The sequence below is a fragment of the Coptis chinensis genome, chromosome 7 (genome assembly GCF_015680905.1).
Source record: "Coptis chinensis isolate HL-2020 chromosome 7, ASM1568090v1, whole genome shotgun sequence".
NCBI lineage: Eukaryota > Viridiplantae > Streptophyta > Magnoliopsida > Ranunculales > Ranunculaceae > Coptis > Coptis chinensis.
Window position 1 is genome coordinate 84,826,466 of NC_141462.1, and position 72,089 is coordinate 84,898,554.

General features: G+C 35.4%; 3 protein-coding genes across 3 annotated transcripts; 2 read left to right on the top strand and 1 right to left on the bottom strand.

Moving 5' to 3' along the window:
• The first annotated feature begins 24,198 nt into the window (after nt 1–24,198).
• Nucleotides 24,199–28,943, top strand: LOC147489524 (protein FAR1-RELATED SEQUENCE 7-like). Its single transcript, XM_086574669.1, has 3 exons — nt 24,199–24,942; nt 27,453–27,455; nt 28,845–28,943. Exons 1-3 carry the CDS (start codon nt 24,199–24,201, stop codon nt 28,941–28,943), a joined length of 846 nt encoding a protein of 281 aa, XP_086430795.1.
• Nucleotides 28,944–31,623: 2,680 nt separating this feature from the next.
• On the bottom strand, nt 31,624–34,179 carry LOC147489525 (Tetratricopeptide repeat (TPR)-like superfamily protein). Its single transcript, XM_086569911.1, has 2 exons — nt 32,330–34,179; nt 31,624–32,071 (listed from the first exon to the last, which is right to left on the bottom strand). The coding sequence occupies exons 1-2, from the start codon at nt 33,844–33,846 to the stop codon at nt 31,843–31,845; spliced, it is 1,746 nt and encodes a 581-aa protein (XP_086426037.1). The 5' UTR covers nt 33,847–34,179; the 3' UTR covers nt 31,624–31,842.
• A 25,252-nt stretch (nt 34,180–59,431) lies between these two features.
• Nucleotides 59,432–60,878, top strand: LOC147489526 (uncharacterized). Its single transcript, XM_086574670.1, has 2 exons — nt 59,432–59,513; nt 60,463–60,878. Exons 1-2 carry the CDS (start codon nt 59,432–59,434, stop codon nt 60,876–60,878), a joined length of 498 nt encoding a protein of 165 aa, XP_086430796.1.
• The last annotated feature ends 11,211 nt before the right edge of the window (nt 60,879–72,089 follow it).

Genomic DNA, 72,089 nt, shown 5'->3' on the forward strand with positions numbered 1-72,089 from the left:
ATTGACACTACACATAAATGCATCATAATTAATCTATGTAGGTACAAACTGTAGCAAGCACTTATAGTAGTAAGAACTTATAAGTTATAAGTTATAAGTACAAAATATTTAAGTTTTTTTTTCTCCCCCAGTCCCCTTAATATTAAACTTGATAGCTTAATTCGAAATTTTTTGGCCATCTCAACAATTAAAAGTCTCCTTGTGTATTTGCCCTACTCAATTTATCTTCTTCTTTATTTCCTTCTTATAGATTTTGAATAAATTATGGTCTTTTTCCAAGTTACAGTTGGTTGATCTCATCCCTAGCGGTATTCTAGCCACCTGTCAATATTTCAAAATAGGTATTTATTTGGACCAAGTGTGTTATATGCTCCAATGCACCTATCATCAGTCTATCCCATATGTCCTGTTCCCCAAGCCCCTTTGAAGTTCAAGCAAAAGCCCCATTTCCAGTCAAGGGTTTTTGTGATGTTATGTCAAATGGATTCTATATTAAGATGGAACCTAGACACGTATAGAACATAGTTTCTAGACTTTTTTCATAATTTTTTGACAAACACACAATTTCTCTGAGTCAATTAGAGAAATTATATAATAGGAAAACACAAAACGGGACTCAATTATACGCTAGGCAACACAACTTCATTTCCTTAATTTTTGGTTCCGATCAAAAGGTTACTTAACTGGCAATAAGGTTACTTGGCCACAACAGTAATGATATTTTTTTTCTTTAATTCCAACATGAAATATCAAAATCTATTCACAGGGGCGGATGGAGATGTCTTGGTGCCAAGTCTTGCTTAATTTAATACAATGGTTATTCTTTTACAACTTTGAATTTAATGAGTGTGTTTCATTTCAAGTCCCATTATGCACATTTATTTTGGTGGTGTCAATGCCTATAATTTTATGACGACATCCTCTTTGTTAGTTAAATATAATTATATTTAACTATTTTTGGGGAAATAATAGCTAGTTAAAAATAATTAAGTTTTAGAAAATAATTGTACATACTAATTTGAATTGCACTTAAATTGGGAGAGTTGTACTAAAATAGTACCTCTTGTTAAATGGCTTAGGTTGATATTTAACTCCAACATTGAAGAAAAATCTATACGTACATAATTTGAGGGGTAATAAGATCATGTTTCCTACTTTTTAGGAAATAATTTATATATTATTTATACGTGCTGAATTTGTTTGGTAATTTCTTTCATATTTTTGAAGAAATAATTGTTAGTTAAATATAATTATGTTTGCAGAATTTGTGGAGACTAATTTAAATTGCACTTAAGTGGGGCGAGTTGTACTAAAATAGGAAACCATATGGTAGAACTATATTAATCGTAAGTAAGTAGACACTCTTTTGGAAAATGGAAATTGAATCAAACTCTCTAAAGAGTCCACATAGCATGGTAGAAAGCCACGTATGAGAGAGAAAAAGTTATCTCTCATATTAGAGTGCCACCTAGAAGAGAGAAAAATCTTTCTTAAAAGTCTCTACTTTAGTATATAGATAATAGATATGTGCACGGGCTCAGATTTTTCGGTTTTTTTATATTTTAACCCGAACCCAGCCTAAAATCGAGTCGGGTTTTCATTTTACAAAACCAAGTCCGAACTATGGATCTGATATGTTAGCCCAGGACCAACAAAAGTCGGGTTTTAGTCCATCGGGCTTGGGCTAACCCGACCCAAGTTCCACCCCTAATTGTGGGAGCAAAATGGTGGAAATTCAAAGCAAGACGGAAAGGGAGTAAAAAGGTAGACTTCCCTTCTCAAGAAGAGGACGGTAAAGTAACTCGACTTCTTTGCATAGAAGTTGCTTTAGCTAGATAAAAAACAGTTGTGAAGATCTGAACCATATGTTGTGGGGTTGCAGTCTGGCTGAGGACTTATGGAGATGGCTAGCACACAAGTTTAAAACAAGAATGGGCTTTAGCAATTTCAAACAAGCAATCTCAAAGATGAAATGTAGAAGTCCACTAGTGATGCACATTTGGACAGCTGCTGTGGTGGGTGGCATGGTGGCTCTATTGAGACACAGGAACCTTATGGTGTCCTACAATTGCGTACAAGACAACGAACTATTAGCAAAATGGAATGTGTCAGCCAGACTACGAAGAGCCCCTAGAACAACAATTTGTATATGGCTTCCTCCTGCTCCTGATCAAAACAAAATCAGCATTGACGGGGCTGCCAGGGGTAATCGAGGACCTTCTGATTATGGTATTGCTGTGAGAAACTACATGGGTGGGTTCCTCGAGGTCATATGCTAGAACTTGGGTATTAATACAAACTATTGGGCAGAAAGTCTGGCATTAGTGGAGGCATTAGAACTTCTTGTTGAGGAGCACTAGTACAATGTTTGTAGTGAATCGGATGCTGCGGCAGTGGTCACAGCGGCTTAGGATTTAGGAGGGTTCTATTCACTGGAAACTTAGGGGCAGATTTGAGATCAGCAAGAACAGATTTTCTAGGCTATGCATCTCACACACTATGAGAGTAGCTAATATCTTTGCTGATTTGGCAGCAAAGTGCATCTAGATTAAATGAATTTGAGAGCGTATTTTGTAATGAGAAGCCCCCATGGTTTTAAAATGGGAGCCTCCGTAGGGAACCCACTTGAGAGTGAGTGAGTTTTGAATCTTATGAACTAGCAGTCCATAAACATTGTATCCTTCCCCCCTCCCTATCACTTTTAATACATTTTTATCGTATTTAGCAAAAAAAATGTTTACCATTCTAAATAGGTTTCTCTATCTGCAACATACAGGTTGTACGGTTGAACTTCGCCGGAGACTGGAATGCATTTATCTGTCTGGAAACTATAATGTATGCGAATAGATTTTGTGTTTACTCAATGTAATTTTTGGAGGGAAGAAACTTAGATGTTCCATGCTGAAAGGTACCATCCAATGAAGGAAAAAGGCAAGAGAAGACAAGGAAAAATATTTTTTGAGCTGTTATATTTGATGTATTTATCTGTCTGGAAAGTGGAAACATGTGATGGCAAGAAAATCTACGGAAACTTCTCTACAGTCAAGAATCTTGTTGGGTAGATTTTTCGAAAATGAGAGAACTGCATTAACATCTAGTAAACAGAAAAATATTGAGTAAACAATTATGCTTTTCTTTCGGTGACAACTATATATTACAAATGCTTGCGATGAAGTTGATCATCGTAACCAATGTCCAAATTCACCGTGGTTATAGAATTTAACAAGGACTATAAAATATCGCGGATATATCTTGGTTGTTTAGGTACCTAATATGGATATATGGACACATTTTGTATCCAATATATATTGGATTTTCGGATATATACGATATATCCGATATAGATAGTTGATTTTGTTGGGGTGACCAATTTTTGACTGATTTTTATTAATATATCAATATAGTATGCGATATTTTTGATATATGGATATACAAAATAAAATTTTGACCAATCAGCAAAAGAACATATATATCCACCAATATATATATATATATATATTCTTTCTAAAAGTAATTTATTTAAGTTAAACTTAAAATAAATGCGATGCGTAAATTTTTACAAATGAATTCAAACAAAATTCTTTGTGGTTATGAAGCACTCACCATAATGATTATCTTCCCCAAATTTAGCTTCTCATTTGGAAACCTCTAACATAGATAAAAATTGTTGTCATATTTAAAAAGAAATCTAACAAATCTAGAAATGTTGAATTTTTGTAATTGTTTTTTTTGTCAATGTTAGAGGTTTCCAATGAAATTTCGAAATTTTGTAGAGATGATCTTAATATTGAAGTATATCATATCTACAAAAAAAAATAGGTTTAAATTCATTTTGTAGGTGAAGTTTTACTTACTATGCATTTATTTTAAAGTTAACTTAAATAACTACTTTTAAGAGAAGGACTATATATATATATATATATATATATATATATATATATATATATATATATATATATATATATCCGATATATATATCGGTTTTTGGAGTCCGATATATCACCCGACATTGAAATATTTGGCTTTGGAATTTACACAAAACTGTTAATCTCACTTAAGAAGAGTCCTGTTATTAATGAACCCCATTTTGTGTTAGGCAGACCCCGACCCAATTTGGGGTCTGTAATTGTGTTGGGCGTAACCTAGAGTGTTGGGCAGACTCCATCACCAAAGCCCGATAAAAAAAACCCGGAAATAACCAATTACCTTCTTTACGTTTAATACATTCTCCGTCTCTGTCTCTATCTCATTTACTCCACCAACTTTATTCTTTACGTTTAACACATTCCAGCCTTCGTCTCCGTCTCCTCTACTCCACCAAATTGTTTGAAAGTATTGTTTTGAAGGTCCAAAGTATTGTTTTGAATCAAATTAGTGTTCGCCGCCATTGTTGTTGGTCTCATCTAAATTGAGTTTGGGCAACCGGCATTGTTAAGAAATCATTGTATGTAGCAAAATAGTTTTCATCTTCTATTGAGAGGTAAATAGCTTCTCCTCAATTGTTCAATTCTTTTTCAGTAAATGCATCTCGTTTTGTTGTTTGATTGTATTAGTAATTTATTGTTTGAAAATTGTAATTGAAGTAGCTTATAATGATTATTTTATATTGTGATCACTTTCTATTTTGTATTTTGAATGTAACTTGATTTAATTAGATTTTGAATGTAAACAGACCTTAAATGTAATTGATTTTAAATTGTAATCAGATTTTGAATGTAACTTGATTTTGAATGCTTCGATCGCATTGTGTGTGATTATGATTAGCAATTATATGAGAAAACTCTGGAAATTAACCCACAAACAGTAGAATCCCCTTCGGTTCCTCTTTCGTTCTTTGTATTACCCTGTGCTCCTTTTTATATATCTTTTAGTAATAACCTTGTTCGCACTTTTGGTTTAAGTTAGTTGGTTAATTTGCTTCCATGTTCATTCGGGCACACTGATAGAATGTTCTAACTTTCAGTTTTCTTCTACATTTGTTGATGGCGATTCATTTCATTGAATACATTGTATATATGTTAACATTACTTGTATCTTATCTAGCTAGTTCGGTTGACAATATGAGTCTTCTTTTGTCATTCAATCTATGTATATTATTAAGTCCTAGATTATGTGTAATGCCTCCATTTAAGGGAATTTTGAATAGTGCGGCATTGTTGGTTTACTTTGGTATATATGTGTATGTTAAGAAATGACCTTGTACTAATTTTGATAGCTAAGTTGAGTTGTTGTTTTTCTCGAGACATTATACTAAGTTCTTTATCTCGAGACGTTATACTAAATTTAATTTTGCTGCACTTTTTTCGATCTAGTAATAAGTTTTTTTATCAAAAGCTTTATAGTTGGATGTCATTGCTTTTTCTAAGGTCTTCGAGTTTACTATATGTTTTGATTGTTTTAAAAAATGATCCAAAAATGTAACATGCATGTTTTAATATTCATTTAGTTTTGAGATATAAGATAAATCTAGAAAAATGTGTTGTATGCTACTGCCAGATGAAATATGTGTGAAAGAGCATTGTTTTGAGGTTATGTGTAATGCCTCCATTTAAGGGAGTTTGAATTTTGAATAGTGCATCATTTAGTTTTGATTCAACTTTTGTTATATGTACTAATACTTGTTTTTTTTCCCATTTATTCTGTAGCAATGCCTTAAACAAAGAATCTGAAGAATGTAGCAAAAACTTTCTACACGGGTGCTAAAAAGTTGTTAGGTAGAGGGAGTAGTAGTTCAGGTCGCGGTGAGGCGCCTGAGAAAAAAAGAGAAAGGGGAGATAACACCTCGACATCAGTCTGTAGAGGGGATCAAAAAGTGGATGATCCCAGCAATGTAGTTGTAAGTGGTGTAGAGTTAGAAAAGAAAAAGAGAAGAAAGGAAAATATTCCGAGTGATGTAAGCAATAGTGATACGGATAGTGATTTTAATATAGATTTAGATGAAGAAGGTGTAAATATGGATCACGGGAAGAGTGTAGTTGTAGCTGATGATGATGATGATAGTGAAGAAGAGGATGGTGAAGAAGATGACGAAGATGGTGTTGATGATGGAGAAAAATAGGGTGATGAAGAGGAGGGTGAGGAGGAGGAGGAGGAGGGTGAGGACGATGTTAGGTAGCCCCTATACCTCCACCGGCTATTGTGAGAAAGTCTAAGAATGACTTGGAGTTCCAGAGAAGAAATTATGGAGGTGGCTCTTATGGATCAAATCTTTTGTATGGCTATGCGGTGCACGTGGCTCGCGATGTTTGGGAGGGGCAGGTAGTATCATATAATATCTATTAGTATTTAACTTTTTTATTGTGAAACCTTGTGTATACATACTGAGTTTTGGTTGTTTTAGGCAGATCGAGGAGCGTCGGAGAGTGTTCAGACTGCTCAAATTTTCATGAGGAGCTTCAAAGGACCGGCTTATGTGCTCTAGTATTCGGTGTATATAGGCATCAGGATCCTGTGTTGGTCTCTGTGTTTCTAGATAGGTGGCATCCAGAGACCAATACCTTTCATATGCCGTGGGGCGAGATGACAATCACATTGGACGATGTTTTCCAACTCCTGGAAGTTCCGATCAGAGGCAAAGTAGTGACTAGGGACACTGATTTGAGTCTGGAACAGACAAAGAAACTCCTCCACAAAGGTCTTGGCATACCCATGGACAAGATAGATGCGGAGATGAAAGCCAATAAGTTTACTTCCAGAGTTAGGATGGATTTCTTGTTGAAGCAATTTGCTGGGAAGGTGACGGATGAAGATTTACATGATGGAAATGGGGTTGTTGTGAAGAAGGCATCAACCCAGAAAGAGTTGCAGTTTACTATGAGAGCTTATCTCTTATTTTTCTTTGGATGTACCGCCTTCACCGACATGTCTGGAACTGCAGTTCCTGTTTGTTATCTGAGGCTACTTTTGAAATTTAACGAGATCAGAGACTACGCATAGGGTGCAGCATTACCGACATACTTGTACAGGGGTCTTGGGACTATGGCAAGTGCCAAGGTGAAGGGTGTTTCAGGCTATTTAACTCTCCTACAGGTATGAGTATTTTTGTTTTTCTTTTCAATATTAATTTTATCTATCTATTAGAATATTAACTGGGTGTCTATATTAATCTAGGCATAGATCTATGAGTACTTCCCGAGGTTCAGGCCATTCCCAAACTTTAATTATAACTTGAGCATGTTGTGTACTCATAGGTACTCAGTTACTCAGTTGAGTTATGCTAACACAACAGAAGTATTGAACTATACTCGAGCGATACTTGATGATTTGACTTATTCCGATGTAATTAAGTATTTGGATTTGTAAATAATTATATTTATTAATTGATTATTGGAGTACGTGGTTAATGATTGATTTCCTCAATCATATGCTATTTGACAGGTTGAATGGTATCCCTATGATAATGTCCGAGCCACACGCTCGGTGGATGAAATAGCATTTTTTTTAGGGATTTATATGTTTTTTTGATATTATATGGAGCATTACAATGTTTCTAGGGTTATGCATCAGTTGGGACAGGTTCAGTTTGTACCCTTAGATCCCCCAAAACCAAAGACCTCGATGAGAACCCTTTTTGGACGCGGCTACGATGTGAAATATAGTATTGTGTATGCCTACTGGGGTAGATGGCAAAATCAAGTGATACAACCCCAAAATCGAGGGCCTACTGCTACTTATCCATGGGAGTGTGAGAATAGGTATATGTATTGGTATGAAAAACAAATTCATATTTGAATGATTAACCGTGATCTTTCTATTCACTTCTCCCTACAGAGTCGTCCATATCATAATCTGGTGAGTTAATATTCGAACTTTAGTTTTTTTTTTTTCTTTTGGTCTTTTGGAAATGTATATACTAATGTAGTTTTGCATTTTAATTTTGGCAGCACCCCATCATCGATGAAACTACTCGCTTGCTTAAAAAGGGACTTCAATTGGGTGGGACTGCGATTCCAGAGGAAGCATGGGACGAGTTCATGAATGCATACAATTTGACCCAGTGCAAGTTCTTTGGTGGACGATATTGCGCTGATATATCTTAGATAGGAAATTTGTTGTTTTGGATTTAATGTATTTGGTGTCTAATGTATTATGAGATATGATATATGTAATTGTGGATCTTGATGTATTTTTAAGTTAAACGGATGTCTTCGTATTTGTCTTAATCTTTATTGGTTGTTTTAGATTTATCTTCATTTTTATTGGTTGTTTTGGATTTGACAGGGATATGATTTTGTTTGGATATGAAAGTCTCAAAAAACCAAATGAATTTTGCCAAGTTTTTATCCTAAACGACGTGGCCACATTGAGAAATCCACTCTCAAACGATCTGATGGGATCGTTCCAGACCTAAAATTCCAGCAGCATCAGTTTTTTTGTCTCGAACGATCTCACCACATTGAGGACTTCACTTCCAAATTAAACGACCTGGTCATATCGTTCCAGAGCCAAAATTCCAGCAGCATCAAATTTTTGGTCCTGAACGATCTCATCACATCGAGACACTTCAAGCATAAACGATCTCACCACATCGACGAGTGTTAGTTCCAAACGATGTGACCACATCGAGGGACAGTAAGTCCAAATGACTCCATCACATCGTTCTAGAGGTACACTTGAAATTTTGATACTTTTAAACAAATGAATTGATATTTGTGCAAATTTTCAAATAATTTTAGAAAATTCAAAATAATTTGTGTAAACCCTAAGTTGGTCATACATGTATTTTGTGTTGATACCATCTCATAATTGACAAGTCTTGCATGTAACAATTTGTTACATGCAATTACATGCAAGACTTGCTATGATTTTAATTTTTCATAATTCAATTTTTCAAATCAAATTACGATTTTTCTATCTCGATTGGTTGTGTTGATATGTTATAAACTTATAAGACATATGTTAAAACCCTAAACGTACTGAGATATACACTAAGTCGATGTAATTTGGTCGATAATTCATCAGTTTTAATCGATTATTGTTCAATTAAGTATTGTTAATTGAATTTATAAAGTTTTAATCAACTTGTAATGTTCAATTAGCGTAAACTGTGTTGAATACATATGTCAAAACCCTAAACTTACTAAGATATACACTGAGTCGATGTAATTTGGTCGATAATTCATCAGTTTTAATCGATTATATTATTCAATTAAGTATTGTTAATTGAATTTATAAAGTTTTAATCAATTTCACAATTTGTAATGTTCAATTAGCATAAACTGTGTTGAATTTTGAGTCCCTAAACCCAATATTAGGCACAAATGGATGAACACGGGAATGATTCTAGCGGTGTAAGTGGGTCGTTTGGAATATAGGCTAATCGATATGTCCAGGTCGTTTGGAACATTGGCTAATCGATATGTCTAGGTTGTTTAAAACAAAGGTTTATCGATATGGCCATGTCGTTTGAAACAAACCTGCTGGAATTTTGGCTCTGGAACGATATGTCTAGGTTGTTTGGAACTGAATGTCCCGATGTGGTAAGATCGTTCGAGACCAAAAATTTAATGCCACTGGAATTTTGGCTCTGGAACGATCCCATCAGATCATTTGGGAGTGGCTTGGGCAATGTGTCCAAGTCGTTTGGGACAAAAACTTGGCAAAATTCATTTGGTTTTTTGGGACTTTTATATCCAAACAAAATCATATACTACCCTGTCAAATCCAAAACAACCAATTTACTATATAAATATCAAACCAAACAAACATATACATACATCCAAACCATCCAAATCAAGCAAACATACATCCATATATCAAATTTCACCAAAGAATGCTATCAAATTTAAGAAAATTGTATCAAAAACCAAATTACAATTCCAACCACATGAACATTAATTAAATAGACTTATTCGATAACATGTACTATTGGTATTTCAGACCCATCATTAGTGTGCTCGTCTTCCAATACTAAACTGGGAATGTTCAATGCTGTAAATTGCGCTTGTCTTGCTTGTAATGTAGTATCCCAACTATCTGCAATTAAGTGTCGAGCTCTACGCCATCTTCGCATCGGTTTTGGAACTAGATAATCATCAACAAGTTCAACATGGACAAAATGACATCCCTATACGTAAGCGGTACCCCAACACTTTGCTTACTCTCTCAGGATTTGCTTGGATCCTCAGTGGCAAAATAAGATGGCAGTACGTACTTCCTAAATATACGAGGATGACATTAAATCTCACCTTGTGCCTCGCATTATAGACTTGATATATGCTGGATAGGTTTTTAGGATACCTATTTCTGATGGATTTCAAAACTTCTTTAGGCTTAACTGAATTTTGAGTCATCTCTGACAAGTACTCAAATTGTGGAATATTCAGTCGAGTAGCAAATGCATATCCTTCAAGGGTCTTCACCAGTGGATGGTTGTGAACACCATTAACAACAATAATTTTCCAACTATCGACAGTGTCACGTTGGAAAAGACATCTTAACTTAAATGGACATCCACATTTTGCGGTTCCTGTATTTCTCTTATTAGCCTTATCTTCACCTACATTTTTGTGTGAATAATACACACCCAAACTCTTACAAGTTAAATCCAGCCTTGGTACTCGGTTCCCCTTAGCATTCTGTGACTTCTCAATTACTACAACTACACTACGTAGTTTTCCCCGAGCAGTTGCCCAACCAATTATCTCATTACGTATATGAAATACCTAAAGATATGAAAAAAAAACAACAATCAATACACTAATATAATTTCATTTAGAAAATAAAATCAAATAAAATCAATGTCTAATCTGTACCTCATATATATGTAGTAAATATTTCTGTCGTATCCATTGAAAGCGGTTGAACATCATCCACGTCATTCGAGTTTACAGGGTTCTCGGAACCCCACAAAGGATCCTGCATGAAGAACAATTGGTAAGTTATGTTTTATACAGATGATTTTTTATACAATTGTATTAGAATTATAATTACGTACCCAAGTCGATTTGGTAAAATTTCATTTTAATATTTTTTTTCTCATTCGATATGACTAGGTCGTTTGGGACTCACCTAATTCAATGTGGTCATATCGTTTAGAACTGAAGGTAATCGATGTAGCTGGGTCGTTTATGATGCCCAAATTCGATTTGGTGTCGTTTGGGACTCGGGAAACACAAACTCTAGCTAGCTAGGTTTACCTTATGTCGTCGATGATTTCTTAGCATCTCCATTGTCTGACTGATTGTATCATCTTTGTCTTCACTTCCCATTGCAATTTCTTCACTTTCAATACTTTATCTCATTTGGTCATCTTTCATTCATCTCTCTTCTTTATTTTATCTCATTTGTTCATTAAATGGTTCATCTTCATGTTCTAAAAAGCTCGGGTCTTCTATTTTACTATTTTGAAGATTAGGACTTAGGGTATAGTTTAGAGATTATAGATTAGGAATGTAGAGAAAAAGAGAAAGACTGAACAGATTGGCTTCTGGTTATCTCGATGTAGTTGGGGAGGGGGTGCCCAACACAAATTACGATTTTTAGGTCAATAGCAAATTTGTAATAATTTTTTTTTTTTTTTTATCTGCCCAACACAAAATAGGAGGTCACCATAGTGAGTACCCTTAATAATTAATTGATTAACGTCCAATACAAATAACAGTACTGGAACATCACGTCAGATTCAAGGAGATCCTTCAGTGAGTTCCATTATATCGCGGGACCATACAGATCAAATGTGTGTGGGCAGTATAGCCTTATGAATCCATTGAAACGCCCCACTTTGTCTTCTTCGACTGATCTCTTTTGGCGTCCTCAAGAGAGATAACATATTATAGCAAATTATAGGATTAAAAATAATATATTAATCAGATACTGTATTTCCTATAAAAAAAAAAAGACAGATACTGTATTGCCTTAAAATATTGACATAAATGCTTAATGTATTAAGATGGGACAGATTATTGTGATAACGTTAAAAGGACATACAGTATCTGATAAGTTGCTTGCCCGTATTCTTTATCAACTCTTCTTTGTCTTTGTTTATTGATTCCATCAAATTACTAAGCCATATCAAGTTGCACTTAAACAAATGCAAAAAAAACCCGTTGATGCCTACATTTGCGGTCCTCCGAATTCATCCGTAAAAGTAATACAATGGCGACAGGTAAGTACACTACAGACCAAATCGGCTAATGGAAAAGGAGAATGTATACTGACTTATTCAGGTTGGAAACAGTCAAACAGGGAACAATTTGGGGCAAGGTTGCCATATAGTCGTCTGGAGTAGGGGTGGGAATTTGGCCCTAACGACCCTAATCCGGCCCTGACCGACCCAACCCTAAGTCTCATAAAACTCTCACAACTAAAGCCCTCACAGAGTTTAGGGCAGGTCGACCCGACCCTAAGGCCTTCTAGGCCAGGACTAGGACTAAGGTTCAAACATAGGCGGAGCTAATTCAAATCGACCTACCAAGCCCTAGTTATAGTTTCACATTTTCACTATAAATACATTACTGTAATTGTTCAACTCTTTGTTAAATATTTTAAATTAAAATAACATTGTCGCTTTATAATTTATCACTTACACCCCAGGATCTTCCAATAACTTGTCTTATATAACAAAAATTTGTCAACCTATCTACAGTAGAATGAAAAAAACAATGAGCACTAAATTTAATAAAAAATAAAACTTTATTTCTTTGATCATCAAATCAAAGTCTAGAACTTATTATTCTCAATTTATTTTCCCACTTACTTATTATAAATTATATTTTTATTCACATCCAAACCAAGTCTAGAACTAAAGGTTTAGTCCCACACCATTAAAAGTCGAAATACTGAGCGGACATTTGAATACGTAAAACCAAAAAATAACATTTGTCTGAAAAATGGCATTTGTAAAAAAAAAAATATATATATATATATATATAGGCCCGGTCCTAAAACCCGATTCTAAAACCCGGCCCTAAAGCCTTTAAAGAGGGCTTAGAGTAGGATCAGGGCTTGAGATTTAGACTTGTGACCCAGCCCGACTCGACCCTATGCTGAATTTAGGGCCGGGCCAACCCAACCTTAATATCTGAAGGGCTTTTAAATGTTCCAGGCCGGACTAGCCCGACCCGGCCCATTGCCCACCCCTAGTCTGGAGGCTAGTCACTAAGGCACCCAGACCTGTTTGGGCGCCAGCACTCCCCATTAATATGGCAATGACACTCAAACCTGAGATCTCATTCTTGTGTGTCTGGCATTCCGAACCAGCTGATAGCTGTTGGTTACAATTCATATCAAAATGGTATATAATGCATTTTTATTAAGGAATGGTTATATCATGAATTCTACTTAAAAATGACTCCGAAGTTATTCCACTACTAAATACAATTATAATAAATTAGAATATAATTTTTAGTAGAGATGTCTAAGACTCGTCAAAAATTGTTTACAATGTTATAAAATTATTTAATAGGTCAATTTTTTTTTAATTTCATAACAATTTTAACAAAATTAAACATATTTAATTGAACTAATTTTTTGTGGGAGTGTTATATACACAAAAAAATTAACTCTTAATTCATCTTGTAAGTCTATTTTTACAAAAAGAATAATTTTAGAGTTACTATAAAATGGAGTTCATATAACCATCTTTTTTTTTATTATTTTTCCTCGTAAATGAAATGAATCAAATCACAATACACAGTAAACTTAAACTTCTTGTGTAGGTCTCTGGGTGATCATATTCTGGACCTCTGTATGCTACGTGTCAATCAATGAAAATGCCACATGCGTTTGTAAGACAATAACCGCACGTGCAATTTTGGAGTTGGGCAGTGGGCCCTCATGTTATGGAGATCACATTCTAAATTATTAACTGAAATTGTATGGGGTGTAGCGAAAAAAAAACTGAAATTGTATGGGAATTGGGAAGTAAGCACAGCAGCCAGGAAGCCAGGTGACAAAACATTATTAGCTTTGTTGTTCATTAATCATATTTGAGCAGTGTTTAATATATATATATCTTTAACAAAAAAAAAACAGTGTTTAATAAATTAATTGTACAAGGTATTTAAACATTAAACAAATGGCAAGTGGTACAAACGTACGAGTGAGCGAGACGGTGATGTGGTATGGAAGAGTCACGAGGTTGCTCAAATTGACCATCACTTCACGTGAATTAGCGGCATTTTCTGCTTGGCTCAATTCCAATTTCTATAAAAACCATTCATATAATACATTACATCCCATGTGTTTGTTAAAATTGTGTAAAACATCTAGAAGACTAGAATTGTTTTAACAATGAAAGCACGACACTGGACCCATAAGGCAAAGCATGTAGCCGTGTTGTTTATGGGTGATTAAGTTACTATTCTCTGTCAGTTTACATGATTGAACAAACAATTTAGGACTCAGCATTTGTCAATGAAACATATATAAGCACCGAGTACCGTCCCGCGCGTATGGCTAGGAGCCCAGAATTAACTTTGTTACAAGTTCAAACAAAACAGTGAAGATTAAGTACACCTAGTTGAAAGGCCCAATATTTCGATATCTGATGATATATCAGACATCAAAAAATGATATATATCGGATATATCGATATATCAGTTGATATATATTTTTTAGTTGATTTGTCAAATTTTTTTTTATATGTTGATATATTATAAAATATTAAAAATATTGATGATATAAACCTCAATTTTAACATAACTGTAATAATTCCATAATAATAGAAACTGGATAGAAATATAATAAAAAATAACTACTGTTCACCTCACCGTTCTCTTCAAAATAGTTAGATTACCAACGCTCCCACTAGTAATGACTAATAAGTAATTACCAATCTCTTACTAAAATTTATAATAGTTTGGGGTTGTTTTAACTCACTGTTATTCAGATTCACTCTTCGTATATGCAATATTTCGTCCCATAATCTTGCACAGTGGGCATGGACAAGAGTCTTTGTCTGTTTTAGAAGTCTGTAATAACTTTCTACAACAGTTTTTAAATAAATAATGAATTAGGAGTCCGTGATTATCACGGGTCTCCACTATAAAAAAAATGAGAAAAAGAGACTAATAAGTCATTCTCATGGTCAATTATATCTCAGTGCAGCAAATTACACCAATAGAATGTCTATTCTTAAGATATTTGAACTGTTCTCATTCATTAAAACAACTTATTCCGTTTGCGCCTTTCACATTACATTTCAATTGATGTTAACTATTATCAAGCAGTACTGGACCTAGTTTGTGACAACACTACACAGTACTACATACACTTCGTCTCCAACCAATAAGAGTTCGTTATCGATGAAGCCGTGTTATGCTGTCTAAACTCTAAAGTAATACCAGATTTAGAAACAATGGTCCCATCACTCCCAAGTCCCAACATAATTGCAGATCCCGAATTTTCTTTTGAAGTAAAATTAGAATTGCATTTTCGAAAGAAGCAATGCAACAAAATGGCTAATAGAGAGTTAATCAATAAAGCTGGTACACCCACCTTAATTAAGAGTTAAGACCAGATGAACTGTTTAAAGAACATTATTTTGTTGTTAAAATGAGGACAGATCACTGTGTAGCTCATTAGGAGACTTCATGAGAAGGTGAAGTCACATTATTCACGTAGTTCTAACTTCTAAGATGGCAATGAATCACATGCATTTCCACTAATGGAGGACCACACAGGTGAAGTTGCAATCCTCAACCGCAAAACACGATTTGCCAATTTCACGCTTTCGAAACTTAAATGTTGAAGCATTGTCCCAAACACTAGTTCTCGGAAGGGACATACATCCCTTATGGGCATCCTTCTTGAGGGATGATACTTATAAACTAAGAAATGGTCCAAAATTTACTAGCCAACCATTCCAACCAAAAGAACATGAAATGTTTAAGGCCCTTTAGCTGAAAAGTAATAGGATAATGTTAGAATTTTATATTTACCACATTGCTTGATTTTCCGACAAAATGATCATACACTTGTAAGCCTTAGAAAAGAGGATTTTCTGTGGACTAAATCTTCAACGATTATTATTTGTTAAAAAAAATAGATTAATAAAATAAAAACTTCAATGGTTAAAAAGTTTTTTAAATTACTTTTAAATGGATAGAAATCGTCAACAACGTAGCATTTATAACTAAAATTATAACATAACTTGGTTGAAAATTTAGTTATGAGTGTTTTCTTTATTAATGAAACGTGGTAATTTTTGGTGGGAGCAATTTTTGTTTGCACGCTTGCAGCTGTAGGCAGAACCGCAAAAGCAGATATAGCACCTCACTCTCGAACAGGTTTATCATTTAAAAGTTAAAACTGATTTGACTTGAAGTACTAAACAGGAGATTCCACTAATTAATTATTGGGTTTTAGTCACAATTAGTAAGATATTGATGGCCACGAGAAGTCGAGAATTTGTAGCCCTGATAGCAAGTCCAATGGGAAGGTCATATATCACCCCAAAATTCAAATAACTGTTACAATATGACTGCTAGAAAAGTCTTAAATTTGGTTTGTGTGATATACCAAGTTAAATTTGTGACATTGTCTAGCACATGTTAAAATAGAGTTATGAGAGACGGACGGATGTACATGAATTAAATTGCAACAGACAACAGAGTTTTTGTCGTATATACTGTTTACGGTACTGTTTATTTTAATGTTTATTTTTAACTAAATAGTGACAGGCAGGAGAAAATGTCTTACTACCAATTCCACAAAATGTTTTTAAAAAAATTCATTAGACTTCTTTTTCATGTTTTGGAATGCCAAATTTAACTGGCAAGCTAAAAAGTCTAAAAATCCTATGTAGCACCCCTTTAACAGTTCTCCATTAGACTTGTTCTAAAGGGATGATATTTTTATAGAATCAAAGATGCAAATGCATATAGAAGTAGAACCATATATATATATGGGGCTGGCTACTTTGACAGCTAATCTTGATAGCCCACCACATACACTAGATTATAGTCCATCCAACGTCCAAATCTTGATCTCATTTAACAAAGGAATTAGGGAGGGTAACTTAGTCATTTGACTTTCTATTCTAAAAAAAATTCACGAACAAACCACCCGACTCTTCTTCCCATTCCACCCAACAAAACCAATCTCTCCCAACAAATCCCATCTCTTCTCCTTCCACCAACAAATCTCAGCTCTTCTCCTTCCACCCAACAAAATCAATCTCTCCCAACAAATCCCAACTGAGAGCTTGATGAACTCTCTCTCCCTCTATATAAAATCTTCGACCGCTATCCTCACCTAAAGAAAACAATTCAAGTTTGAAGTTTTTTACCTTTTTGGTGAGTTATTTCTATTTTGTTTTAGTGTATCAAATGTTAGGAAGAAACCCACCCACCCACTTTTCACGTTTTTCATTTTTTCTAATGTTTGTGCGTGGTTAGTTTAATAGGCGCACACCTATAAATAGAGCATAACTAATAGGCGCACGCTCACATTTAATTATTGTCTAATTTTTTTAAGAGTTAAAATTGGAAATTTAATATGGGAGTCGCTTGATATTTATTTCGTTATGGTTCTACATTTATTCCGTTTGATATTTTCCTCGCTTTTTGAATTTTCTAGAAATGGAAGAGAATGTTGGAGTTGTTGACGGGTCTTCTTCTCGTTGTACTGCTTCCCAAAGTAAAGATGTCGAGATATTAGTTGTTCCGCACTTAGGTATAAAGTTTAATAATGCTGATGAAGCAAATACTTACTATAGAGAGTTTGGTAAACAAGAAGGATTTGAGATTCGTGTTCGGACTACAGATAAAAAACTGTAGAGAAAAAAAGATGTTTTCTCATTTTGGTGTGAAGGGCGCGACCCGCACTCCATTTACACTTGGGCAAGGCTTGACCCGCACTCATACCTTTGGTGACTTACAGGCTCTTCAGCGCGACCCGCGCTCAAATTTGCCTGGTCGAGGGCACGACCCGCGCTCCACCCGCTATTTTAGCACGAATTTGCCCTTTTTCAGAAGTTTTCTGAAATAGTATAAATATAGGTTTTTTCTGTAGAAACCTAACTTTTCCAAAACAAAGAAAGAGAGAAATTATAAGTGAGCAATTCTTTGTAAGTTGAGTGTTCATTCTTTGTGAATGAATTGAGAGACTTGTAATATGTTACTCCGGACATCTAGTAAAGCTTGGAACTTGCAGTGTGGAAGTAGGCAAATTGCCGAACCACGATATATCTCGTCTTGTGGTTTTTTCTTCTTTTACAATAATTGTTTTACTTTAGATACTTGTTATTTGATATTTAGAAGTGTTGGGATTACTTTGGAGAGTGTTGAAGTCTTGTCTAGTAAGAAGGATCGATCCTTGTGTATGATTGATCTATTATAGTGGGTAACGTTGTTTCCACAGTGTTATATTCACAACAATTGGTATAAAAGCGTAGGTTTACGACCTAAGAATTTGTGTAGACAAGGTGTTCGATTAAATTCCTGAGTTAAAGTTTTTTTTTTTTATTGTGTGTAACTTGAAAAAGTGGCTCCCAAGATGTCAAATGCTAAGTTTGAAGTAGAGAAATTTAATGGGAAGAATAATTTTGGGATTTGGAGAATTCAAGTAAGGGACATCCTCATCCAACAAGGTTTGCATAAGGCTTTAAAGGGGATTAAATCTAAGGCGACAATTATGAGTAATGATGATTGGAAAGAGTTCGATCTACAGGCTTGTTCATCAATCCGGCTGTGTCTTGCTAATGAGGTTATGTATAGTGTGATGGGAGAAGATACCGCTGCCGGTATTTGGCTCAAGCTAGAGTCTATCTATATGACCAAGAGCATGACTAACAAGATGTACCTTAAGAAGCGTCTTTATCGGTACATGATGGTGGATGGTTCAATGATGCAAGAGCACGTTAGTGAGTTCCGTCGACGCCTAGCGGATTATTTGAATGTTGGTATGAAGATGGATGATGAGGATCAAGCCGCATGTTTAATATTTTCTTTGCCAGAAAATTATGAGTATCTAATGACTAACTTTATGAACAAAGAAGATGTAGATCTCGACGAAGTTCAAACTGCGTTTCTTTCTTATGAGTTGATGAAGAAGACACGAGTTGAGAATAGCATTGATGCAGGACATGGGCTAGTGGCAAGATGAAATTTGTATGAACAAAATTCTACAAGTAATGAGAATTCTAGGTCCAAGTCAAATAAACCTTTAAAATATGTACAATGCTACAATTGCGATGAAAAGGGACATTACGCAAGTAATTGTCCTCACCCAAAGAAATAGAACAAGAGAGATGGTCAGAAGAAAGGTAAAGCAAAAATTGAGGCAAGTTATGCTTCAAGCTCTGAAGGGGATGAGTTTAGTCTCTGTGTGTCCACACAAGACTATATGACTGAAAGGTGGATTCTTGATTCCGGATGTTCCTATCATATGTTCCCGAATAGAAAGTGGTTTACTTCTTATGAGAGCATTGATGGTGGTTCCATTTTGATGGGTAATGACGTTGCTTGTAAGATGGTAGGAATTGGAACTATACGGGTCAAGATGTATGATGGTGTAGTGAGGACTTTAACCGATGTGAGATGTTCCTGAGCTAAAGAAAAGTCTTATTTCTCTTGGTACCTTGGATTCCAAAGGCTACAAGTTTGTGGGCGAAGGTGGAGTTCTAAATATTGTTAATGGCTCTTCAGTTGTTATGAAGGGTCAAAAACATGGAACCTTGTATACTCTGATAGGTAGTACGGTGATAGGCGATGTAGCAATGGGTGCATGTAGTAATGATTCTGAGTGCACTAAGATATGGCATATGAGTGAAAAAGGTTTGTCTGAGTTGTGCAAGCGAGGGTTCTTGAAGAATTTGAAGAAGCCAAGTATGGGGTTCTGTGAGCATTACGTCTATAGGAAGCAGTGCAGAGTCAAGTTCAAGTCAAGCAAGCACACGACAACAAGCATCCTTGACTATGTGCATACGGATGTTTGGGGACCCTCCAGGGTGGCTTCAAAGGGAGGTAACCATTATTATGTCTCATTCATTGATGATCATACTCGCTATGTGTGGGTGTATATGATGAAATCAAAAGATGAAGTGTTTGAGACATTTAAGAAGTGAATGGCAAGGGTTGAGAATCGCACAGATAGAAAGGTAAAGACATTACGGTCTGACAATGGTACTGAGTATACCTATGGACCTTTCCAAGAGTTTTGTGCACAACAGAGAATTGCCAGACACTGGACAGTCAGGGGCACGCCACAACAGAATGTAATGGCAGAAAGGATGAATAGAACCTTGCTTGAAAGAGCGAGATGTTTATTGTCTAATGCCAGTCTAGGCAAAGAGTATTGGGCAGATACAATGTCCATGGCGTGTTACTTGTATAATAGGTCACCAGTTCCAGCTATAGATTGCAAGAGACCTTATGAGGTGTGGTCAGTTAACCCAGCTGATTATAGTATTTTGTGAGTGTTTGGATCGACAGCTTACTACCATGTGAGGGAAAGCAAGCTAGATCCTAGAGCTAAGAAGGCCATATTCTTAGGCTTCGCAAATGGGGTAAAGGGATACATATTGTGGTGTCTAGAAAACCACAAGTTCCTGGTCAACAGAGATGTTATCTTTGATAAGACTTCCGTATTATCTTTCAGTAAGCCGGAAGTAGCTGGGGAGAATGGTGAGTCTATAGAAGTTCAAGCTACTGAGCTTGAGTTGTCTGATGCAGCAAATGACTGGTTAGATCATGATGAGGTACCAAATCATGGAACCACACAACAACAGGAAGAAAAGCAAGAGCATCCGCAACTTGTAGTGGCTGACCCTAGGCCAAAGAGACAAGTTAAAGAAATGCACAAGTATGGGCACGAGAAGCCGATGAAATACTATGGTCAGGTGGATTTAGTGGCATATGCACTGAATAGATGATGAGCCAGATAACTTTAAGGAAGCTGTTAGAGATGCTCATTACAGATATTGGTTGGTAGCTATGTAAGCAGAGATGGAATCTCTTGATAAAAATCACACATGGGATCTAGTTTTATTTCCAAAGGGCAAAAGGACTATCGGTAGTAAATGGGTGTTCAGAAAGAAAGAGGTCCTTCTTGAGTCCGACAGTACTAGGTACAAGGCAAGAGTGGTAACAAAGAGTTTTTCACAGAAGAAAGGAGTCAACTACAATGAGATATTTTCCCTGGTGGTCAAACATACGTCCATTCGTGTGTTATTGAGTTTAGTTGCTCACTTCGACTTGGAGTTAGAGCAACTTGATGTGAAAATTGCTTTTTTGCATGGGGACTTGGAGGAAGAGATCTATATGAGACAACCTGAAGGGTTTGTCATTGTTGAGAAAGAAGATCATGTATGCAAATTGAATCGGTCACTGTACAGGTTAAAGAAATCGCCCAGGCAATGGTATAAACGCTTTGACACGTTCATGATGCAACATGAGTACACCCGAAGTAAGTATAATTGTTGTGTTTACTTTCGTAGGCTTCGTGGTAATGACTTCATCTATCTCCTGCTTTATGTGGATGACATGCTTATTGCTTCCAAAAGTATGGTGGAGATAGACAAGTTAAAATCTCAACTTAGATCTGAGTTTGAGATGAAAGACTTAGGTGGAGCCAAGAAGATACTGGGCATGGAGATTGACAGAGATAGGCAGAATCGACGGATAGTTGTATCTCAGAAGAAAAACCATCAGAAAATACTTTCGTGTTTTGGTATGGAGAATGCAAAGTCGGCTTCTATGCCTTTGGCTGGGCATTTTAGGCTTTCAGCTAAGTTCTCTCCTAGTTCAGTGGAGGAACAAAAGCATATGGCACATGTTCCTTATGCTAATGCAGTGGGCAGTTTGATGTATGCTATGGTGTGCACACGCCTAGACATTTCACAGGCAGTTAGTGTTGTAAGCAGGTATATGGTTAATCCTGGGAAGTAGCATTGGGAGGCAGTGAAATGGGTATTAAGGTACTTGAAGGGTACCTTGGATGTAGAATTAGTTTATGGTGGAGGCACTTGTTATGTTAGTGGATATGTGGATTCAGATTATGCAGGTGATCTAGATAGACGACGATCGACTACTGGTTATGTGTTTATGATGCATGGTGCACCGGTTAGTTAGAGGTCTATGCTACAGGCTACAATTGCTCTATCTACTACTGAGGCAGAGTATATGGCATTGGCAGAGGCAGTGAAAGAGGCATTATGGATTCGAGGTCTTCTGGATGATATGGGTATTGAGCAGAACAGTGTTGCTTCGCATTGTGATAGTCAGAGTGCTATTCATTTGGCGAAAAACCAGGTTCATCATGCTCAGACTAAGCATATTGATGTTCGTTATCACTTTATGCGGGATGTCGTTGAGGATGGTGATGTAGCACTTGAGAAAGTGGACACCCATAACAATCCTGTTGATATGCTGACTAAGGTTGTCACCGGAGTTAAGTTCCAACACTGTTTGGACTTGCTCCAAATCCTACATGCTTGATAGAGCCCTTTGTGGGCATGGCCCTTAGGGGCGGATGGACTGCGAGTTTCTGGATGGATGTGTTCTTGCTGGATGTGGTCAGCTTGGTTTTATGTGTTAAAACCTCACCGAGGTGGAGAATTGTAGAGAAAAAAGATATTTTTTCATTCTAGTGTGAATGGCGCGACCCACGCTCCATTTATACTTGGGCAAGGTGCGACCCGCGCTCATACCTTTGGTGACTTATATGCTCTTTAGCGTGACCCGTGCTTAACTTTGCCTGGTCGAGGGCGCAACCCGCGCTCCACCCTATTTCAGCACGAATTTGCCCTTTTTCGAAAGTTTTCTGAAATAGTATAAATATAGGTTTTTTCTGTAGAAACCTAACTTTTTCAAAACAAAGAAAGAGAGAGATTATAAGTGAGCAATTCTTTATGAGTTGAGTGTTCATTCTTTGTGAGTGAATTGAGAGACTTGTAATCTGTTACTCCGGACATCTAGTAAAGCTTGGAACTCGCAGTGTGGAAGTAGGCAAATTGCCGAACCATGATATATCTCGCCTTGTGGTTTGTTCTTCTTTTACATTAATTGTTTTACTTTAGATACTTGTTATTTGATATTGAGAAGTGTTGGGATTACTTTGGAGGGTGTTGAAGTCTTGTCTAGTAAGAAGGATCGATCCTTGTGTAACATTGATCTATTGTAGTGGATAATGTTGTTTCCGCAGTGTTATATTCACAACAAAAACAAACTGGTGTGGAATTGCCTTCTAGTTGTCTATTGGTTTGCTCACGTGAGGGGGTCCATAACAAGAAAGAAGAAAGTGAAGGTGTAGCTTCGAGAAATACTTCGACTGTTAGGTGTGGTTGCCAAGCTAGAATGCCAGTTACAAAAAGAAAACTTGAAAATATATATGATGTGAGCTTCGCTGCAAACAACCATAGCCACAATTTCGTCTCTCCATCAAAGAGGCAATATATGAAAGGTAACAAAAATATGCCTGAAGCTGCGAAGTGTTTGACAGAGGATTTTCATGACAACAGTATACTTATAGGGAAAATGGCAGACGTTTTCCATGGGGATGCAATTAGGTTTAGCAGAAAGCATTGTTGGAACCACCATTATGGTTTGACGAGAAAAATGCCTAAAGACAATGATGCTACTTCCTTACTTCACTATTTTAGGCAAAAGAGTGCTGAAAATCCTCAGTTCTACTATGCCATTCAATTAGATACAAAAGGGGTTGCAGTAAATTTCTTTTGGGTTGATGGAAGGTCCCGTGTCCAATATGAGTACTTTGGGGATGTCGTATCTTTTGATACAACATATAGAGCTAATGTTTACAGTATGCCTTTTGCCCCTTTTACTGGAGTCAACCACCACATGCAGTCTATTCAGTTTGGTTATGTCCTGCTACTTGATGAGACAGAAGAGACATTTGTGTGGTTGTTCGTTTCAGACATGGCTTGCAGCTATGGGTGGTCGTCCACCAACTTCAATGCTTACTGACCAAGATTTAGCGATGACTGCAGCAATTAGAAGAGTTTTTCCTGCTACTTGACATAAATTTTGTCTTTGGCACATTATGCAAAAAAATTCAGAGAAATTGTCCTTTGTCTACCATAAGCTCGATACATTGTGTTCAGAGCTTACATATATTATTTGGAAGTCATATAGGATTGCTGATTTTGAAAGAAGGTGGTATGCACTACTATTGAAATATGACTTGACTGAAAATACTTGGTTGACAGAAATATATAAAAACCGTACATCTTGGGTTCCGGCTTATCACAATGACATTTTTTTTGCTGGTATGCATACGACTGGGCGAAGTGAATTAATGAATTTTCATTATGATCAATTTGTTAGTTCGACGACTACACTTATGGAATTTGCCCATGGTAACGAGAGGTCTTTGGAATTGATAGCTAGGAATGAAAGGGAATCTGATTACCGCACCGAACATACTTCTCACATTAAGGCTAAGGATGCTTTCCTCCTCAAGCATCCAGGTAAAGTTTATACCATTAGTGCTTTCAATAAATTCAAGAAACATTTAAAAAAGGCTAAGATGAAATATAGAATTTTTGGAGAAGAGATAGACATAAATGGAACTAGAATTTATACGGTGAAGACAAGGGACATCAAGAAAACTTCAATTTGGAAAGTGACTTTTAATAGAGGAACCTTGGAGGGTGACTGTGAATGTAAAAATTTTCAGTTCGAAGGATTACTTTGTGCTCACATTTTAAAGCTTTTTCAGCGTTATGACATCGAAGAGATTCCAGATCATTTTATTTTGAAATGGTGGACGCAAAAGGCAAACACATATAGAGCGGTGTTTGATGGTGGACTAGTGGCCAGTCATGAAGACCATGAGCCTTTAAGAGTTGCCCATTGTATCAAGGTTGCTACTCAATTAGCTTATAATGCATCGATTAGTGTTGAGACATATACATATTTTATTCAGAAGATGAGTGAAATGTCTATTGGAGTTTCGGAGCTCAAGGAAACTATCAGCAAAACATATACAATGAATAATGAAGCACCTCCAGTTGAAGATTCTATAGTTGATACCTCACAGGTAATTTATTTAGTTTGTTGTTTATCTTTGCAATGATAAAAATCTTATTTGATTTTAACTCTTAAATCTTCCTTTCAGCTCTTGGTTTTAAATCCCAACATTTCTCAAACGAAGGGGAGGAAGAAGAAAGCGGAGAGAATGAAAGGCCCCAGGGAGGAAGCCTTAGAGAATTCAGGAAGAATGTGTAAAACTTGTAATAAGATTGCTAAGCACGACTCCAGAAATTGTCCAGAAAAATTAAAAAATAAAAGTGTGGAATGACATGCTTGTCGAGTGTGGAAGAACCGTTGTGTTCTTACACTCTTGTGTTTTTTAGGTGTTTATTTTTATTTTTTTGAATTGTCTGAATTTTAAATTGACTATCCAGTTTTTTGGGAGCGTACAGTGTGGAAGGACCATCATTTTAAACATGCATCCACGAACACGAGGAGGATCAAGCACCCAAACCCGAAAAAGAAAATGTAACGAAGTGCCACCAATTCCCATTGTTGACGAACCCGATGAAGAAATCACAAAATCAACAACTCAGTGGACTATGAACACTGAATGTTCATACTCTTGTTAGACTATGAACATTCAGTGTTCATACTCCTAGTGGACTATGAACACTAAATTTTCATACTCTTGTTAGACTATGAACATTCAGTGTTCATAGTTGATGCAGTACAGTTTGCCAATGATGTCAATGAAGTTGCCATATGGTGCGTATGTCAATGAAGTTGGCATACGTCAATGAACTGGAAAAGAGGGTAACAAAGTCGGAAAGACATGGATGCAGCCATATTTGATTGGAAACGTCAAAATAAGCATAACCCATAACTTAGCTATGGGCACCACCCTCTCGGGCCCTAAATCCATCGTTTAGGCCTTCAAAATCACATTTTTGCCATTTTAGGAAAGTTTTGTTTTTGCTATATCTTTTGATAGGAAAGTCTGTTTTTGATTTGGTCAGTTGGGTTAGTTCTATTTTGATTAGTAGTTTTTAATATGTGGTTATCCCAAAACTTTTCATTTTTAGAAAATTTTGAGTTTTGTGGTAATTAGGGTATTTCGCCTATATAAAGGCTGGTAGTCTGTATTAAAGTTTTCAGTTTTGGTTTTGGTTTTGAGTTAATCATATTAAGAGTTACCACAATTGGACTATGAACAGTGATATTAAAAGTTAATCATTTTGAGTTAATCATATTATGAGCTATGAACATTCTTTGTTTATATCACAATTGGACTATGAACAGTGATTGTTCATAGCTATGAACAATGAATGTTCATGGTCCATATTGTACGTACTATGAACAATCATTGTTCATAGTCCAATTGTGATATGAACAAAGAATATTCATAGCTCATGACTATGAACATTGATTGTTCATAGTACGTACAATATGGACTATGAACACTCACTGTTCATAGTCCAATTTTGATATGAACAAAAAATATTCATAGTTCATGACTATGGTATGAACAAAGAAGGGTTAATTTGAGATACCCCTTTGTTTTGCAGTGAGAAGAGTGATTTTTCTCGATAATAATATCATCTTTATTTTTGTTTTGGTCAACGATTGAGATTAGATCATCTAATTTATTTTAGATTGATGGTCGAGATTAGATCTAACCATTTTGGCAGTCTTCCACACATGCACAACTTATACATTGTCGTATATAAGCTTATACATTGTCGTATATAAACTCTCTGTTATATAGTGTTATGCACAGCTTATACAGTGAGGTATGAATATTGATTGTTCATACCCCAAATAGGTATGAACAATGAATGTTCATATGAACAATGAGTGCTCATAGCTCATATTGGGGGTATGAACAGTGATTGTTCATACCCCAAATAAGAGAGGGTACAATGGTCATTTGACTTTCTATTCACAAAAAAACCACGACCCCATTCTTCTTCCTCCTAACAAAAGCCATCTCTGCACAAAACTTCATAGTTGGGTATTGATTTGTGTATAATTCTTCAATTTGGAGATGGGTTTAATTTACCTTGGAGTTATCCTCATATATATGAAGTGGGTGATCCGGTTATCTGTTGAAGTGAATTCTTTGACTTCCATTGAATCATTGATAAAGAAATACCTTATATAGTTATGACAACCTTTTTTTATGTAAACCATTGGAAGGAATTAAGGATATTGTTGAGTTGAGAATCTTGGTGAGCTTTTGATGGATGTTTGGATTGAGAAATCTCTTTATATGTTCGAAATATACACGGATGTGACCGAGCTTTTTCAAATTATTGGTTCATATAAAAAATCGACCGAATCCTTCTTAGAATAAACCATCCATATTATACAACTTTTGTCAGGAAAAGGTCTGGTGGTCTCAAGCATGTTCGCACCAATGAGCTCCTCAAATGTACAAGATTCTAAAAACAATAAAAGCTTAAACTATCCAAATTTATTTCTTGGTGGATAAGATGGGCATCACATGTTTTCATCTTTTGCTTCTATTGTTGAGCATTGATGTTTTTGTATCTCTTTGATTCTATTGTTGAGCAGGAGGTAATCAATTTTCAAATGAGTTCTTCAAACTTGATTGAGTTGGGTTTCAAGGATTCAACTTTAATTATATTTTCCTTTTGATTCTCAAGATTTGATTGTGGGTTAACCGGTTCCATTGAGTTTCCAGGCAGAGTTTTCATGAAAAAACGTGTCAGTGGGTTTCTCTGAAAACTTGGTGGTGGGTGTCCCTATAGTGAGAGAGAAAGAGAAAGAGGAAGAAGAAAGAGGCGTTAGTTTTTACCCAATTTTCTAATCTAATTTGTGAAAGAAAAATAAAATGACTATTGTACCCTCTCATTTTTGCTTTGTAAAATTAGCACAAGATTTAGACGTTGGATCGGGTATAATCGAATGGACGTGATGAGCTGTTAAGATGGGCTATCAAGAAGAATACGTGATACCATGTTATGTCCAATAGAGTACAGACTCGCTCGGGATTACTTTCACATTGTCATCAGTAAGCCTTTAACTTCAATCCTTAGTTGTTATTTTTTTGTTGGAACTACAATCCTTAGTTGGTAGTTCACAAACTTCACACTTCTTAAGTTATAATCCGGGGCACAATGAGTGGTGCGAATTTGGATCGTGTACATTTCTTCTCCACAATATATATATATATATTTGTAACTTAAGATATATATAAAAGGAAGACACTTCCAAAAATTAGGAAGAGCTTCCTACAGAGTTTACATCATCCATGCATAACTGAATAAGAGATATTGTTGTAGTAGGATTCAAAGTTTAAAAATTAAAAAATAAACAAAAAAAAAAAAAAAAAAAAAAAAGCTCGCCTACCCCTACTTGCTAGTGCGTGTAGTGAGCAACAAAATTAGAATTCCTATGAATAAAATGAAAAATACAAATATCCACTAGTGAAGTACAATCATAAATATCATGTGCCACTGAGGTAGCTCCCCAAGATAAACTTGTTCCCCTGTTTTGCAAAATTTCAGCTAAGTTTTTGCAATTCGTCAAAAGGGCGAGACATTGGATCTGCAATTGCCAAGTCAAGTCTAGTCCTCCTCGGATAGCTCATGCCTCTGCCTCTTCTAGGTCAGAGGTTGTGTCTCTACTGTGTCCTGCACCAATACAGTAACCAAAGTTATTCCATAGGGCTAAACCTATTCCTACTTGGTTTATGTTACAATCCCAAGAGGCATCAGTGGTGAGGTAGTGCCAATTGTTGTTTATTTGTGGCCACATCTGTAAATACTTATTTTTAGAAAAAGGTTTTTTGTTGTTTGTAATGAAAGTTGCAACTCTACATATAATGATGAACTCATTTGTTTGTTTTTGGTTGAGAACAAGATCATTTATACTAATCCAAATGAAAAACATAGTAGTGGCATAAATACTTAAAGTGTTCTTTAAAACGGTTTTATCATGCAGGTTAGAGCAAATAGTACTAATAATGGTTGTGATCGATACATTTTGGTTCCAATGTTCCATTCTAATGGAAAGTTTAGAAGCTTACCAGATGTGTTTTAGCATACCGTAATGGAAAAATGCATGAGAAATAGATTCCACCTAGTTGTTGCAGCATGGGCAAGTTGCGGAGTTACTAATAGTCCTGTTTCTCAAGTTCTCCCTTGTAGGAAGGCTATTTTTGATAGCTTTCCAGATGAGCAATTTGACTCTTTCTGCTGTATCAATATTCCATATATCTGTTTCCAGAGTTACGGATTCTGCCCATTGTCAACTGTCTTTGTGTTGAGATATTTGTAGACAAATTTTATACGAAGTTATCCATTTTGTTCCCTCATCCATCTGATGGTGTCTACATGTTCATTTTGGCTAAGCAGAATTTTCAGAATTTCCCTCACAATGTTGGGAAGAAAGAGTCTATCCAGAACATTTGTTTTCCACGTGCAGTTTTCCGAGTCTATTTCTCTTGTATGAGCTATTTGATGGCGGAGGACCAAAGGGTTTTTTTATTTGACAGGGTCGGTATCTAGGGATCCATCCAGATGTTTATTTCACTTCCTAATCCAATATGCCAATATAACTGTGGGAGGATTTCATCTCTTGCCTTGATAATGCCTCTCCAAATCTTTGAGGCCCCCCTTTGGCATTTTACTGAAAGAATTGGTTTCCCTCGTGCATATTTCTTTAGGAGACTAGAGGCCCATGGTTTGTCCGGTTCTTTTACAATTCTCCAGAATAACTTCTCTTGTAAAGCGGTATTGTGGTGCGAGGCAAGTTCGATTTCAAGTCCACTGCAAGATTTAGGTTGATAGATCTTGTTCTAGCATGTATAGTGAACCTTGTTTGTATTATCTTTTGTTTTTCCCCAAAAGAAGTTTGCACTCAGAGAGTCTAGGCTATCGCAAGTCGAAATCGGTAATGGGAAAATTGACATGATGTAAGAGGGTATAGCTGAAGTGACGACTTTAATGAGAGTAAGCTTTCGTGCTTGTGACAAAAGTTTAGCTCTCCACCCTTCCATTCTCTGCAAAACTCTTTGTAGATTTTTATCAAAATCAATTCTACTTTTCCTACTGAGAATCAAGGGGGCACCAATGTATTTTTAATGGGTGATGGTCTTTTCAATTTCGATGATTCTTTTGAGATCTTGTCTATTTTGGTGGTGAGTGTCGCGGCTGAAGAAAATACATGACTTTTAAAAATTTATCTCTTGTCCAGAGACATTTTAAGAGTTTCCAAAGTATCTTTAAGATGATTAGTCTTAGAGAGGTTTGCTCTGCAAAAGATGAAACTTTCATCGGCAAATTAAAGATGAGGTGAGATATAGGTAAGTCACTTTGACTGATCTTTACTCCATATATTTTCTTTCCTTTCTCAACTTTGGTAAGGAGGCGTGATAGAACTTCCATGCAAATAATTAAAAAGAATAGTGAAAGAGGATCTCCTTGTCTGATGCCCTTTCTGGCTTGAGAAAACCAGTAAGTCCCATTAAGCTTGAAGGAGAGAGATGTAGTAGAGATGCATTGGTTTGCCTGGTTCTAACAATATAACTATTAGTACTGTAGGTTGGTTACTATATGTCATGTTGCGCAATCCCATGCCCCCATCTAAAAATAAAAAATGGAATTATTGAAAATGAGCACAGTACTTCTAGCCTTCTAGGGAAGTCTTCAACTCTTCGTGGACTTGATGGAATCTCGTGATAGAGTGACACTCTATGAAGCATGGACGGGTGGATACAGTGGCTCGCTTCATGGTAGCACTTCAATAGGAGTGATTTTTTGCAACCAGGGTTGGTTCCTCCAAGCGCTCCAAGGGAATTTTGAGTCATACACGTTTCATCTTTTCCACAAAAAAAGGAAAGTTACAACCGTCACAAAATTCTCAAAATTTCTAATTTTACTAGTTTGTCCCTCATAAAGGAAATAAAATAAATAAATAAAGTGGAATAAACCAACAAACGTGTGTATTTCTTTTTGATCTTATTCCCGCAAAAACGTGTTAATAACAATAATATCATCTTCTTGTTAGCTTGTTCTTAATACATCCATCGTGTTTTTCATATTTTGATTCTTATTTTTTGTTTTGTTTTTGTTTCTTTTTTATTTTCTTTGTAGTTATGACTGAGGAACAAACTAGTAAAATATGAAATTTTGAAAATTTTGTGCAAAGTGTAACTACTCTTTTTTTGTGGAAAAAAATAAAACGTGCCGCTGGGGGCAAAAAATCACTCCTTCAATAGCCAGTACTGATCTGTACTCACTAAAGGCCAGTATAGATTACGTTGTGTTATTCATTGGTGCTCATAATGACAATTGCTTTCAGGTGCAATTTTCTTCTAAAAAGATTTTCTCTTTTGTCAATAACCCCAACGTAGTGCCCCAATCATAAGCGCAAAGACTTTGGCTAAAAAAAATCATGCGAGCAAAGGGCAGTAATGAATTTGAAGGGTCATTCAAATAATTCAATACATATCTCTGCTTCTCTGCAATCTAATTACTACTCTTAGCCTTATTTATACCATAAATAAATACTCTTCGCCTTGTTTTTTTTGGTGATCAACTACACTCTTAGAGTCTTAGCCTTATTTATACCATAAAAGGTTCCTTGTTCCGTTTTGCAACTTCAAAAGACACCTAGATGATAGCTACAGTGACAATTCATGAGATATTTTTTTCTTTACGTATATGCAAAAGCCAAATTTTACATACAATAATTAACAAAATTCTATTACAGGACCATAGCAATAGAAAACGCCGACAACAACACAACACGTGTAGCGTCGCTATTTATTTACACGAAACGAAATTCTAATTTCTCTTAATCTTTCATGTACATTTAGGCCCTACTATTGTTTATGTCATGTGCGAAGTACCTCATATCTAAAATGCCTCAGCCGTGCATCACATGATATGCAGATCTCAAAGATCAAAAGTCAGAAATATGGTTCAGTTAATTGTTTTCATGAGCTGAGAGGGTAACACGTGTCTTCTCCACCAGTATTCCATAAGAAATGCGCGTAATTCGCAGCATGATACGCGTTCCCTGGATCAGCTTCAATTGCTTCCAAGTACGTTTCTTCAGCTGCATCCATATCCTTCTTTCCGATCCATAAAAAGCTTGCAAATTTACTTAGTGCTTCTGCATCTGCTGGTTTCACTTGACTCGCTCTCTTGAAGTACTTCTCAGCTCTGCTTAAACAAAACAGTATAACAAACCATCAGTTAAAATGGTTATCATACCAAATTCAAGCAAGATGACAAATTCAAGCAAGATGACAAACAACCAACCATACCACTCGTTCTAAGTGCTAATTAAGAGTGTCAGTCAATTTGAGAATAAAAACAAATAACGCTTAGATTTTCTCTCTCTCTATCTAAGTTCCAAATTAATGACTTTAGATTAAGGAATCAAAGCTAACAATAAGAATTAAGGGAGCATGAAGTTACCTGTCGTGATCATGGATAACAAGGAAGAGAAATTGAGCATAATTGGCAAGAAGAAGAGGGTTGTTAGGCTCTTGAGAAACAGCTTGTTGATACTTGAGTTCAGTTCTGAAAAAATTTGAGAAGTCTTCAGGTTCAATTTTAGCTTCAACTGGTGAAACAAAGCGTTGCATTGTTTCATGATCAAGTACTGCCTCACCCATCAATACTGCTTGCATTTTCGACGCTTCTTCCACAATTGAATTCCATAGCTTCATTTCTTCTTGTGTCTCTGTAACCAATGCCGCTTCGTCTTCTTTACTTGTCGTTGGATTGCCAAATGAAGACACTTGAGATACTTCATCTGGAACAATGGTATGGTGATGAAATGTCGAAACCCCATCGAACCGTCCATCGCCACCGTCTGTACCACTACCAATTCTCTTCACTTTCCCACCTCCACCACTATTTCCACCAACTGAAATCGACGAGTCTGAAAACGTCTTAATTTGCGACGAATCCAACATGGGGTTCTTCTCATGATTCTCAATTGATGAAACAGATTCTGTAGTAGTAGCAGTAGTAGAGTAATACTGGAACGACGCTGGCGCTGCGATTGCGACGTTATTAGACATTGAATGAACTGTAAAATTGGCCATAAGGATCATCACATACATCATTAAAGTTGGTGTATGTGAAAAGATCTGTGAAAAGAGCCAAACAAATGAAGCATGAATCTCTTTCTGCACCCTTGCTAGTATCCCCTGTACGTCTTCAAGATACAGAAATTCTCTCATTTGTAACGTGTAGCTATGAAGCTCGCGGATTATAAACACCATGGATGAAAAAGCTTTCTTCACTGAACAATAAGCAGTTTCACCTGCCTCTCTGAAATCTTCTTTCCATTGATTCTTCTTCTTTATAATTCGCAACGAAAGAGGAATATCAACACTATTCGCCTTCCGTTCAATGCTTGCCGTATTTATCTCATCTGTTCCAGGCCAGTATGATGGTTCTGGCCTAATTCTAAGCCATGGGGGCTCTGTAGAATCGATTTTCGATGGATGAAATGACGCTGCCGAACTCTGTGCATAACCAATGCTGCTTTCGATACTCGAAAAGTCTCCATCGAAGCTACCACAATACCCACTGCTGCTCTCGCCTGAATCTAAAGCATTCTCAGATTTAGCCTCGTTTTCATCTCCAAAAAGGTGGAATCTAAGTGCCAATTCACGAATATTCTCCGCAAACTCTTCATCAGAGAAATTATCAAACCCAGCACTAATAGTCCTCCTCAATTTTCCATTTCTTGATTTAGGAATTTCGCAAGAAACGGTCCTCACAAGTTGGGAAGATTTTCTTCCGAAGAAGGCTGAACGATCCGACTGGTGGACGAAATGGCAAACCAGAGCACTATCATTTCGGGTTCGTCTTTTCGATGGAGATGAAATTGAGGAAGCAAGGGCTTGTGAAGATGGAGATTGTGATGATACAACAGGCTGCGACCAATGCATGCATGTCGCAGCTACTTTCATTTCCATTTTGTCACAATAGATTGAGAAAAAAGTAGGATAGGAAAAGATGAAGGTAAAAGTAGAAGATTTTTTAAGCAAAGATTATTATAAAATAGAAAAGTAGATTCAAAGGTTCAAAGCACGGAAATCACGCTTAGATCTGAAGAAGAAAAAAAAGTAATTAACCCCAAAATCAAGTTTCTTAATACGAAATGGGGAAAAATTTGAGGGAGTCGGTCAGTTGGGAAATGAAGATTTATAATAAGTGAAGTCGGCACCGACTACAGTGAAGCTAATAAGTGTAGGATACGCTTCACTTCTGAATTTATCTCGTGGTTGTATCTCTCCACAACGAGAGACAGATAGCACTAGGCAGTGCTCTTATATATATATAAAAAAAAACTCACGGGCAAGACTAGTTTTCGATTAGAAAGATCTGGGAAATGAGGGGCTGAGAGTCAAATCCGTATAACGAAAAGCAAATACAGTATTTTTTATTTTTGTACATGTGTATATATATACTTGGCTGTAAGTTTTTGTGTATATGTGTATATATTTACTTGGCTGAATTTTAATCTGTTGTTATACTTTACTTGTTACTCGCCCTCTAAATCTGGGAATGGGCATAAAACGAAATCAGCTAAAAATTATGGAATGGACTTTAAATCTGTCTTCTTACTAGGGGGCCTATTTAAAGTAACAATCACAATCATATTTCTCTTTTTTTTTTTTGCTAACATGCACAATCATATATATATTTTTTTTCCACTAACATGCACAATCATATTTTTTCCATTTTTAAAGACAGATAATTTATATACTGTTTTTCTGTTTTTCAAAGCAGTGCTGATATTTTTGATAATATTCTCTCTGTATAAATTGACACACTCCCACAAATAAACACATATTACTCATTGTGCTTTTTCTTATGCAATTTAGATTTTTTTCCCCTTAATTCTTCTTTTACCATAAATTTAAGGAAATAGCATTAGATGATTAAGTGATTAATGTAAACAAATATATAATGGTGGGAAAGGTTATAATAGCTATAAAGGCGTGCATATAGTTTTGGGTTTCTAACATTCTGGAGAGAAGCGGCAGAAGATTCGAGAAGCTTATAACAAACTGGGCTACGGTTATCCAAGGCAATACAATATAAAAGCTAAGTTACTTTGTATTACTGTATTTGGCTGTCTTTATGGATGAGAGGATCTCCCTCTTTTGAGCAGCAACGACAATATATAATTCCTTGATTTATTTTAATAAATATGAAGATAATGAAAATTTTATCAATAAAAAAAAACAAATATAAAGATAACACGGAAGAAACTGTTAAGTTTTAAAATTGCTAGACTTGTAAATGAAGAATAAGCTTAATAACCAATAAGCATGGTGGTAGTGATCAATAAATAGATCATTAGAAGAGATGAAGGAAAAGAAAAGATAAAAAGGAGATTGGTAGTGGGTATAAATGTCTACTAGAGAGTGAGGAAGGGGTATGATTTTTTGGGGGAACCTATGGATTTGTTCGGTGCGAATATTAACACCCATATTTTTAAAACATCAGGACAAGGAATTTTTATGAAGTAGAAAGACTGGCAACTCTATCAATCTACCTCATGCTCTGCTCATAAGTTCATAACAATAATTATAAAAACAATATATATATTGAAAACAATAGGTATCAACATGCATCCCCAATTGGTTGGTGAAAACCTGTAACCAGTGCAGTGGAATGCAGAAATGCAGTGGAGGGGAAAACACATTAGTCATTACGATGAAAGTTCTGTGTCTCAAATGAAGCTTTTGCTTTTTGTGTTTATGAATTATATTCAATGAACATTTTAACTTGTGACAGAAAGGATCTTAATGTTTTACTCATAGCTTAGTTGCTTAGTCTTATTGTTAATTACTACAATTCTAAACAATATATAAGAATGTAATGACCTCATTGTCACGGGCCTAAGTTTCACAACAACAATTGGCATTAGTAATATGAAGAGTCTAATGGCCAATTTATTGCAGCAGGAACAGACCATGGAAGAGACCTTTCTGCCGAGGAAGCTGAAAGCAAAGGGGCACTCAAAGGAACTTATGGAGTAGAAAATTCAACCACCAAAGACTGGAGGTGGAGACTGACTCGCAAACAGTTAGCAATTTTTTGATCAAGAAGAAAAACACTTCTATATAATGGATTTCACAACTATTACTTAATGATGCACTATATATTTTGGCTTCATTAGAAGATGTAAATATTAAGTGGGTCAGTAGAACAAAAAACAATGATGATCTCTATTGCCTTTCATGGCAAATCTTTTCCTATGACGACAGAATGGATAGATAACCCACCGTCTGTACATACTTCTTAATATATATGTTGAGGATAAAATTTGGGCCGTTAAATTTATATGTTGAGGGAAAGATCCTCTGTACATACTTAATATATATATATACAAAATTGAAAAAAATTGGGCCGTTAAATAAATTGCAAACTCATTCACAAATTTTGACAAAGCTAAACATATTCAACTGAGCTGATTTTTAGTGGAGATAATATCTATGTTGAAGAGATCACATCCACCAAAAATCAACCCCTAACTCATTGTCTAGGTCTATTTTTAGGAGTAAAGTTTATTATGGAAGTTATTGAGGGGTGTCAAGGTAGTCCGACCGTGTGTGTGTATATATATATATATATCGTGCCCGTTATATGAACTCCAAAGAAACTCTACCATAAAAAAATCAATGAATTAGAAGCTGATTTTTGGTGAAGATGTTCTTCTCACAATATAGATCATCCTTAGAAAAAATCAGCACTTTTGAAAATTTCTAGACGTATCAAAATTTGTTTACAGTATTATAAAATTATCCAATTATCTAGATTTTTCAAATTTCAAAACAACTTTTGACAAGATTAAACATTTTCGTTTGGGTTGATTTTTTGTATGGGTAGGAAGATTCTCTATTATGAGAAGACTATCTTCACCAAACATCAGCCCTCAATTCATCTTATAAATGGACTAACACCTCAACACCCATGGCACAGTCATCAAATAATGATGATCTGAGTTCAATTAAGAACACAGAATTAATCGAGTATGATCTCGACACACAGGACAAAATGAATAAATGGACGATTCTTAATATGAATCCCAAGACCATATATAGATATGGTAACTGGATTGAAAAATTGACCAGTAAAATTGTTGTAAAAACTATGGAACAAACTACTAGTTTAAATTCCATGAATAATAATTTGCATCTTTTAAGTCCTCGTGATTTATATTCTTATGTGAAAAATTATAAATTTATTCATGTAGGATTAATACAGGTTGCTTTCAGACCTTTGACCCTTTTGGGTATGAATGCTTGTATTCAAGCAACTCTCAGAGATGCTAGATGTCTCGATTATTTACCGTCCCTCATGGGAGCAGTAGAGACTAGTCTTTGTCATGAACTAGTCTATTTTGATGTCTATCCTAATTTAAGTTTATCTTTATCGGATAGAAATATTTATGATTCTTTATCATTACAAATTCAAGCTAAAGGTTATAACTTTTTACCTGGATCTGAGGTGATTGGAATTACCTACAGAATTCACTATAAGGTGTTACAAACTTTAACACCAAATGCACAACATAAAACTACACTAGGAAAAATTGTGTTAATTGATACAAATCTTTTAACCTCTAGTGTAGCAACACTCAGGATGATTCCTTGGAGTGAAATTCAATTTCCAGAGTCATGGATTTGCAGAAACGCTATTCAACCACAGCCAATCATTAATAATGATTTAGATCAGATAATTCAATCCACAGAAGGTGAAGTTATATTAAACTTTAAGAAACATTTTGTTAATATAAGTTTGTCTTCGAGATCCTCTTATAAGATCTCCATACCACAATCTTCTAGAAATAATTTGTATCTTTTAAGTCCTCGTGATTTATATCCTTATATGAAAAATTATAAATTTATTCATGTAGGATTAATACAGGTTGCTTTCAGACCTTTGACCTTTTTGGGTATGAATGCTTGTATTCAAGCAACTCTCAGAGATGCTAGATGTCTCGACTATTTACCGTCCCTCATGGGAGCAGTAGAGACTAGTCTTTGTCATGGACCAGTCTATTTTGATGTCTATCCTAATTTAAGTTTATCTTTATAAGATAGAAATCTTTATGATTCTTTATCATTACAAATTCAGGCTAAAGGTTATAACTTTTTACCTGGATCTGATGTGATTGGAATTACCTACATAATTCACTATAAGGTGTTACAAACTTTAACACCAAATGCACGGCATAAAACTACACTAGGAAAAACTGTGTTAATTGATACAAATATTTTAACCTCTAGTGTAGCAATAGCCAAGATGATTCCTTGGAGTGAAATTTAATTTCCAGAGTCATGGATTTGCAGAAACACTGTTCAACCACAGCCAATCATTAATAATGATTTAGATCATATAATTCAATCAACAAAAGGTGAAGTTATATTAAACTTTAAGAAACCTTTTGTTAGTATAAGTTTGTCTTCGAGATCCTCTTATAAGATCTCCATACCAAAATCTTCTAGGAATTCAGTTTCAGATACTTAATATATATCTTAGTATAATCAATCTGTAGAAGAGATTCGTATCTCTAATCGACAAATACCACATGGTATTTATACACATCAAGCTAGGGAATCTCCCACAGCATCAGAAATGAATTTTGTTTTATAATGGATTATACACCTTATGAAACTTATCAATTTTATAAATTAAAATATGAAGAGTTGAGTAAATATTTTACTCCTACAAAATTGAAACCTATGATTCGTCCTTATAATGATTATTATGATTATCATCAGAGGAATCATACTACTATTGGGAAATGGTTTTGTCTAGAGTATCATAATCATAAAATTCTGAATGGCAGAGTTGAGCATGCAACTCTAAATAAAGAGATGAGTGATTATCTTAAAGCCAAACAACAGGCTAGGCTTATGGCCAAGGTAAAAATTGAGTTACCTACTGATAATAATACCTTAATTAATAAGGAGATTAATTTACTTAATAAAGAGGTAAGTCATAATCAAGTACATGAAAAGATGAGTCTTCAACCTGTTATCTCTGAAGTCAAGGAGAATATTACTATTAGAAAATGTAAGTTTACTCATGTAGACAATTATATTGGTGTTTTAGAATTTCATCAAAAGAAGTGGACCACTGCTGATGAAAAGGAGATGACAGCTGTTCATCCTCCAATGACACCTTTAAAGCTGAAAGATAGTCTGGAAACTGCGGCAAGCCTCAAGAAGAGACGCACAAGTCTGTTCGTATTGAAGATATTAATAAAATCTGTAAACAGAATAATTATACGAATTTATGTTTACAAACTATTGGAGCTCAATTAATTAGAATTGAGAATATAATGCTGAAAATATCCTTAAACATATCCCAAGGATAGATCCTAATAAGGACAAAGAACTTTTAAAGAATATTTCTTTAAAACAACATATTTCTGCTGGTCAATTAGACCATCGATTCAGCCTCAAATTTTAAGTTGGATCAATCATCATCCAAAAATGATTTCATTGAGAAATTATATACTCAATTAAGTAAATTGAATCTTAATATTTTATCTCAAGAATCTAATTCTGAAGATGATATTAATCCAGATGAGATTCTGAATATTGAAACAAATTTTGTTTCTCCCAATATTAATAAAATAACTTATGAAAAGAATACTCAGAAGATGGGTCATGTAGGCCATAGTAGAAATTACTATCCTCGTCCTACTCCCCAAGATATTCTTTATGAGGAAGCCTATTTTAATGACCAAGTGTCTTATCAAGCTAAAACTATCTACACTTGGAATATTGATGCTAAATCTGATTACCAGATTTATCACACCTTACAGGAGATGCTCATGTATGCGAGTGTTTGCAAAGCCCATGGTAATACAGATGTAGACGTCTGTAGATTTATTACCTATGGTTTTGTTGGAACTCTAAAAGGTTAGTGGGATGATGTTCTCACTAATGAGCAAAGATATGAAATCTTTAACTCTACCAAGTTGTAGTTTAGTTCAGAAGATTACCAAGAGTTAGCCATATGAGATGCGGTTTACACTTTAGGCCTATCTATTGTCCATCATTTCATAGGACATGAGGGCATGAGTGCTGAGAAGAATAGAGAACTTCTCCAAACCTTAGATGTCCTATCCTATCTCATTTTAGATGGTATAAGGATGTCTTCCTTGCCAAAGTACTGCAATTACATGATGCTAATAGTGAGCATTGGAAATCTAAGTTTATTGGTGGTATCCCTAACTTCTTTGTATAAAAGGTTAGGAAAAAGCTTAGAGATTTAAATGGAGGATCTAATATTGCTTATGATTCTCATACCTATGGAAGTCTTATTAATCAGATCATTCAGGAAGGTCTCAGCCTTTGTAATGATTTAAAACTACAACATCAGCTTAAAAAGAAGAATCTTTCTGGTAAGAAAAAGTTAGGAGAATTTTGTGAGCAATTTGCTTATAATATTCCTCCTGAGAGGAAGAAGAAGATTTCCTCTCACAAAACCCAGAAAAACTATAAGAGAAAATATTCTCGTAAAAATAAAAAGAATTTCAATAAAAATTGGAATTCTAATAAAGAGTTTTATAATAATCCACATAACAAAAATAATGTTACTTGTTTAAAACGTGGAAAGATTGGTCATTATGCCAATAGGTGCCAGACCAAACATAAGCTTAATAATTTAGAGATTGATGAAGATCTTAGATTACAGTTAAGTAAGATTTTACTTAATACTAGTTCTTTTGATACAGAAAATGAATCTGAAGATCCTTATTCTAGTGCTTAAGATAATGAATCACCATGTCAATGTGACATTCTGCAAGCAAAATGTGATAGCATGGAAGCTATCTTACAGATGAACATATTGACTATTAATGTCTTAACCCATGATCAATAGTCTGTTTTGGATCTTATAGATTCTATTAATAACCCTGACACTAAGATGAAGTTAATTAAAACTTGATTTAAGGCAGTAAAGGATAATATTGTTGATCCTTCTGAAGGTTACACTCTGAAAGAGGTTTTTGATCGCTTAGGGAACAATAAACTTAGTTCTTCAAAATCTTCTTATTAGGACCTGAATAAAGAGGTCCATAATCTTAACAAAGAGATTCTTCAAATAAAGCAGAGAGTGTTTCAAATTGAGAAACACCAATTCAAGGAAGTTATTATAGAAAAGTCAGACAATGACTTCCAACACTGCAATTTTATTTTCTTTATATTTTCTAGGAAATGGAATATTTTTATAACTTTGATTATTAACAAAGAATATATTCTTACTGATTATGTTGCGTTAGTCGATAGTGGTGCAGATATAAATTGCATCTAAGAAGGATTAATTCCTCAAAAATATTTTGAAACTAAACCCAAACTATAAATTGTGCTAGTGGTAGTAAAATAGCTATTCAGCATAAACTTACTAAGGTTGTTATTAGTAAGAATGAGGTTAATATACCTATATTCTTTTAATTGATAAAAGATCTTACCCAACAGATTATACTAGGAACCACTCCTTTTTTAAATACCATTTTTCCCATTAATAAAATTGATAATTATGGTATTTACACTAACTTCGAGAATCACCCTATGGTTTTTGAATTTATCTCTTCTTCTTTGCAGGCCACGAAGAGCCAGTATTGTGAAATATAATTCACAAACAGATCTTTCTTGGAGTATCCAAATATTTTGGAAACAACATACTGTTCATTATTATTCAGAGAATATTTCTCCGGGATTATATCCTGTGCATCTAAGACATAATTTAATGTCTTTTACAGAATCCAAAATGCTCCAATTTGGTTCATTGGAGAATCCATTATATGGACAGGATACAGAGCAACCACTAGTGGCCTCTAAATCCTTACAGGATACTGCTGATGTTGAGATTATCAACGTCTTTTAGGACAATTTAGGCCTCTCTAACTAGGATTACTCCCAGGAGTCTGTTAATAAACCTAACAGCACCAACAAGGGTAAAACCTTGAAGTCTGATTATTTCAGCACCATTGTGAGTTCTTCGCATAATCTTTCTAGAAAGTCTAATGGTACTGGTAAAAGAAAAGTACGATTTGATAATCTAGAGTTACCTTATGTCCATGATAACAGGCATCAGTTCTTTACATATCAAAAGCTTCACAGCTTTCAGAAATCCATTTTAGATAATGTTATCAATTTCTTTTACCAAAATAATAAGAGGAGTCTCCTCCAGATCCTCAAAATTACTGCTAAATATTTTAGCATGATAAACCAGAATTCAATCAAGACTTGGCCTGACTTCAAAAAGTATAGTAAGGCCAGGGAGTTGAAGAGATCCCTTGATTGTGTCTTGGAGTACTCTTTCCAAAAACTTTTCATAATCCTTTTGGAATAAAGCCAAAATATCCCTTCCAGCACTTTTACCCGATTTAATTCAAAATCTCTCTCCTTCACATTTTCAGAAATGGATTCTTAATTGGAATTCAATTGTTTTGGGAATTTGTCATTTAATTATTAAAGGTATTGCCCATATCACTGAAGGAACCCACAGTTTGCACCCAAATCTCCATATCCTCCTTCCGGCCATATTTTGTCAATATTTTTAGATTAGAGATATGTATTTAATTGATGAATTGCTAGAGATGGGATTTGTTAATCCATCACCATCAGTACAGAGGTTTCTTTGGGAGCAGGAAAGAATAACAGAACATTCTTGGCCTTTCCATTGGTCCAAGCCATGGAAAATACTATGATAAAATGGCATGGAACTATTTACTGTGAATTTACCACAGCTTGTCTTGAATACACAGAATATGAAACTTATCTGTCATTGGTCCGAATCCACAAACAGAGACCTTTTTATATATCAAAAGCTCTTACTCTTTCGGAATCTAAGGAGAAATTTCATACTATTACAGCAAAAGATAGAATTAGAGAAATGGCCGAAATTCGTGCTATTGGTCTTCATCTGATTAAGTGGTTTATCAGATATAATTCAATACAAAAGTATCCAAAGTTCACTCTTTTGTCTGAATCTGATAAATTCTTAATCCTTACAGAATCTTTAGACAATTCTAATAGAACCAAATTTTATGAACAATTCAGCAGAACCAGTTCTTTGGCTCTTAGCCCAAAAGCTATAGAAATTTTCAAGCTTATTAATGAAGAAGGACCTTATGAGTTTCTTAATCATCTTGGGTACCTTTCCTCTGAGTCAGAACCATAAGATGTGGATAATGATATCCTTATCCAAGTTGCTGAGAATCTACGCACCAAACTTGGCACTCCTGAACATAATGGCAGACATTATGGCCTATGATAAGGACTAGAAATAAAATCAGCATTATTTTGCTTTGGATTCTTATCCTTACAACTGGATTTTCAATGCTTTTGTCTATGTGGGACCTTTGAGAGGAACATCCTATCTTTTGTTTTTCTCCAAAGTCAAAGTTAAGCATTATAAGGATTCTTATCCTTTCAAGATAGAAGTAAAAGACAAGTATGCCTTGTCATGGTGGCCCAGTCGACTGTGACTCCTTTAGCACACGTAGCCACTTTCTGTGCGGACTCCAAATTATATTTTGAGTTCCGACTAGTATAAAAGGGATACCTCACCTTTGTTGAGGAACATCTTTTTCTTTACCTTTCAATTTTCTTTCTTGTTTAAGTCCAGTGTGCTCTCAACTTTCCCACCTGTAACATAAACATCCATCAATATAAATAAAAGTTTAGTTTAATTAAGTGTTCTTGCTGCTGACTGATCTTCTTCCGCATTAATCAGGTGTTTTACCTGATCCAAATAAAGAAAGAGATCAGGTAAAACACCTGATTAATGCGGAAGAAGATCAATCAGCAGTAAGAACACTTGATTAAACTAAACTTTTATTTATATTGATAGATGTTTATGTTACAGGGGGCAAAGTTGAGAGCACACTGGACTTAAACAAGAAAGAAAATTGAAATGTAAAGAAAAAGATGTTCCTCAACAAGGTTGAGGTATCCCTTTTATATTAGTCGGAACTCAAAATATAATTTGGAGTCCGCACAGAAAGTGGTTACGTGTGCTAAATGAATCGCAGTCAACTGGGCCACCATGACAAGGCATACTTGTCTTTTACTTCTATCTTGAAAGGATAAGAATCCTTATAATGCTTAACTTTGACTCTGGAGAAAAGCAAAAGATAGGATGTTCCTCTCAAAGGTCCCACATAGACAAAAGCATTGAAAATCCAGTTATAAGGATAAGAATCTAAAGCAAAATAATGATGATTTTATTTCTAGTCCTTATCATAGGCCATAATGTCTGCCATTATGTTCAGGAGTGCCAAGTTTGGTGCGTAGATTCTCAGCAACTTGGATAAGGATATCATTATCCACATCTTATGGTTCTGACTAAGAGGAAAGGTACCCAAGATGATTAAGAAACTCATAAGGTCCTTCTTCATTAATAAGCTTGAAAATTTCCATAGCTTTTGGGCTAAGAGCCAAAGAACTGGTTCTGCTGAATTGTTCATAAAATTTGGTTCTATTAGAATTGTCTAAAGATTCTCAGAAGATTAAGAATTTATCGATTCGCATAAAAAGTGAACTTTGGATACTTTTGTATTGAATTATATCTGATAAACCACTTAATCTGATGAAGACTAATAGCACGAATTTCGGCCATTTCTCTAATTCTGTCTTTTGCTGTAATAGTATAAAATTTCTCCTTAGATTCTGAAAGAGTAAGAGCTTTTGATATATCAAAAAGTCTCTATTTGTGGATTCGGACCAATGACAGATAAGTTTCATATTCTGTGTATTCAGGACAAGCTGTGGTAAATTCACAGTAAATAGTTCCATGCCATTTTATCATAGTATTTTCCATGGCTTGGACCAATGGAAAGGCCAAGAATGTTCTATTATTCTTTCCTGCTCCCAAAGAAACCTCTGTACTGATGGTGATGGATTTAACAAATCCCATCTCTAGCAATTCATCAATTAAATACATATCTCTAATCTAAAAATATTGACAAAATGTGGCCGGAAGGAGGATATGGAGATTTGGGTGCAAACTGTGGGTTCCTTCAGTGATATGGGCAATACCTTTAATAATTAAAGGACAAATTCCCAAAACAATTGAATTCCAATTAAGAATCCATTTCTGAAAATGTGAAGGAGAGAGATTTTGAATTAAATCTGGTAAAGGTGCTCGAAGGGATATTTTGGCTTTATTCCAAAAGGATTATGAAAAGTCTTTGGAAAGAGTACTCCAAGACACACAATCAAGGGATCTCTTCAACTCCCTGGCCTTGCTATACTTTTTGAAGTCAGGCCAAGTCTTGATTGAATTCTGGTTTATCATGCTAAAATATTTTGCAGTTATTTTGAGGATTTGGAGGAGACTCCTCTTATTATTCTGGTCAACGAAATTAATAACATTATCCAAAATGGATTTCTGAAAGCTGTGAAGCTTTTGATATGTAAAGAACTTATGCCTGTTATCATGGACATAAGGTAACTCTAGATTATCAAATCATACTTTTCTTTTACCAGTACTATTAGACTTTCTAGAAAGATTATGCGAAGAGCTTGCAATGGTGCTGAAATAATCAAACTCCAAGGTTTTACCCTTGTTAGTGCTGTTAGGTTTATTAACAGACTCCAGGGAGTAATCCCAGTTAGAGAGGCCTAAATTGTCCTAAAAGATGTTGATAATCTCAACATCAGCAGTATCTTGTAAGGATTCAGAGGCCACTGGTGGTTGCTATGTGTGCTGTCCATATAATGGATTCTCCAATGAACCAAATTGGAGCATTCTGGATTCTGTAAAAGACATTAAATTATGTCTTAGATGCACAAGATATAATCCCGGAAAAACATTCTCTGAATAATAATGAAAAGTATGTTGTTTCCAAAATATTTGGATACTCAAAGAAAGATCTGTTTGTGAATTATATTTCACAATCCTGGCTCTTCGTGACCTGCAAAGAAAAAGAGATAAATTCGAAAACCAAAGGGTGATTCTCGAAGTTAGTGTAAATACCATAATTATCAATTTTATTAATGGGAAAAATGGTATTTAAAAAAGGGGTTCCCAGTATAATCTGCTGGGTAAGATCTTTTATCAATAAAAATGATATAGGTATATTAACCTCATTCTTACTAATAACAACCTTAGTAAGTTTATGCTGAATAGCTATTTTACTACCACTAGCACTATTCATAGTTTGGGTTTAGTTTCAAAATATTTTTGAGGAATTAATCCTTCTTGGATGCAATTCATATCTGCACCACTATCGACTAACGTAACATAATCAGTAAGAATATATTCTTTGTTAATAATCAAAGTTATAAAAATATTCCATTTCCTAGAAAATATAAAGAAAATAAAATTGCAGTGTTGGAAGTCATTGTCTGACTTTTCTATAATAAGTTCCTTGAATTGGTGTTTCTCAATTTGAAACACTCTCTGCTTTAATTGAAGAATCTCTTTGTTAAGATTCTGGACCTATTTATTCAGGTCTTGATAAGAAGATTTTGAAGAACTAGGTTTATTGTTCCTTAAGAGATCAAAAACCTCTTTTAGATTGTAACCTTCAGAAGGATCAACAATATTATCCTTTATTACCTTAAAGCAAGTTTTAATTAACTTCAGCTTAGTGTCATGGTTATTAATAGAATCTATAAGATCCAAAACAAACTGTTGATCATGGGTTAAGACATTAATAGTCAAGCCGTTCATCTGCAAGATAGCTTCCATGCTATCACATTTTGCTTGCAGAATGTCACATTGACATGGTGATTCATTATCTGAAGCACTAGAATAAGGATCCTCATATTCATTTTCTGTATCAGAAGAACTAGTATTAAGTAAAATCTTACTTAACTATAATCTAAGATCTTCATCAATCTCTAAATTATTAAGCTTCTATTTGGTCTGGCACCTATTGGCATAATGACTAATCTTTCCACAATTTAAACAAGTAACATTATTTTTGTTATGTGGATTATTATAAAACTCTTTATTAGATTTCCAATTTTTATTGAAATTCTTTTTATTTTTACGAGAATATTTTCTCTTATAGTTTTTCTTTGTTTTGTGAGAGGAAATCGTCTTCTTCCTCTCAGGAGGAATATTATAAGCAAATTGCGTACAAAATTCTCCTAACTCTTTCTTACCAGAAAGATTCTGCTTTTTAAGCTGATGTTGTAGCTTTAAATCATTACAAAGGCTGAGACCTTCCTGAATGATATGATTAATAAGACTTTCATAGGTATGAGAATCATAAGCAATATTAGATCCTCCATTTAAATCTCTAAGCTTTTTCCTAACCTTCTCTGCAAAGAAGTTAGGGAGACCATCAATAAACTTAGATTTCCAATGCTCACTATTAGCATCATGTAATTTCCGTACTTTGGCAAGGAAGACATCCTTATACCATCTAAAATGAGATAGGATAGGACATCTAAGGTTTTGGAGAAGTTCCCTATTCTTCTCAACACTCATGCCTTCAGGTCCCATGAAATGATGGACAATAGACAGGCATAAAGTGTAAACTGCATCTGATATGGCTAACTCTTGGTTTGCTTCTAAACTAAACTCCAACTTGGTAGAGTTAAAGATTTCAGATCTTTTCTCATTAGTGAGAACATTATCCCACCAACCTTTTAGAGTTCCAACAAAACCATAGGTAATAAATCTACAGATGTCTGCATCTGTATTACCATGGGCTTTGCAAACACTCGCATACATGAGCATCTCCTGTAAGGTGTGATAAATCTGGTAATCAGATTTAGCATCAATATTCCAAGTGTAGATAGTTTTAGCTTGATAAGACACTTGGTCATTAAAATAGGCTTCCTCATAAAGAATATCTTGGGGAGTAGGACGAGGATAGTAATTTCTACTATGGCCTACATGACCCATCTTCTGAGTATTCTTTTCATAAGTTATTTTATTAATATTGGGAGAAACAAAATTTGTTTCAATATTCAGAATCTCATCTGGATTAATATCATCTTCAGAATTAGATTCTTGAGATAAAATATTAAGATTCAATTTACTTAATTGAGTATATAATTTCTCAATGAAATCATTTTTGGATGATGATTGATCCAACTTAAAAATTTGAATATCCAAAGGAGGCTGAATCGATGGTCTAATATGACCAGCAGAAATATGTTGTTTTAAAGAAATATTCTTTAAAGGTTCTTTGTCCTTATTAGGATTTATCCTTGGGATATGTTTAAGGATATTTTCAACATTATTCTCAATTCTAATTAATTGAGCTCCAATAGTTTGTAAACATAAATTCGTATAAATATTCTGTTTACAGATTTTATTAATATCTTCAATACAAACAGACTTGTGCGTCTCTTCTTGAGGCTTGATATAAGCCGCAGTTTCCAGACTATCTTTCAGCTTTAAAGGTGTCGTTGGAGGATGAACAGATGTCATCTCCTTTTCATCAGCAGTAGTCCACTTCTTTTGATGAAATTCTAAAACACCAATATAATTGTCTACATGAGTAAACTTACATTTTGTAACAGTAATATTCTCCTTGACTTCAGAGATAACAGGTTGAAGACTCTTCTTTTCCTGTACTTGATTATTAGGTAAATTAATCTCCTTATTAATTAATGTATTATTATCATTAGGTAACTCAATTTTTACCTTGGCCATAAGCCTAGCATGTTGTTTGGCTTTAAGATAATCACTCATCTTTTTATTTAGAGTTGCACGCTCAACTCTGCCATTCAGAATTTTATGATTATGATACTCTAGACAAAACCATTTTGCAAGAGTAGTATGATTCCTCTAATGATAATCATAATAATCATTATAAGGACGAATCATAGGTTTCAATTCTGTAAGAGTAAAATATTTACTCAACTCTTCATATTTTAATTTATAAAAATTGATAAGTTTCATAAGGTGTATAATCCATTATAAAACAAAATCCATTTCTAATATTGTGGGAGATTCCCTAGTTTGCTGTGTATAAATACCATGTTGTATTTGTCGATTATAGGTACGAATCTCTTCTACAGATTGATTATACTTAGATTTGGATTCAGTATCTGAAACTGAATTCCTAGAAAATTGTGGTATGGAGATCTTATAAGAGGATCTCGAAGACAAACTTATACTAACAAAAGGTTTCTTAAAGTTTAATATAACTTCACCTTCTGTTGATTAAATTATCTGATCTAAATCATTATTAATGATTGGATGTGGTTGAACAGCGTTTCTACAAATCCATGACACTGGAAATTGAATTTCACTCCAAAGAATCATCTTGGTTGTTGCTACACTAGAGGTTAAAAGATATTTGTATCAATTAACACAGTTTTTCCTGGTGTAGTTTTATGCCGTGCATTTGGTGTTAAAGTTTGTAGCACCTTATAGTGAATTCTGTAGGTAATTCCAATCATCTCAGATCCAGCTAAAAAGTTATAACCTTTAGCCTGAATTTGTAATGATAAATAATCATAAAGATTTCTATCTGATAAAGATAAACTTAAATTAGGATAGACATCAAAATAGACTGGTCCATGACAAAGACTAGTCTCTACTGCTCCCATGAGGGACGGTAAATAGTCGAGACATCTAGCATATCTGAGAGTTGCTTGAATACAAGTATTCATACCCAAAAGGGTCAAAGGTCTGAAAGCAACCTGTATTAATCCTACATGAATAAATTTATAAATTTTCACATAATGATATAAATCACGAGGACTTAAAAGATGCAAATTATTACTCATGGAATTTAAACTAATAGTTTGTTCCATAATTTTTACAGCAATTTTACTGGTCAATTTTTCAATCCAGTTACCATATCTAGATATGGTCTTGGGATCCATATTATAGGAATTGTCCATTTATTCATTTTGTCATGTGTGTCGAGATCATACTCGATTAAAATTGTGTTCTTAATTGAACTCAGATCATCATTATTTGATGACTGTGCCATGGGTGTTGAGGTGTTAGTGCAAAACAGGTAGAGTATAATGAATTATAACTATACCAAACAGTAATAAAACTATTCATGATGCAATCATTGATACATCGTCTTCTTCTCCAAATATTATAAACATTACAATCAAAATCAAGTCTTTAATGTTTATATTAAGTAAAACCATGTCTGTCAACGCTTTACGGGGAGCAAACGGCCTAAAACGCATTTCCTGCTAAACGACATTGCATATACCCTACGCGACTTGGGTGACGTCCCAGAGTTACCAACATAAACGTAAAGAAACAATAATGACCTATTGCTTATGCAAATAGTCTTATATCAACAAGAATGAAAGTAAGTTATCCTAACTTCATCTCTAACAAGATACTATTCATAATATTGGAAAGGAAGAGTCAACGGTATTTTAGGATCCAGGCGGACATTCTTGTGGTCGGAAAACCGAACCTTTAGCAAGTAGTCCTAAAGAGTAACCCTCATACCTTTTTCCTTAATCATACTTATATCTCTTACTTACATCTTTCTTAGGAAATAAAACAATTAAATATAATTGTAAAAATACCAAATAAAGAAAGAGATTAGGTAAAATACCTGATTAATGCGGAAGAAGATCAGTCAGCAGCAAGAACACTTGATTAAACTGAACTTTTATTTATATTGATGGATGTTTATAATGAGCAGGTTCCGTTTATTATACTTTTTATACCATAGTTCATACCACATCCCTTTACAAGATGAGTTAAGTGCTAATAATTTGGGAATATGATATACAAACTATAGATAACATCTCCACAAAATTTCATCTCATTTGGAAATCGCTTACCTAGTTAAAAATCATTGTCAATTTTGAATTTTTTTTAACTACCCAAATTCTTTGATTTTGCAATCATATTTTGACATAGTTGAACATTATCAAATAAGTTGATATTTTAGAGAGGTGATCTTCATAGTAAGCTAGGTACATGGTCCTCACATTAGTATATATATATATATATATTTTTGGAAAAAGGTGGGGTTGTTGCTGTTGTTGTTGTTTTTTTTTTTTTTCCTTCAGTATAGGGATTATGAAATCGTCAGATGAGGAGGAGGGAGATGCAGATATCCGAATTCTGAAGTGCCATCAATCAAGCAATAATTTTAATAACCCTTGTAGCGCTTGTAATCGATGTGCTATCTCATTCTTATAAAGGCAAGCATAGAGCAAGTTGTAGTGGCATTCAATCCAAGGACCAAAATATCGCCAATATATCTTGGTTTTTTAGGTACTCGATATGGGGGTATTGCGATATACCAGATGGTTGTGCAGTTTAAGCGCTAATCGGGAGCAAGTCGCTCCAAGAGCTTATAGCGATTAATAGGATTAATCGCGATTAATTGGGAATTAATCGCCTTAGTTAACCTATAATACATATGTCACGTATAAGTGATATAACAACCTAAAACAAAATAAAATAAAAAAACATCAAGCCTGAGTGGTGGAGTGCTAGCTGGCCTAAGAGTTTTCTTTGGTGGTTTTTCACTTTTTATAGTTTTGATTATTTTTCCTCGTGAAGTGAAATGTTTTCAATATATAGATTCGTGGCATAAGAGTTTTCTTTTTTTGGGCTTTTTTGTGGATTTAAATTTAAAAAAAATACAAACAAAACCTGTAAGCCTATTAATTGGCGTTTTTTTTTATACCGATTTTCCGATTAATCACCGATTAAACGGAAGAAATCGTCCGTTTTATAGCACCCGCTCAGACTTCTAAATTTTTTCTTGATCGGATCGGTCGAGGGGCGCATAACGCTTATGCGTCGATTAATAGGCGCTTAAACTGTCTAGCCGGATGAATATATTTACACATTTTGTATCTGATATATACGATATATAAATCGTTGACTTTGATCAATTTTTGACCGATTTTTATTAATATATCAACGATATTTTTATATAATTGGTGATATTTATAATATTTCGACATACAAAATAAAATTTTGACCGGTCAACAAAAAAATATATATATATCCACCGCACCGATATATTTGGCCTTGATTCAATCAAAGTTTAAAAAGAAAAACAATGTACTGCCAAACAGATAAACGGTCGTGGTAATTGTGTATAATTGTTTGATATTAAGAACAATGGTCGCTTTCATAGAACTGGATATTTACTCGCATACATCTTGTTTTTTCAGCACGAGGTTTAAAACGTGTACAAAATATCTTTAAGGCTAAGAAATGGACGGCCATGGTTCGAAATTTCGAATGCGCTGATGTGCTATCAAATGAGACTGACTGGTCAAAACTATAATATACTCTATTAATCAACGGACCATATGAATTTTCCAAGCTAAAATCTTATTAAGCAGCTAGCAGCTAGATTGAATCTAGCTGATTTGCTTAAGAATCTTGCTAGAAACAATTCGTACTGTATATGTTAGTTCCATGGAGTGAAGTACTACTTGTGAATCATAAGGAGAGGATATAATTCTCCAATTCAAGCTCTAATTCTTAGTTTCTTACCTGAATGGACTACCGGTATTAGGCCAAATACCCTACATGGCTACATGAGACCGGTTTTATGGTATAGGAATTGCGTTTTGACGTGTACTTCACAAAATACATTTTGTAAAATCAATTTAAGGTACAAACAGTAAAGCCTACCTGAAAAATCTCCTCATTTCATTTTAATTACTGAATTTAATTTTGTTTCGGTTGATGATATTGATCGATAGGTCCAGCACGCTGTAATGAGAGCAGCTTTGAGTGTCAGTGTGTTACAACTTGCAAGCATGACAGAGAATGATAGAAGCAGCTCATAGTCTTTATGTTATGGTTCGTATAAAATTTCGAAGTTGAGCACGTCAGAGAAAATTTTCAACGGCTATCATTTGAACTCACTAGTTTGCTAGTTTATTGAATTCATTGATGGGAGAGAATGTTTTTAACACTTCATTTTCAATCTACTATTGCCATTTTCTGGTGGAGTGGATACATTTAGATCCGGACTCTAACCCCATCCCCACATAGGGGTGATAAAAGGGTCACGCCGGTTAGCCCGCTTCTCAAACCATAAATGTATTTATGATTGAGGGTCGGGTCAGCCCGCTCCTATTTTGTATTGAAGGCCGGGTCGAATAGAGTCACTTAAACCCTTAACCTGCTCCTCGACCCTCATTTTTAAGGGCCAAATGAGGGCCGGGTCGGGCCAGGTCTAATTATACTCTACTAGTTTACTTTTTTTTTTGTGATTTTTTATTTATTTTTATCATACTTTGATTATGAATATCAATTTTAACTAAGTATACAAAACTAAATCTTATGTCTTTAAAAAAAAAAAAAAAAGATAGAGATGGTGGATGAGATGATATTCTTAAAACATCTACATTTTTCATACTTAACTATGTTGTTAGGTTCAATTTGTTTTTATGTATGACTTATATACATATAATTAAATAAATTACAAAAGCGCATATGTTATATTATGTTATAATTTATCCCCTATTGAAAACTAATTTAATGATTTTTTTTATACAATTTAGATAATTATAGTATAATACATAAATATAATGTAAAATAGCAAGAAAACATGATTTTCTTTTAGGGTTTACACAAATATATAGTATAATACATAAATATATAGTATACTACATAAATTATCACCCCTAATTTGGGTTTACACAAAATAATCATAGTTCACTTTTCTTTTTATATTTGACCTTTTTTACTCAAATTACAAAATACCCCATATGATATGTAGTAAACTACCATTATTAAACATCATTTGTAGTAAAAATATTTAGTTCAAATAGGGATAATTGTGGTATCCTACATATATAATGTAATAAAACAAAATATATCTTATGAGTATTGGGGGCCAAGTGAGGGCTTGGAGGGGCCAAATGAGGGCCGAACCCGTGCTCCAGAACCTAGCCCGCCCATAACAAGCATGAGGGGCGGGTCAACTTTTGAGGGTTTTGACATGCATTTTTTAGGGCCGGGTCGAGCCGGAGGGCCAAGTTATCAACACCAACCCCAAACCCGTTCTTAGCTTCGTTTCCGCCGGGTTTGGATTCCGGTTCAAATTTGACCCGGCCGAACCAAACCCAAGTCATGTTCAAAGAAATGTTAAATCACTTAAATCATATATATTAATACAAGTATGCAAACCGTGCTACACATCGGTTTTCTTAAGTCTCACCCGCCCCTCTAGATCGATAGTTAGTATGGTTTTTTTGGATTATAATTGTAAATCGTAATTGTAATTATATAGGAAAGACTCATCTATTTGTTTTTTTAAAACAAAATGGGAGATAATTATGTTATTTAAGTGATATTAGGGAGGTTATTTTAAATTATTAATAATAAAATAGGACTTGTTTTAATTTCAATGTGGGAAATGGGGGTAATTATTTAATTTAAGTGACATAAACCGTGCTACACATCGGTTTTCTTAAGTCTCACCCGCCCCTCTAGATCGATAGTTAGTATGGTTTTTTTGGATTATAATTGTAATTATATAGGAAAGACTCATCTATTTATTTTTTTTAAAACAAAATGGGAGATAATTATGTTATTTAAGTGATATTAGGGAGGTTATTTTAAATTATCAATAATAAAATAGGACTTGTTTTAATTTCAATGTGGGAAATTGGAGTAATTATTTAATTTAAGTGACATTAGATAGGTGTTTCTAAATTATTAATACAAAAAGGACCTTATTCAAATTATATTAATAAAAGTGGGGTTTATTCTAAATTTAGCGAGGGATAAATTTAATGAGGGAGGTGTTTCTAAATTAAGTAAATAAAGAGATCTAAATTAGCCTACTCGATAGTGGGGAGGGGTTCCTTAAAACCCGGCTATCATATAGTGTAGAGATATACAACATAACGATCCCATTGAGTCCGTATAACACCCCGTATTTTTATTCTTTTATTTTTTCTAAGAATAATAATAATAATAAAGATAATATAATGGAAATAGATAAAATAGAGATAGGATATCCAGCAGTTACGGATAAAAACCCGTAAGTAAATAGATAAGTGTTGTCCTTATTTTTCGGTAAGTTTTCTCACGTAGAGTTTTTGAGGGAAAAACACAGCAAGAGTTTTAGAAAAAAAAGAAAGAGTTTTACTGAAAAGGTTTTGAACGAGGAAGATAGTCTTTTCGCACGACAGTCGACGTCGATCTTTCGGGGTATCGCTTTCGGGAAGCTGTTCGGTTTTTAAAACTGTGAGTAGATACTTTATGAACTTCTTTTATAAAAAAAAAAAGAAATTTCTCGTTATTTGTTGGATACTGGAAAATGGTCTGTGCTCATACTGTGTTTTGATACCGTTTCGATTTTTTTTTCTGTCTTTATTCTATCTTTCTCTCCTCTGGTATAACTATTGAATTTGGTTACATGTTAGCATAGGGATTTGGTTAATAACTGAAACTCTGGATTGAATCTGTCGGAGCTCGGAACAGAGCGTTAATGGCAGCTTAAGTTAAACCAATAAATCGTTCTGATTATATTTTTTTTTTGTGAGTTGGACTATTGTGGTTGTGATTGGAACTGTTAGGGTTATACTTGGTGATAATTGGTTGTTGGTGTCGCGAGAGGGGGCTGTTGAAGCTCCGGAGGAGCAGTAATGGCGCCTAAACCAAACCAAACCGTCATGCGTTTTTGTTGTTTGAATTAGTGTTTTTGCTTTGATTTTTGTTGTGAGATTGTTGTTGGGTTGAGGTGGATGTGTTGGTGGTTGATTGGGTGCTGGAGAGGGGACGATTGGAGCTTTACAGAGTGTTAATGGCGTAGGTCGTGACTTTTTACAGTATAATAGAATCATGAATTTTTGGTATAGGTACATGGGGTTTTTCTCCATGAACCAAACCGATGGGTTTTTGTTAGATATGGATGGCCGGTGGTGGCTGTATAGGCGGTGGAAGCGCTGGTGGAGGTTTTGTGAGGAAGGAGATGAACAGTAAAATTTGAATTTGGGCTTGGGCCAAATCATGGGTTGGGCTTGTGTGTTAAACTTTAGATTTTATTTTTGATTTAAGTTTAGACTATGGGCTTTAGGCTTTGGGCTTTTGGGGTTAGATAAGTTTAGATTGGTTGACTGCTGTTGACCCTTGACAGGTCGACGTTGACTTTGACCAGAGTTGACTTTTGACCAGGGTTGATTTTGACCAGTTGACCCAATTTGACCTTTTAACTCGGATTATGATTTGGTCTATTAGGATAGGTCTAGGGCTATTAGCATGCTTGGCTTTAGGCTAAGACCTTTCTATATATACGTGTGTACGTGTATTAACTACTATGTGATTTTTGTAGTATTTTATGATATGCAACGTTATGACACTTAGACATCCATATAATTAATAACGCGTAAACCAAAAAAATACATGAATCAAGATACCCTTTCGTTCTCTGAAATAATATATGCAATAAAGTTCAATAATGCGTAAACAAATTTACAGCACTCTTTTAGAACTCTCTACGCCTAAAGTTTTAGAATTTGAGTTTTATGACTGATAATGTCATATGTTAGGTGGGCATTTATTGAATGTGCCATAAATGGCCTGTTAGCGTTATATATGGGTATTCATTGAATGTGCCATGAATGACCAGATTCTTTGGACTGCCCTAGAGAGGAACTAAGGTATTCGCCTTGTGGGTTAGTTGTATTCATTGATTTGATTATGCGAGTGTGTTTGGGCTTACATTTGAATACCAATATGATATCTACATATGTTATATAGAAGTTCTAACTTTCTTTTGCAGGAGGGTAGGACTTAATAACATTTTGTGCAGGGATGCGGTCCTACCCTTATACAGCAGTGGATATCGGTAAGTTTTAATTCAATGATTTAGATATTAAAACGAGTTCTTAGAATAAGTTAATATAAGGAAAGTTTTGCTTGGGAAGAAACTATACCGGTTGAAATGACGGAACTACCTGTCTTCCAACTTGAGAATGATTAAGTTATGGGAAAATGTAACGTGATTGTTTGGATAATTAAAGTATAATAATGGTTTTATGTGGTTAGTCTACTCATACCAGCAAATTCCATTTTGCTGACCCATGTTTGCTTTGTTTTGGCAACGTGGGTGTGTTCTTGGGAACATAGGTGAAAGGTAGTGGAACCGCAGCGTGTGATTTGGATTCTTGCCTGGAGCAGTCCGAGAGGTTATTTTATTAGGTCTGATCTTTTGGAAGTATGTAATAACGTAGTTTTCTTTTCATATGACATGAAAATACGATGTTGAAGACCTGTTATTCTTAGAGTGGTTTGATGTTTTATTGGGACGGAAGATAGATTTTTTTATAAAGTAATAAAGAGAATTTTTGGAGATTATTTTTGTTGTTAAGATTCTTTATGATGTGGGTTTTAGATTTTGACATGTGTTGTATCCACCCCGTCATAACCTGGGTTTTTAGACAATTGAACCAAGTGATGTTTGAGATATTTATATTTCAAATAATCATTTTTTTGAATTGTTTAGAAATTCGGGCTGTGACAGTCCGCGTCAAGGCCTAGGTTGGTTATGGGCCTCTTATCATACATTTGGGCAAATGAGCTGATCCATAAAAACTTACAGCTAGTAGTTTAGCTATTGAGCCTTAGATAGCAACCCTTCAAAGTTTGTATTGCTGCACGGGAGTGCACGGTGTGGAGAAAATAAACTCGTGTCCTAGAAAAATGATGAGGAATGCATATGAAAAGTAGAGTGGTATGCAAAACTGCCTGTTCGAAAAAAAAAAAAAAGTGGTTTGCAAAACTCATTTCAAAATTCATTCAACCATGCAATTCTATGCGCTTTCTTTCAATTCTTTTAGTTGGGTAGGTTGTATCATGTATGTAGTATATGTACGGTCGTACGACAAGACAATTACACAAGTGATGTCATTGGGTCACTCTTAATTACACAAATAAGCACCATTGATCGCGGATCGCCAATTAAGTCTGTCTGGTTGTTTGATTCTTATTAAGCCTATGCTGCAACTACTACTATGATTGGTTTTTTCCTCTTTTTATGATCTATTTGGACGTCTTCTTTCAGCAAAATATAGTTGAAGAATCAAATTCTTAATCATATCCCATTGCCATATTCCAAAGGTTGGCCGGGATGCAGTTGTTTTTTTCCAGTAAATAAAAGTTTCAAAGACAATATATAAGCTTTACTTATTTGCTGAGAACCGGAATGCACTTTTTACAAAATATATAAGCTTTACTTATTTACTGAGAATTAATTGAATGCATCTAATATTGATTTAGCAGAAAGAGTCAAGTTGTTCATCTGGAAAACTGTCACAAACAACCTAGCGTCTTACTTGTACAAGGGAGAACTTGAGGAATAATATATAAGACTATTACGAACTCTGCAACTTGCCCGCATTGCAACAACCAGGTGGAATTTATTTCTCATGCACTTTTCGATTGCAGTGCAATATGCTATGACACATCTGGTATGCTTATAAACTTTCCATTAGAACGGACCATTATTGGAACCAAACTGATTAAATCAGCACTATTATATTATTACTATTTGCTCTAACCTACATGCACGATAGAACCATTTTAAGGATCAGTATATGTAATTTCGCCACTATTATATTCTCCATTTGGATTAGTAGAAATGACATTGTTTTCAACAAAAAACTACCAAATGGATGTTTTCAGCATTATATGTAGAGTTGCTACAATTTTCATTACAAACAACGAAAAACCTATTTCCAAAAGCAACCATGTGTTGTGGACACAAATAAACAACAATTGGCACTACGTTACCTCACCACATGCATATGCCTCTTGGGATTGTAAAACAAACCAAGTAGGAATAGGTTTTGCCTTATGGAATAATTTTAGTTACTGCATTGGTGCAGGACATAGTAGAGACACAGCCTCTAACCCATAAAAGTTAGAGGCATAAACTATCCGAGAAGGACTAGACTTGACTAGGCGATTGCAGATCCGATGTCTCATTATTTTGACGGACTGCAAAAACTTAGCTAAAATTTTGCAACATAGGAGAATAAATTTATCTTGGGGAGCTACCTTAGTGGCACATGACATTTATGCTTGTACTTCATTGTCGTTGGATATCTGTACTTTTTATTTAATTTTATTTGTAGGAATTCTAGTTTTGTTGTTCATGCAGTAGCTATTTCAGTATAAAGAGTGAGCAATCGCAGTCTCTATGTGTGTGCGACTGTTTGCTCTTAATCAGTGGGTATGTGTGTGTGGATGTGTGGTGCAGCTAAGGGAGGTGATGTTTCAGCAAGGGGGAAGGTGAAAGAGTGCAATGGAGGTGTGTGTGGGAAGTTAAGAGTTAAGACAACATGCATGTACTATAGAATATAGATTACTTCAAATGTAATAATAGTATATTATATTTTCTTTCTTTTTTGGCATTTAGATCGTGGTTTGTATATTTTATTCCAAATGTAATGGAACAATTGAAATTGTGTAAGAATTCTTGTTATTTGAATGGGGGTAGTTTGTATTTCTCATTAGTGATGCTAGCTGTGTGAATATGTGTGAAGGTTGGGTGTGGGACTGTGGGAGTGTGTGTATCTGTTTGTTTGAGAGGGGGAGGCCGGGGTGCTGCAGTTATTTGTGTGTGTTAACGTTTAAGGGATGGAGAAGGGTGCAATACGTGCAAGGTTGCTGATGGAGGGAAGGAGGGAGGGTGCAAGATTGCTGAAATTATTGCTTGGGTGTTAGCAGAAATAGATACACAACTATACATGAGCTAGGCCCAATTATTTTTCTTTTGCACGTATAGTAGATATGGTCTGCACTAAAGAAAACTCGCTCATTGGAACAAAAGGCTTCTGCAGAAACTCAAAGCACCCCTCAGTGCTTGCATCCAGGGGAATCAATGGAAGTTCTCCGACTCTCTGAAACAAATTCTTATCAATCTTAGGGTGGATTTAAGCCAGCTGCAGCTCCCGGATCAGCACAGAGAAAACAGAAGAGTTTGGCGTCAATCCACTAATGGCTTGTTTTCGGTTAGATTGGCATATGATGCAATAAGAGAGAGGCCAATGGGCCGCTATGGACCAAGTTTCTCTGGTCAGCTGAGGTGTTGCCAAGGACGCTTGGGACAGGCTAGAAAATTCTCCATGGTGCCATGCATACAGACGAGAAACTAAGGGGGAGGAAATTCCAGTTGGCATCTCGCTACTGCATTTGTACGGTGGCTGAGGAAACTCAAGCTCATATTTTATTTGAATGTAGGTTTGTACAAAGGTGCTGGGAGCTCATAGCAAAGAACATGCAGCATCATTCGAAGATTGCCGATAGGGAGGAACTGTTCATAAAATGTCGAAATGAAAGCCCTCTCTTACAGGATCTCTGGAAGGCAGCCGCAATCACATGTTTGGTCGCTGTTTGGAGAAATAGAAATAGGGTCTTATATGGTAGCAAGAAGTCGAGTATAAGTTCCGTCATGTTTCAAGCTCGAGGAGCGGTTAAAAGAGCATATGACCGATTGAAGAAACACATGAATAACTCCATCAGAGACTTGGAAGTTTTGAAGGCCTAGAAGTTACCAGTCAAGCTAAGGAGGGCTCCACGCATCCTTGAATGCTATTGGGTGGCACCTCCCAGTACCATGATAAAAGTGAATGCTGATGGTTGTTCATGAGGAAATCCCGGAATTTCAGGTTGGGGCACGCTTCTTCGAGACAATACCGACAAGGTTATTGGCGCATATATAGGAGGCCTGGGTATTGCCACAAACTTTATAGCGGAGAGTTTCAGGATAGTGGAGGGCATCTCAAAAGCGGTGGAACTGGGATGGAAACTTATCTGGGTGGAATCCGACTCTACTGTGGCAGTGAAATCTTTTCAGAATGATCACGTACATTGGCAAATTCGTGTAGCTTGGGACAAAGTGAAAGGGCAAGCGGACTGGATCATTGTGACTAACACTTGGCGTGAAGTTAATTTTGGTGCGGACATTTGCTCCAAAGAAGCAGCTCACTTGGCAAAGGGAGAGAAGAAGTGGTGGGATAGTAGGCCTACATTTGTGCATAGAATTGAGGATACGAACACCACGTACTATAGATTTGTAAACTGAGCTTTGAGATAGTGATTTACTATCAATCCTATCCATTCTTTGTACTTTGAAAATCTTTTTTAATAATACAATTACCCTTAGCAAAAAAAAAAAAGGATATTTCCCTTTCATGTTGTTACTCTTATTTTGCTTTGTAGAAGAGATGACATTTGGAATATTGCTGGTTAAAGTTTATGTTTCTTTGTATCTTTCTTTTAGGTTAGAAATATAGTAAAAATGCAAGTATATGTGTAACCTATATGATTGAACAAAAGCAAGGAGAAAATTAGAAAGATCCATAAAATTGTAAGAACTTTTAGCGACGTTCTGGACTATCACAGAAGACATGCTTTTAATGACAGAAAAAAGTGTAGGAAATAATAAACTTATAGCGACATTCAAAAATATAGCCATAACTACTTTATATTTCAAAATATCATACAATTTACAACGATGGCAAACGTCGTTGATATATCATCTTTTGCTTCGTACATAAATACGTGGACTAAAGGTGACCCCTAGCGACAATTCCAAACGTTGTAAACCAATCCCAATAGACGAAGTTTTAGACTTTTTGTGACAGTAAAAAAAACGTAACTATTGCTAACATTAAAACGACGTTACTGATTAAGTTTTTTCCACAGTTCGAAATGAAATGCAAACGGGAACAATGGTTTGTGACGATTTTATTGACAATGGCGACACTAAAAAGCATGCCAAAAGGTGGACTTACAACGACGATCAAATTTCGTCGGTTTAGATCATTTACGAGTTACGACTATATCATTTGCCACAACTAGGTGACGATTAGAATAGCGTCGCTATTAATTAATTGCGACTTTTTTTTTTAATGTTTTTGCAACACTTTTTTATGTCGCTAAAAATCTCTTCTGTTGTAGTGAGGGGTAGGCAAGCTTTTTTTTTTTGTTTGAATCATGCTACGATAAGGTCTCTAATTCAGTTATGTGTGGGTGATGTAAACTTTGTAGGAAGCTTTTCCTAGATTTTGGAAGTGTCTTCCTTATATATATACGGGGATGATGTTTGTCATATGAACTCCACATTATAGTTACTCCACTCCTAAAAGTACACTTACAAGATGAATTGAAGGCTAATTTTTGTGGATATATACATCACATGACGGAGCACACCTGACAAAAAATCAGCTTAATTGAATATGTTTAACCTTGTCAAAAATTGTTATGAACGAAATTAAAAAAAATCTGAGTTGTTGGATAATTTCATAACATTCTAAATGATTTTTGACAAGGTTGTTCATCTTCAAATGAACTGATTTTTTGTGAGGATGATCTCTATTGTGTGGAGAAAATCTCTACAACAAATCAACTTCTAATTCATTGTATTTAATGGTGGAGTAACTTTGGAGTCACTTTAAGTGGAGTTCATATAACCATCTCATATATCAATCTATGAATTTTCATTAACAATCCATAAATATCAATTTTGTAACTCTTTTTTTGACAAACTTAGAAATGTTCAGAGGACCCGATATTTTGTGGAGGTCATATCCATGGTGAGAACATCTTATCCACAAAAACTTAGCCCTTAAATCATCTTAAAGGGTCTGATAGGAGGTATTGCATGTATAAAATGTTGTATAAAAAGTGTTATAAACGGACCCTACCCCTATATATATATATAATCGTGGTAAAGTATATTGAAGATTTAGTATTGTGATGAGTTTCAAAGTGTTTTGAAGTGAGGTTCACCATAAATTATTTAGAGTTTGAATGGTTGGGAGTTTTAGAAGGAAGGAAGGTGGATTCTTAGTTTAGAACTTGTGTTTTTTTTTACTCTATTGGATTGAATAACTTGGAAGGCTAAGTTGTTTAAATGATTATTAGAAACATAACTTGAAAGAAATGAAATGATTGATTGAAATAAGAATAACAAAGAAATGAAATGATTGATTGATTGAAGAGTAAAAAGTAGATGACTTGAATGAAAATGAAGAACAAAAAGTAAATGACTTAAATGAAAATGACTAGAAAATAAATTCTACATGACACTAGAATAAGTCTAGGTGCATTCTCCCTCTCTAACTTTTAGTTCTTATATCCCTACTTTATGCAAATGACTGATTTGCCCTTCTCCATTACATTTGAGACACCTCACCCTTTGCTTTATGCTTTTGCTTTTTCCTTTCTTCTTGATCAAGATAGGTTTTAGAGAAAGTCTTCTTTTATGTTAATGACATCTATCTCTGGTCTTCTAAGTTAAGGACTTGACTTTTAGCTATTTGGTTATGAGTCCTTGACCTTTGACCTTTGACTTTGGCTTTGACTTTGACTTTTTCTGCACTTTTTCATAGCAGCTTCGAGTCTTCATAATAAGCTTAATTAAGGCTCATTTGGGTGCTAAGACGCAGTTTTTATGATAAGTGGTCTGAATTTCTCTATAACCTGAAAAAGGCAATAAAAGCTATGAGTTGTCTTTTCATTATGCGTAAAAAAGGTTGTAATGCAGTAATGTAAGGGTAATAAAACACACATTTGGGAGCTGATCATATATGAGTTTCTTTTCTTAATTATTTACTTTAGGGTCCACCTACTGAAGCATGTGGTGAGAAGGGACCATGTAGTGCACATATATGATGATCGTGTAGCTGACTAGTACAAGTCTGATAAACATTGGTGCTAAGTGAGCAAGAGGATATTCAAAAATTCAAAACGGAATTGAATTCATATATTAGGTATTGTCCGAAAGTTTTGGAAATCAGAATCAGATACATCTTTATGACCGAACCGAAACTTATATCTGCTTGCACCTGAAACTTTAGTATTGGTGGAAGTATACTTCAAAAGAGTTTAGAAGTTGAGGTTCATCCTAAATTGTTTAGAGTTTGAGTGAGTGATAAAACGTTAATTGTACGTTTATTGGGTTTATACTTAAGTCTGAGGTCTACAGTCCGAAGTCCGAAGACCAAAGTCCAAAGTCCAAAGTCCGTATAGTCGTCCGTTTAGTCAAGTTACCTTACTCACGTGGGTTTGGTAAGATAGGTCTAGTAAGGGATCGTCCAAACCTTAGGGCTCGGCAAGGTTCACAACTGGAATTACAACTTTTGGTGAGTAGGATTTTAGGTTTTTTAGTTGGTTTAATCAAATTAACGGTAATGTAAATAATGTAAATTACTAATGGTGATTTCGATGTAAATAAACAAAGATAGAGAAACAGGGAGAAGGTTAATCATACTCATGTAAGAATCATTTTTTAACAGTTTATATTGCCACATCACTACCGCTCTAATTCGTCTCGAGTTCATAGACAAACCTGAGACGACGTCGAGTATTGATCCCTAGCGAACGCGCACATCTCTGAGTCGCATCGCACTAGCATAAGGAGTTGAACTAATATTTCATCTCTGGAATATCATTTCAGCTCCTAGTTCGATTCTACATCAGCTGGACAAATTGGAGAGCTGTCTGACACCATAGAGTCGCGCGCGAGACTGTTCTGGAGCATCAACACTCCAAATTTGTACTGTCTCAGTCATTTTGGGACCGGATGTCTAATCTATACATAACTCATAAGTAGTGATTTTAGAACATTAAAGTGTCAATCCGGATTCTCACACGAGTAGCATAACCCTCCCCCTGAGAGGGGGGGATTAGCTCATGGTCATTGAAGGAATAATTCAACTTGCTGTATACATTAAATAAATAAATGCAGGACAGGAATTAAACTTGAAAAGAAATGACTTTTATTAAGAAGAAATGACTTACAGTATTTAAGCTGCTGGAATGAAAATGACGGAATGTAAGTGCTGAAAATGAAAACTACAGACAATTAACTAGCTAATGTATAGGCTAAAGCATAAAAATACTGAAGGCCGAATAATGAAGACCCCCTCGTATATATAGGCTGGAGACCCTTGTGAAGGATTAATTGGGTTTTGTCTTTTATTGAATTGAGATGTTCAAAACTTTGTTATTACCTTATTTAATTGGGTTTTGTTTTTACCTTATTTAATTTGCCTTGTCCTTTTCTCATTAAGGTTTTGTCTTTAGCCAAATTCAATTCAAACCACCTGCTTTGAATTGGTACGTGTCTTCCATATCGCGAGGTGGCACAAAATTGTGACCATCACTTGCCACCTGCCTATGCTGACTCGACATGCCTTTTGGGCTCGCAGAGTGGGTCCACGTGGTGTGTCCAGTGGCGGCGCCGATTTTGGCATTTTTACAACTTTCTGTCCTTACGTAGAGTTTGTCGCCTTGGTCGCTCTGGCATTTCACTAGCCAACGTCGGCATCCAGATTTATCAGATGTGAGCTTTGGAAGTTTGCTGCTTCTTTATATGTGGACCCGTTCTGCACTGGTTTTGTTCTTTTGGAAACTTTGGCTCTAGTCAGGCTTTGTTGGGCTTCACTGGGGTTGAGTGGGGAACTTCAAATATTCCAGTATTCCCGTACTTCAATGCATGTTTTATCATTATATTCATGTTAACTATGGAAACCTGCAAAAGTACAAAAATATAATTATGAAATGATTATTAAACACATAATCGACCAAAATGCTATGTCTCTCGGGGTTTAATATTACAGTTTTGGGTACTTATCACACCACCCCCAAACAACACTTTGCTTGTCCTCAAGCAAAGAAGAGACATTAAAATGATAAGTGGTCAAAAATATGATGTCCTAAGCTAAATCTCATTTCGCAGAGTGTGGTTGCATTGACCGTATGCAACAAGGCCTTGAACCACTAGGAATTCCCTAGTGGACGAGTTATAGCCTCGTGAGAGTTTTCCAGAGAAGATACTCACAAACTTCATTTATACTACTACAACTTCGAGAACAAAGACCCGTTTCCTTAATTAATCTCGGATATCTATACATCTCTAACTAACGGGAAAACAAGGATTTAATTCTTTTTCGAAATTCAAGTTAATATACATACAATAATCAAAACATCTACGTATGAGCATGCATGCAAATGATCTTATAATGAAATGTCTGGCGCAGGCGTTTGGATCCTTTGGATAACGTCCTTAAGTAGGTTCCACAAGTATGTGTTGAAACACAATTTCTCTCTTATTTTTCTACTCAAGTTTTGCTATCTCCAGTGTGCAATGGGCACACGTTTCCTCACATACTCAATGACAATCAGAGGAGCCGAGGTCGAGAAGTCACAACTACTACTTATTATCACACTATCCTACCTTAATTGAGCGAGATGTCTTTATTAGGTGTTATGAGGCTTAGGAGGTAGTGTAGAAGAAAATAGAATAGAAAATTCAAAAAATGATAAGTATGAGAGAATAAGGTCTTCGAGATATTTATACTAGAGAAATCTTTATTTTCTTTCCTGCTTCTAATATGGGTTTCCATACTTGGCTTTTTCAAGCTTTTGTATTCCCTTTTGATTTGATTTTGGGGGAGAATTCTAACTTTGATATTTCTTTTGATTTTTGGAAATATATTTCTATTTTTCTTTTTCTTTTCTTCTGAAATAGGTAACTGATTTTGATTTGTGACAAGTTTTTCTCTTCATTTTTCCGCACTTCATCCTATTTATCATACTCATTATCTAGGTAGGCTTATTTATTTGTGGTTAATAGATGGTTAATGAATTTTTGGTGAAATAGAAAGGGTTAATGAAAGGTTCAGTGGGGCGACTAGCGGTATATTTTTTTTATAGGTGTGAATTTTTGGCTATATCGATCAAAACAATTGGCCTAAATTCTCGCCTAGGATTTGGGTAGTGATCAAGTAAATAGACGTGTGAACTTTTCTATTTGGAAAAACTACTCACATATCACACATTTTGAGGCTTTTTGGTTAGATTCTTACAGAATATGAAAACTAAGTTGTCTAACCGTGGGTCCCTGAAACTTACTGCTGTATATATTTAATGATAGTCAGTGCATGAATGCTCATAAAAAGATGTAAAAACTATTGCATATGTATTAAATTAAGTTTCTAAGAACAAGTCCTAATTCTAATGCTAGGGTGAGATTTTCAAATATTTTTCATCATAGAAAAGAAAACAAGAATTTGTCACTAAATACGTTTATTTAGACATAAAGTAAACTATGCATGTTTAATTTTTACGAAAGGTTCTCACCACCCCCAAACAGTCGGACGCTGTGTCCTCAAAGTGTTAAGAGAAAGAAAAAGTATATCTGAGAGGCTTTGAGCAAAAATATAGCTGACATCTTCCACAGAAATTTATTGTAACACACTATATATTATACATCATAAAAATGAAAGCACACTGTTAGATTGGCACATTGTTAGGTTATTTATTTATCTTACATCAAAATGTAAAACAAATATGTACATGCATCAACTCACATTGCCCCAATTACGAACTGGGGGATGGTCCATCCTTGCTTTGTCTCTGTAAAAATGCCATTCCTTTGCGTCACGCCAATCTATCATAGCTTTCCAGACTTCGCTCCACTTCCTCTTCTTTGCAATGTCCAGATGAGCTATCATTTTATCATCATCAGGGAAGGAACGAACTTTCTTTAGATACCTTGCAGGGCTCCGCCATGTCCAAAATCGCAAAGAACAAATTATCTTGTTTGTTGGACACATAGAGTCGACCTTTATCCAATCCTGAAAAGTGGCCGCAAATCGTGGGAATGCGTCCCTCACTATCCCGCATCTTTAATCGGGGGTGATATAGTGCTGCCGAAAAGATCGAGCCCTCTTAAAGTTCTCAATTACTAGGTTTGTGATGTCGAAGGCAGTATGTTGCTGGGCCAGTGCATGGAACGTCTTACAAGCTGACTTTGATGCAATGGAAAAATGCCAATCCCCCATGATGTTCAGAAGAATAAATAACATAGCAGTTCCAACATTCATGATCATACTGGCTAGTGGAATAGTGAAGTTTGGCCATCGCCCAGCTTCGGCACGTTCACTGACCTGGGCAAGGCCATCGCCATAACGGGCGGCAATTTTTTCCCAAGAATAGTCGTTAAAGTTGTTTTCTATCATGTATTGGATGGGGATGTCTGGCTGAAAAGGAGGAAGGTCTAGAGCCATAGCAACTGTTGGTTCATAAAAAGAGTGTCGGGTGTTACCAATACGGATTGTAAATCCGTTCAAAAGGAAACCCTGTACAACAGGTAGATCTTCCATATGATCGTAAAAATAAGTTGTCAAACCTGGGGAGTATGTCTGCTTCGGGTGTAGAATAAGGGAGTTCCAACCGACTCGAGTGATGAAATCTCTGAAAAGATGTCCATATGCTGGAGAATTCAGCAACGAATGGAAAGATTGTTCTGGAATCATCTTTAGACCTGCCATTGTAGAAGATGTGTGAAGAAAGATGCTACCTGTTAGACAAAGATAAACAAATATTAGAATATGATGAGAATAATTAAGTAAAAACAAATTACCATAGGGAAATTGCACTCGTTGCATAATTTCACTCTGTGTCTGGTAAATCTCGGTGTGGTTCTCCATTATGAGAGTGTGATTTGCCGAGAACATGTTGTGACTGTGCAAGAATTGTGCTTGTTCCTTTTCCTGTATTGTCCGCAGGTCGTGAAATTCAAGGAGACTGGTGATGATAATGTTCTGACGTTTGTATAATGTCATCAGTCCTTGTTGAATTAAACGAAGGCCTTCCATAGGATTAAATACATTGCTTAATGCATTTTCAGTGAAGATGTTGTCAGCGGAACAAGCTTCTTCGGTTTCTGTACTGACATGGTTCTTTGCAACGTCGGGATTCCAGAAACCGTTCCTACAAATTGAGTGAATGGTAAGAATGTTAGCTGTTTTGAGAGGTGTATTATGCATCATGATAAGTGTTACAATGGTTTGCAAAGGAGCTGCCTTTTTCCTGGCACGTGCGATAGCGTTCCAGAGAATTTAATAATGCAAAAATCATTGTAGTTAGTTTGCAAAACCCATAGTAGATGGAGGAGGGGTTTTGTTATTTCGGAAGTCTTAGACGTGCTGAGCATATTATGAGCTAGCCATTGGATCACAGATAATTGGTTCTTTTGCTAGGATCGCTGATAAACAACACGGTTTTTCCGGTTGTATTCGTCGTGAAGGATAGTTGCAAACATCAGATGCCTGATATTGTCAAATGGTGAATCCTGAAGGTGTAACCGTTGGTTTGTAATGGGAATTTGAAGTACCTCAGAGATAATTTCCATAGTCAATTCACGCTCGCATCCGTTTGCACAGACAAAGAATTGCCCGTTTTGGAAATAACCGTGTTTATAGAACAAAATGACTAATTCTCTGGAAAAAAAATACCTGCTTATGATGTAAAAGAGGGTAGCATCCTCGACGTAAAATTTCAGTGTAAAAAAATGGATGAAAAAGACCGTTTTGGAAATTTTCCATAAAATTTTGCTCGGGCACGAAAATTCTAGTGAGGGCCATTAAAGATGGAGTGGTGAAGAAAATTTAGTGGAAAAAGGGAAGTTGGTATTTAGAGGTGTCTATCCTTGTTATAAATAGGCGCCAATCCGAAGATGTAGAAAATACTGATCGAGGTGTCATAGGGTAGTTAGATCACATGTATCTTCTAAAATATGGCGCAAACGTTGATGTAGTGTGGATGAGAAGAATGGGGCATGTGACAAGGAGTGCATTTTTTTTTTTGACTTAAATAAATAGCGTAAGTAGAAGGCAAAGGGAGATGTAAATATAATATTACAATAAGATGTAAGAATGTACAGAGGTGTGGAAACACATCATAATGATACGGGAAATAAAATACAAACCTAAATATTAGATAAAACTATATGCCACATTAACAACATTACTATAATAAAACAACCGAGAATGAAGACTTGAGTAGCATTTTCAATCTGCTGCTGCTCAAACTTTTCTAGTGCATCTATGAATCTTGAAACTTGGAGTGATAAAAAAACGATTTTAGAATAAGAAGTGGAGAGGGGAGAAGATGAAAGGAGTGAAATGTGAAGAATGTGTTGAACTTATTTATAGAAGAAAATTGAGCCGTTTTCTGACTGTTTTCTGACCATTTTTAGATGCGATTTCATGACCGTTTTGCAAACGTTGGTTTACGGTAAAATTTGCCGTTAAGTGTGACGTTAAAAATATATATGTTTATATATTATTATTACCAATATAATTATATATGTTTCTACCTATATAATATAATAGCTAATATACTATTTGACAAGGCAGAAATTTTGGAGAATGTAGGAATTAACAGACATCCTAAGTTCGAAAATAAAAATGCAAACACGTAAATAAAATATCCGACATAATTAATATACAAGAAAGGTGAAAATAAACTGTCTACTGAGAATCCTCGGGGGCTGCAGGAGAATCCTCAGAGGCTGCAGAAGAAGAACCAGGAGTCCTGCGACGTCGTGCAGGATGAGCTCCTGTGGAGGCTAATTGCTCCTGGATATCACCCAGAATATCCAACACCTAAGCCTGAAACTGATGCTGGTTTGCCATTAGCATTCGCTAGAACTTGTTCTGGCGAGTAGTCATTTGTTCGTGAAATGCATTCATTGAAGCTCGCATTTCCTGCTGAAATTCGCCTATGATGGTCTGTCAGCGACCCGTGGTGAGTGGTCATATCCGTCCTTAACTCGCCCAAGGCATGTTTCATCGATACCTGGCGCATAGAACGTAAGGCATCCATAGGGTGGCTCATCTTACTCATAGCAGTCTCATCAAAGTAGGGGTGAGATGGGCCTACGTTAGCGTGCTCAGCAGCCATTGGTGCTGTGGGTTCCCAAGGGGCCAAAATGCATTTCTTGAAGACAAGCATATTCTCATATAGTGGTATAGGGAGTAGCGGGGTGGCAGACAGGAAACCCAAATTAATCATAACTTGCGTTACAAGAACGGCAAGAGGGGCTGACCTGAGAGTGGCATGCGTAATAATATAAAAAAGAAAGGTAACTATGTAGAAGTTACCCTTTCGCTCTTGGAGGATCCAGAGAAGGTGGAGGAAAGTCTTGTTGATGCCCTAGGGCTTCGAGGTATAGTCCCAGCCATTGAGTCCCAGCCAGCTGGTTCCGTCGCACCGTGCACTGATACGTGCATTTCCCATCTATGTTGTACTCTCCCTCGATTAGCGTGTCGAGCATTAGGTCGTAAGTCCGTGGGTACACGGACTGCTGCTGAGTCAGCACGTGGTCGACCAGAGGAATGCCTGTGATCCCGAAGATCAAAACGGGTGTGACTTTATGGCGCACACCGTCGACAGTAACCCAAAAATGGTCGCCATTAAAGCTCCCATTGTCGTAAAATTTCATCACCAAATCCTTAGAATAAAGCCCACCATTAGCATATAACAAGTACTCCCATCCTCTAAAGTGAATTTCATTATCAAAGAATGGAGCAAACATCCCATTTTCGAATAAAGTTTCAAAATTTTTCTCCACACAAATTCACCTGTTTTCGACCATTACTGCTCTTAGGGAGAGGCTGGCTATTGATTTATGATGAGGGGGAGAAATGGGACTTGCTGACGGAAGGGAATTGGATTCGGAGCTGTAGGAGTCACGCCCGAGACCTGAATATAATGTGGGCTTGTCTCGTGCGAGACTGAATCGAGAGGGGACAAGATCCGGATATTGGGGAAGACAAAATGTGTAATGGTGACGCGTGTTTTCGGGTTTGTCGGGTTTAAATGGACCGAGAATTCGAGATTTGGTAGGGCCCAAAAAAATTTCCCAAACCCAAATCAAGCCTAAAACCCGATTTAAGCCTAAAAATCTAAACGCTTACCCACGACTCGTTTGGACTCTGAATTGGATGAATGAGATATCAAAATGATCGGCACAAAAAGTCCCATCCAATTATATGAGTCATTCTCAAAGGTCACAAGAGTTTTTGAAAAGAAAGGAGGGGTGTTTTATTTATAAACAAATGATTTATTTATATACAAGGGAGATTACGTGAAACACACTGGATATCCAGAAGAGTCAATATCTAAATTCATAGGCAACTGTCATGTCGGCTCTGGAGTGAACCCAATCCAGCCAGACTGTGGCTTTACCTTTATGTATTATGGGGTTAGGGGCAGGACGGTATCATCCTGGACTGTGCGCGCTACGGTCTAATAATATTGCCCTTATTACATACGGCTATCCACAAACTGCCCCAAAGGGAACTCAAAGTAACCAATTCTAGGGGTTGGTCTGGTGGAATCCATTACCCATTTGTGTTCCAAGTATGCAACATATATATATATATATATATATATATATATATATATATATATATATATATATATATATATACAAGGT

Excerpts from the sequence above, each read along its gene's own strand:
- LOC147489524 (XM_086574669.1), top strand. The coding sequence starts at position 24,199 with ATGAATTTTCATTATGATCAATTTGTTAGTTCGACGACTACACTTATG.
- LOC147489525 (XM_086569911.1), bottom strand. The coding sequence starts at position 33,846 with ATGGAAATGAAAGTAGCTGCGACATGCATGCATTGGTCGCAGCCTGTT. Across the intron at positions 32,072-32,329 it reads GTTATCCATGATCACGACAG|AGCTGAGAAGTACTTCAAGA; the intron begins GTAACTTCATGC and ends TTGTTTAAGCAG.
- LOC147489526 (XM_086574670.1), top strand. The coding sequence starts at position 59,432 with ATGGAGAAGGGTGCAATACGTGCAAGGTTGCTGATGGAGGGAAGGAGG. Across the intron at positions 59,514-60,462 it reads GCTGAAATTATTGCTTGGGT|GTTGGGGCACGCTTCTTCGA; the intron begins GTTAGCAGAAAT and ends CCGGAATTTCAG.